This window comes from Gambusia affinis, linkage group LG19, assembly GCF_019740435.1.
Source record: "Gambusia affinis linkage group LG19, SWU_Gaff_1.0, whole genome shotgun sequence".
Classification (NCBI taxonomy): domain Eukaryota; kingdom Metazoa; phylum Chordata; class Actinopteri; order Cyprinodontiformes; family Poeciliidae; genus Gambusia; species Gambusia affinis.
The window spans coordinates 13,395,017-13,463,645 of record NC_057886.1 but is presented as its reverse complement, the minus strand read 5'-3'; the positions used below and the strand labels follow the sequence as shown (position 1 = coordinate 13,463,645).

Here is a 68,629-nt window from a genome sequence, read left to right as displayed (position 1 = left end):
TTTAAAAGCTTTTTGATTAAGAAACATGCCAGAAAATTCTAAGTTATAAGTTATAGATGTTTCCAGAGTGTGTTGTTTAAATTGTACACAAGGATATACAATATTGAAGATTAAAAACGATATAATAAAAAAAAAATCTCTACATTTCATTTATGAGTGGAGCAGATGTAAACTATTAGCCACATGGTTAAACTGAAAACAAAGCTTTTGACCTTTTCAATAAATAAAAAATAACTGTGACTAACAGTTTCACCCTCCTGTGACAAAATCACTTTCAAATGACGTATTACATGGAAGCCAAAAGCTTTCCTCCTTACTGTCCTTCCGGGGGGCTTCAAATGGATAACAGCTAATTACATTTTGATAGACAAATAAGCATACCAAAATATTTATCCACATAAAATATTTTATTTCTTTAAAACATGACTTTTAAATATTTTACTCTACTACTATTAAAGCTTTTAGTGCTTAAGACTTAAGTATTTTTTTATATTTTACTTGGACTTTGGCTGTTTTTTTTTGTTTGTTTTTTTCAAATTGCTATCTAATCATTCTACCTGATGACGACATCTTTCAGCTAATCCCCCTTTGAGATTTACATTGTTGATTGTGAAATAATTTTCATGTCATGCAGTCAGTTTCTGACAATCATGCTATCACTATTAGCATCATTGCTGATAGAGATTAGCAATCATTTACATCCAAATCCAAATCAGGTGGGCGATTTGGATGGCAGCTCCATCTCTTCCTCTTGTCCATCTGTCAACAGACCTAGTCAGTCTTCAAGGTGTGTCTAGTGTTACAACAGTTTCACAGTGCCTTAAAGTCTGTATAATATGCAACAACTTTCCCAGCAAAATAGCATATATGACACATGTATAATGGCTATATTGGGGAGCCATCTGTCCACCTTCTGTTTTTCATAAAAACAAACACTTGTCTTCCTCTGATTATTATTTTTTTTTTGTGGGTTGTTGTTTTCCTCTCTTGGTTCAAAACATTTGCAAATTGAGTTTTGGGAAGTTCTAAAACTGGGGTTAATCTACGATCCCATTGATAGAGTAACTGTGGTAACTCTTAACTCCAAGTTAAACCACTCACAATTCAGAGTGATCAAAGTTCAGTCTTTATGAAAAGGAGAAATAATTATATTGTGTTGGTTTTTCAAAATTGCTTTATTACGTCTTGAAGTATGTGTTCAGTGGACTGTAGGGGCTATGCTGGACTTTGGCGGGCGTCACGCTCCCTTGACATCTCAGAGGTTAGCTCACCAGGTGGTCTGGTAATGTGGTTTCCCCTCCTTAGTGCTGGGCGGTTTTGCTGCCAACATTCAGATGAGAATTCTCTGTAAACAACGTTAAGGCACGAATACATCCCATTTCTGTCACTGAGGGCAGACTTTTTGGGCCGCTTTATAAAAATTAGCAACGTCTAAACACCCCACCCAATGTTATAGTTGCCTACTATGTTCACCCCTTTATGCCCACCTTCTGATGACTCCTTCTGCCCAAATCCAATATCAAGAATAAATCAAACATGACAATTGCATGACAATAGAAGGACACTATGTACCTGTAATATTTTTTAAGATCTACTTTCCTTTTTCATGAATATCAACATCCCGCATGCTGCTCTAACATAATTTCAATAGCTGTTTATGGCTTAGAAAACTGAGAATGAAATCAAAATGGTGCTTCTATTAAGATGCCAAATAGTTTTTTTATTAGACATTTATCAAAAAGTACAAGTTGTCTACTTTCAAAAGATTATGTAAGATTTGCAGCTTCAACATTATCATTATTGTGGACTGAGATCAAAATGGATACCTGGATTGTAAAGGTTGCATACCTGTGCTTTGACCGAAAACCTTTTACACAAACAACAGCAGATGAATTCAGAATGTTAAAACCAAAAGAGGGAAGAGACAACAGGCTGCGTGATAAAAATAACAGGTCTGTCCTTCTCTTGGCATCTATTTATCTTAGCGTGCTGATAGATGCAAGGACAATGCAGGGAGCAATTACTAAACACATGCAGATATAATTTGTGTTTCAGGAAAAGAATGGATATCATTAGAGAAGGTTAATTTGAGTAGAGGGCTAAAATTACTTCCTTTTCCATTTTGGGATTACTAAAAAAAAATTTCTCTCATGTTCTTGCTGCTAAAAATAAAACGGCAGTAATGTTTGTAGGTTTTTAGCCCACAAAGGAACACAAGGTCATGTTCTACTATCTGTGTGTCATTTCCTAATTGGAACTCCTAGGCCCTGAACAGCCATTACTAACGACAGGCGCACACAGAGTGCACAGGTAAAGGCAGATTTTGTCAATACCAGCTGCCTATTAGCCTGTCCACTGTACTGAGCTAATTACAACTAACTGGTCAGGACTGCTTTGAGTGCCCGAGTGGCAATATGGCTCCAGGGAGGTTATTGATGTACAGACAAATGTTCAGACTTGACAAAAAGGTGAGAGCCGATGACCATATAGAGATGATTTACAAAACATATCTGTATATGAACTCATACACACAACACCTGACCCTTATTGCACTCTTTTACCCGAGCTCCCATCTGAACCCAGGAACCTAAGACCTTGTTTTCACTCTGCGTCATGCAGCTGCTGGGTTTTTAGTCCACCTTTCATTTCTTAATTTACCCAGCCATGTTGATGGAGTGCGATAGTGATCATCATCCCTGTAGAGCAACTCTGTCCATCCACCGTAGCTCTGACTGTGACCTCAGGGAACCTGACTACTTAAGCCCTGCCAAGCACAAACAGTACTGGAGTGTTTCTGCCCACATTGTGTATTTATTTGTTTTTGTCCAAAAATATTTAATCACTTTTCCTCCAATATGAGTGAATAACATGTAATAAGTGATGTTCTAATGCAGCAGAAGTGTTTTGTTTAGCTTTTAAAATGATACAAGGGCTGGAAAAGTTGAGTTATTAGTTCCCTAACTTCATGGCATTACAACAATCTTGCATAAACTTTGTGTGGTATATCAATCCAGAGTAATGCATATGTTTACTAAGACTCAATAATTATATATATATAAAAAGAACCACTTGTTCCCACATTTATGTCAGCAATTCTTTTGGCGATTGTCTCAACAAAGTCTGCATATGCCTAGACTAAATGTGTCACATTTTCTTGTTTGCAAAATACCTCAAATTAAAGCTGAAGCCACACTACAGAAATTCTTGCCCAATTTCACCAGCAATTCCTTGTGAGTTGTAATGCAGACTTACACAGCAAGTCTGTGTAAGTCTGCATTAGTTGTTGTCAATTGGCATGATGGGTCAACACAAAAATCTTAGTGTGAAACGGGGTGAAGACTGGGGTCTGTCTGTGTGAGGGGAGTAGACCCACCCGACTGCAGTCACAGTCAAGCATAAATGTTTAAATTTTTTGAGGAGGCATCTGGACACAGTTGGGTTGAGTAAACTGATCACAGACCCATCTGCAAATTGGGTTACCGACAGCCGATGGAAAAAGAGAGGCTGAGACACGGCAACAGGTGACTTATAAAGAAGCAAAACCTATTTGTAACTCTGCAACATTGTAAACATAAATGAATGAGGCATAAAACAATAAATCAATAACATTTTTGTAAAGATATAAAAGAGAGATTTTAAAATATTTAAGACTAAAACACAAAAAATAAGGACTTGTTCCTTCTTGGAATAAATCAAACAATTCACATACAGGTAAAGGGGTCAACCTCTTTTGAGGATTATTTTCCAAATTAACATAATATATCTTTTTCATTCTACTTTACATAAAAACCCCAGAACATATATTGAAGTTTGGACTCTGTGTGCGCCCATTGTTGGTAATGGCTGTTATAAAGTGGCAAAATGTGAAAACGTTCAAGGGGTATGATTGCTTTTGAATGCTACCGTGCAATTTGAAATATTACAGTTTATTTTATGGTACAGATAGATTAGCACTGCTAATTTACTCTGGACACATCCATTGAACAACACCATAATACATAAGCATCAAGCTGATCATGTGAGTGAACATGCATTCACAACATACTGCTAAAAAAGTCTGCAGATTCTAATATTAAAATAATTACCTGTAATCACCTGCTTTGTTGTGAAGAAATCAGTTAAAGAAAACTGCATTGAATCTTCAGGCCTTTAGTTTGTCTCTTAATGCTTTTAAATGGGAATGAAAAATATACATTTCCCAAAGACAGGTCAACTGATGTCAGGCAGATGGTGGAGGTAAGATGACCTCCTGTTGCTTATTGTATTGAGACCTGCACTAACTGACCCTCTTCATATGTATTATGCATGTTTAGTCATGTGTTTAATCTAAAGCTAGCAGGCCTGTCACTTGCACAGCATAAGGACAGTGTTGAGGTTTCCACAAAATATATGTATAAAGACATGCACTCCTTCCATTTTAGGGCCTTATGATAAAGATTTGCAAGTATAAAAACTGGTGCAAACTTGATAGCCCGTGCAAACCAAAATACAAATAGGACCAGCATAGCAGGGGCTGTCCATTTTGCATGTCTGCCTTCATGAATACGCAAAACATGTACTGATCATCAGAAAGTGTATATTTCTGGGAGGAGCCTATTCAGATATATTGACTTACCACCTGCAATGAGATTTATTAAACCTGAACCAGACTATGGGTGCTGTTTTTGCATTTGCAATTATCATGTTTGAAAAGCAGGTGCAAACTGGAAATGAAAAATAACAGATGGCTTTCAACATATGAGGAATTGCATGGTCAACTGGTGAGGAAGAAGCCACCTTACTGAGCTGACCTTAAGAGGACACACAGAATGTGGTGTGCTTTCAGATGAAGGTCAGTGTGGATAACCAATAGCGGAGCATTAGTTGATTCCTCAACAGCAACAAAATTGTTTTTCTGCTATTGTTCATTCCTTGGATATTGCAGAAAATTTACAATACAGCTGTAGATAGTGTATAGAGATATATGTATACTACAACTAAAAACCAGCGATCAGGCCTGAAACCTGAGAGTAGTGATGGACTCTGACCTGAACATCCAGAGCCACATAAAGACAGTTACAAAGTCGGCTTTCTATCACCTGAAGAACGTTTCCAGGATTAAATGACTAATGTCTCAGCCAGATCTAAAGAAACTCATCCATGCATTTATCTTCAGTCGCATTGATTATTGCAACAAGATCTTCACAGGTCTGTCCAACAAATCAATCAAACAGCTGCAGCTGATCCAGAATGCTGCTGCTCGCGTTCTCACTAAAACCAGGAAGATAGAGCACATAACACCAGTTTTAAAGTCCCTCCACTGGCTCCCTGTAGCTCAAAGAATAGACTTTAAAATACTGTTGCTAGTTTATAAATCACTGAATGGTTTAGCACCACAATACATTAAAGATCTGCTGCTGTTTTATCAACCTTCCAGACCTCTCAGGTCTTCTGGTTCTGGTCTGCTCTGCATCCCCAGAAACAAAAACCAAATAAGGAGAAGCAGCATTCAGCATCTATGCACCACAAATCTGGAACAAACTTCCAGAAAACTGTAAAAGAGCTGAAACATTGACTTATTTTAAATTTAGACTAAAAACCCACCTGTTTAGGATTGTATTTGAAATGTAATCAATTACAAATTTAATGATGGAACTTGACTTAATGTTGTGTTTTGATTGTTGATTCTTTGAAATGCCTTGCTGCTGAAATGTGCTATACAAATAAAATTTTATTTATATATGTGGATACGGTAGCTCTGCAGCACGTAAGTGAACTCAAATCTCAATCTTAACATTTTTGGATTCAATTTACATAAATAAATCACTTGGACTTGAGCCATTTGACTTAAACTCAGTGTGCATTTTAATGTTATAACAGGTTACATATATCTCCATGATGAAAGCAACACAAGGCGTTCACAAGATGCTTATGCAATAGTTTCACTCCAGCATGCACCCACATCAGGCCTTCTGGCTACATCCTCTGCCAGAGGGTGTCATTGTTCTGTATGCACAGGATGTACCATAACAATTAACCACCTTGGTTCATAACGAGTCATAATCATGCTCAGCACATGCTGCTAAGAACGTCTGTTAATCACTATAATGACATGCACTACCACTGCTCTGCCACAAACTGTGTTTTTAGCTCGTCTGCAGCGCATGTGAGCATTTTAGTACCTGGTTTAATTACAGCAGCAGGAATAGGACTGACAGAAATGTGACTCTTTGCATTATGCATAACAAAATACGATTAGGATGATCGTAAGGGACATCAAAGACATCCTAAAGAGCTTTTTGTCCTTTTTGAAAATATTTTTCTGTAGACTTCTTTTTTTTCCCAAACATTTTGTTTTCAGATGCTGCATCCCTAACCTTTTAATTTAATATAAAGAAAACAACAAATAAATCAGAAAAATTAAAGTGCCAAGTTGCACTTTTGCAGAAATAAAGCAGGATTTAATGTAAACATGCTGTAGAAACACGTTTTAATCTGAGTCTCCAATGGAGCAGAGGCAGCTGGAAGGGTCGGTCATTATCAGACTGATCTCCTCCGTCGTTACAGAGACAAGGACACACCTGTCAGAACAGAGACCTCCACTGCAGTATTTATTTGTTCTAGTCCCAGTGACCCACAGCAGCTATGACGTGAATTTTTTTTTAAATCCAGCAATAGCTAATAGTTGTTGTGAAAATGTAAAAAAAAAAAAAAAAAACCCACACAGATGCTAGGTACTAGCACCACAAAATTCACTTTACCATCCCAAAGCTGATTAGATTTATAAATATAATTTTCCAACTGACATAATTTTCTGTGTTAAAAGCACATAATCTCTCAGGCTGGACTTAAAAACTGAATTCAGGATAAAGTGAAATTTACTTTTAAAGGCTAAACCCTTTCTGCAACCTGAGGGGAAAAAACAAACAAACAAAAAGTTAAGACCAATTTTTAGTTGTTTGTTTCTGTATAGTTAAGTATCAGGTTCAGTCAAAAGTGTACATAAACTCACTGTTGACAAAAATACTATCATCAAGTTTCTGCCATATTTCTAGCTGCATGTTTGACTGCAATGTTATTCAGAAATGTAAGAGTTTAATTTAACTGATTGATTTGCCAACAAGGACCTGGCTATTGGAGTTTGCCTGTTTTAAATATTACCCTGCTTTATTTGTTTTAAAATGAGTTTTGATGTGTGTGGTTTTTTATTTATCCGTGGTTTAACTGCAACTCTTAAACTGGAAGGTGCTGTGAACAGAGAGTTGTTGATCTGATCAAGAAGACCAAAAAAATCTTCTTGAAAACCTTTTAATCATCAGACAAGGGAAAGATTAATCTATTTGGACATGATGACAATAAATATACCTTGAAGAGCCAAGATTAGGCTATGAAATAACAATGTGATAGTAGCATGTTTTTTAAATCTTTTTTACCCTTTTTAGTTGATGAAACATAAACCCAAACTCCCCCAACCAATTATTGTATTTTTTTAAATGCACAGAAGTATTTTATGTTTAATCATACCATACCCCCCAAAAAATCCTGTCAAATACATTATTTAAAGCTCAAAATTGTGACAGTCATGCTTACAAGGAGCTTGCATTGGAGTGCTTTACTTCATATCAGCATAAAAGTACTAAAAACAAAAAAACATTTATTATTTTTCAAATTTTTTATTCTTGTCACCTAAATTATAATTATTCCAAGCGCTCATCCTTTTGCACCTTGTTACTTTAGATGTCAATTGGAGGAATTTAAGTAATGAATTTCACCATTTCTGTTGAGAAAAGTTTTATTTTAAATTTAATCTTAGCCATCACATTCTGTTCTCTTTTGAATGAAACAGAAGAGCAAAGTGCTGGCTTTCATAAGCTGGGTGCCAGTATCACAAGACCTTCATGCTAAGGCCATCGCAGTCAAAGCTTGATTAAAAGAGCAGAACATTATCCCCAGTGCTTAGCATGGCCTGGACCAAAGAAAACCGTGTAGTGGAAAAGGTTAAAAAGGAGAGGACGCTTAGATCTGCTCTGCTTGCACACACACAAATATAAAGACACACTGGACAGGCTGTTCTTACTCCTGACTCATGAACTAGATGTAGTCCAATTTATATGTGTGTATACACGCCTATGAATTGCACATCTTCACACATCTCTGTTCCTGTTCCCCCTCCCTTCATTTTGTTGTGTCTTCCTGCTAGCAAAGCAACTAAAACACATCCAGTTCTTGTTTGTGTTTAGCACAGGCAGTATCCATCTTTCCATTCTTTAGACAAAAAGGAAAACTGTGAGCTCTCAGCCCTCCAACCCCGTTCCTCTCCACCCTTTATCCCCCTCCCCGCATCTTTGCTACCAAGAACGCCCACTGCACCAGACTGCACAATCAGGTCTGTTTTAATCCTGATCAGTAATATGCACCATCAGGGAACATTATGAACAATGTTGTTTCTGTGTTTGCCATTACGTAGAGGAAGGAGATTAGATGGGTCAGATAATAAAACTGTATATTCCATGCTGTATATATGAGAGCATGTTGATCCTGATCCTCTGCTTCAGGCAAACTGACTAATCCTGGTGAAGTGTAGATGAGTTGTGGGATGGGATTGGAAGGCAGCGCGATCTGGCATATATATATATATAGCATATATATAAAACAACTTTTTTAAAGAAAAGCAAAAAACAACTTTGTGAACAGAGCAGTAATTCTATCAAAGCTGAAACTAAGTATGTTGTTGTTGGTGTAAATTGTTGGTGTGAGGAGACAGACTTTGTTCTCAGCTCAGAAAATAGTTAGGACTAAAATATTTTCTCCAAAAAAACAGTTTTTAGCTGAACTTCAGTCATTTTATTCTGTTTTATTTATTTATTTCCCTATGAAAACTTAATAAAACATAAAAGCAGGATTATTATTGATTGGTACTATTGCAATTTATAATAATTTAATCCTAATTTATTCAATATTATTATCAAGTTCGCATGTTAGAGTTGTAGCAATGCACAATTCTTATATTCACACACACACAAATCTCCATTACCATTTCATTTCTTCAGTTTTACATTTTATTCTAGTTTTCAAATTGTTGTCAAAAAGAGGGACATAAAAACTTTGCTTGATAAACAAATATTACTTTTATAATTTTAAAGAGTTCCAGATTTCTGAGAAAAGAACCAACACAGTTTGGAGTAGAAAACGCTCCAAACTGTATGAAATTCCATAGTCAGCTTATTTCCTAAGTTTGCTGGAGTGGAGACAGTCAGCACATAGTCACAGAAAATCAATTAGCAATGACTACAAACAAGAGACAGTGTGATCCTTTAACTGTGTTCTCTTTCTCCAAGCAGAGGCAAGATAAGAAAAAATTCCAAGAACATTCTGCTTCTCCCAAACATAGTCTAAGACTGCATAGATAGTGCAATCTGGAAAGCGAGTTCAACACACTTTTCAAATACGCCTGACCAATCAGAGAAATGTGATCAGTAGAAGAGAACAACAGTTCCTTTAACGTGTCACAAACTGAGGGGAAACATTACATAACAACCTGACTGACCTCATCATTAAAGCAAAACCAGGTTTATTTTGCAGAACAGCTTTGCAGCAAGCTGCATATTATGGCAGAATATATAATCCATTTATTGTCTCTTTTTAATACAGCTGCATTAATTTATGTCTGAAAAATGATCTTTTTCACCAACTAACATATTGAGTATGTAATTGCACATTATTTGTTACCTTACCTATCTAACCTTATATACATCTGTTTAATTCTTTTAAAAGATATTTTCTTACATAAACTGTCATTTTAATGTGGACAGATTCCCAAAGCAACTGCCCCCATTGAATTATTTCAATGGTTTTTGTATGAAATTTTGACTGAAAATCAGTTCATTAAGGCTATGTTTATAATTCTGGGTCTGAGTGGTTTCTGTCAGAGATCAGTGCATTTCTGCAGAAGGCAGTAGGAGCAGAGAGAGGAGGCAAAGGAGCTTGATTTTCTTCACAGATTATCTGTTTCATATTATATTGTCAGGATATTGTAACAGTTTCAATAAGTATGTAAAAGAAAATCGTGTATTTTCATAAAAGTTATCTACTGCAGGCTTAAATTAAAAAATGTAGCATCTGGAACTGCTGTAGAAATCAAAGCATTTGTTTGAAAGGTTTGGATCAATTGAACTAAATTGAATTACCATTCATTATTGTGCAATATAAGTTATATTATTTTAATGAACTGGACGTGTTTTGTGGGAAATAAAAAAATCCACATTTAACAAAGAGAAACAGAAATTAAGTAGTACAACTTAATTTAATATTAGAAAACTGAATTGAACAATTTGGCAAATGGTTACTTCAAAATGATTTATTTAAGCCCTGTTTTATTCTGACCTCAATGCAGCTTTTTCTAATGAAAAGTCCCTGCCACTGCTTCAGTCTCATTAATCTTGTTTACGAGGATTCTCACATTTCCCGTGATGATTAAAAGAAGAACCTTCCCTCTGCTTGCCTCTTGTTTTGCTCCAAATCTAAATCTATTTGACATATTCATGTTTATTTTTCTGGAGTTAGCCTCAGGGCTTCAGAGACTGAAAAGACTCTGTGACCAGCTTTCCAATGTAAACAAGTTCTCCATTATGGCAGCTCTCCACATAAAAAAGCCACATAACAAACAACTTCAAGGCTTCACAAAAGTTTTTAAATATTTGTTTAAAAGATTATATCCCTACACATCTCCAGAAAACCAGTGAAAAGATAAGATATAACCACAGCTACTGCAATAAAGATTTTGCACTAAAATACCTTCCCTGGGAAATTAGCTATATTTTGTTTAACCAATAGAGATCAGATGAACAGTGACTGGCACAAGTTTCCCCTGTTACGGCCATAAATCATCATTGACTTTGGAGGATTTAATGCGATTTACTAACTTAAAAGTAGCATATCAATGACAATTTAAAGTAATATGGTTTTCCTAACATATGCAAACATTTTTATAAGTGTGATGTTTTTATGTAGTCAGATACCATCACTCTGATACTCCTTCATATTATCCTTTTTGACCAATTGCCTAAGGAGTCAGCAACGTAGTCAAAAGAGTCTGCCTGTGTGGCTTAATCTAAAAATAAAACCCTCAATGGTGAAAACCTCAGAAGTACTGCACCTCAGCTTGATAAAACTTGGTAGGTTAGTACTGCAAAAGATTTGAAAGGCACTTTTGCTATAATTGTTCTGTAAGAAATCTTTTTTTTTTTTTTTTTGTGATGAAATATTCCTTGCCCTTATTCTATTTCCACACTTAATTCTCAGGATGCCCAGATGAATTACACTCCAAAGGCACAATGGTCTGCTAGCATTACTCTGTCAACCCCCAGGGTATGTTTCTCTCTTTAATAGATTACAACTTAAATCCTACATAAAATGGAGTTAAATCATTTTAATGGTAATTTAATGGTGACTTAAAATGATGCAGTTGAGTTTAAACATGGTTTCTCAAGACTTTGAAGTTGTCTTTGTGCTTATATTTAATCCACGGCTTGCTTTAAGATAAATATCATAGTCATAGTTTTACTGTAGAGAAATACATTTATAAGATAGACCTTTGAGCAATGAAGAACATGAAAGGCACTTTTTTACCTGCCTACTGAACTGCTGACGTCAAATTTGTTCTCCAGCTCACACGCAGCAACACGTGCCTGGCCCACAATGAAACAGCCACTTTAGAATGCACTGCGACACAATAACACAGGTACATCATACACTTGTAGTGTTTGATGGTGTGCACTTTTTGTAATCTGGCATTTTCTCCTTTCCTGTAAGTAGAAAACCATCTTAAATAATATCAGTCTATAGCTACTACACAGCTATAGTTATTAAGAAAGTAAACAGAAAGAAAGATGAGCAAATCAAGAAGCTCCACTAAGGTGTGGTGTGCCTTTTCTTTTAAACAAACAACTGACTGATCACAAAAGAAATATGGTTTTTATATCAAGGCTTTACCAAAATAAATAAGTAAAAAGAATAAATAAAAATAAATAATTCTTGGACTTAGAAAAAAAATCTGACCTATAAAAATGTCTTGATGTCTTAAATATATCTAGTTGTTGGAAGGCTGGTATTCAAATAAAATAATGCATCTGATGAGGGCTTGGCAAAGGTTGCCCCAATACACTCAGCACCAGAAGTTGTTTTAGTCACATTTTTCTTAATCTAGACAACTTAGAAGCAAAACAGATAAGAGAAAAGATCCCAAGACTTGCATGTTAAAGGTCAATAGTCAATATTTAAGAAAAGGTGCACAAACACGCACTTCACTATTTAGAATGTTAGAGTTCATTTCTAGCAATCATTATATAGATTTTCTAATTCTTTTGATCATGTGTCAACAGAAACAATTTTATTATTTTTGTAGATTGTAACCAAGAAATAGGTGATATCTCTGTATGGACTTTGATCATCTGAGAACATGACTGAGACTTCTTGTTAGATGTTATTTACAAAAAAAAATTATCTTTTGTAAATACCATACTCAGTTGCAATGTTCTAAAAACTAGCATTTGACAGTACAGTCGCCAAACAGTTATAGTAGAGGATAATCTGTGTCTCATAATCTACACAGGTGAATGAATGCTGAGTTAATATCATTCTTTTCACTCTACTAAGCAGCTATATTTTGCATAAAATATTATTTATGGGTATAAGCAAAATAACCTTTTGTCTGAGTCAAAGTAAACAGTCACAGCTGTGGTGGTTCATTTGCGGAAGATTAATTATTGTCTAATGCCCTTATGGAAAGAGAAAAACACTAGAGCTTAACGTCTTTGGAAAGTAAGACATGATTATCACTAATAATGCTTCCTTTGCAGACCTTCATAATATCATGGGACATCTGATGACTGGAAATGAACTCATCACTGGCTCTCATTAGTGGGATCCTTTGGTAAGAATTGTGAGTCATTATAATGAAGTAAAGGTTTATTATTGTCTGCCCAATAAAGCCTCTACAAAAAAAATAATTCTGCTGCTTTAAGAATATCAGGAATGCATTTCTCTGTTTGGCGTTTGGCTGACATGACAAATTAATTGTTCTTTGAAAGATAAAATCAAAAAAAAAAATTTATCAAATTTTGTTTTGTTTTGAGCAGAACTCAGTGAGATTAAACAGGCTCAATGCAGTGACTAATTTAGGAAAAGGCAAAACATATACAGTATGGGCTATGATGAGGAAACAAAAGAAAGCATCCATATTTCATGAACAAAGAAGAAAACCTAAAAAAAAAAAAAAAAAAAGAACTTGAGAAGAAATACATTCTAAGCAACATGACTTGCACACATCATGACACACACATGCTTCATGTTCCTGTGTGGTACCTGTATCTATCTCACTGTCCTGCGTACCATCAAAAAAAAAAAAAAAAAATCACCCCTACTGTTGATTACGTAACTTTCTCAGTTGGAAACTGACCTCTTGGGAGAACCTAATTAAAACATCTTCAAGAGTAGAGTTAAAGTAGACCTGGACGGAGAGCTATCAGCACTCTCTGTTGTCATAGAGATTACTATTTTGAGGGCTATGTTTCAAGATAATAAGTTCCATGACAACGGGCAGAACAGGCGCATGCCCATTGACGTTGTAGGTGCATGCCCCCTACAATCTCTCGTAGGGGGCAAGACATGCCCTTACAAGATATGCAGGAGACATGGAAACATGCTACCATGTGGAAAAGACAAAGCAAATTTATTACTTTTCATTTAATAAAACAGGAATCTTTTAAGGACCTGCCACAAGTAAAGGGAAACCTTTTTCTTTGTAGCACCATTTTATTAGGATGCGATGCTAGAAACCATGCTGCATTCACCTTAATTTAATTTCAAGATCAGTTTAAGTATATATTTCTCTTTTAGCGATTAAAGATTTGCAAAGCCTGAAAGAATATTTGAAATGTATTTTAAAAAGTCTAAAACTCAAACTTCACATAATGTTTTATTTATTTAGTCATTGGGAATGTTTTATGTTCCTGGATTCCCCATGTCATGAAAAAGAAAAAGCTAATACTTCTCCTATAACCAATTGCCTATGTTGCAAAAACAAAATTTCCATGTGAGCTCTTCCAGTAAAAAACAAAGTCAGTGGAATATTTCTAGAGGTCACACACACATAACCAAAAACCCCTAAAATATCTGGACAGAATGCAGGGAAATCCTGTTGGACCTTACAACAGTAAGACTATGAGACTATGTCAGAGTTTTTCTAATCTAATGTCTTTAATAACATATGCTGCTGTCTTTCCATTTTCCATTTTTCTGTGTATGTGTTGAATATGTTATAGTCTGATAAATTAGACTTCAGAGGCACAAAACCTCATGAAATGCAGCAAAATTACAGTCTCCAAAGAATGTAATTAAAACCATCAAACATATTTTAAATAAAGCAAAGATAACCCAAATATAAAATTCAATTTTAAGAAAGCAAAAGGATTAATTGAGTACTAAAAACAAACCTGGAACTATGTGAAATACTGTTCCCTAAAGATAATAGTGCTTTTGGGAACAGCAACTTTCATCAAGGGTTTGCAGCAACTGGCAATACCTCTTTATGTTTTCTCTATTTGTGTAGAACGGCATTGCATTTTATTCCATCCGACAATATAGAGGATTCTCTCCTTTTTTTTTTTTTTGGTAGTAGTGTGGAAGAATGCAAGAATTGCTTTTGAGTGGCTATGTTGAAACTTAGATGCTTATGAAGCATCCTTAATAAAAAATCTAAACACAAAGGATAAAAAAATAGCAATTATCTCATTTTGCATAAACTATTTTCTCAAACTTAAGTAACTCTGTATAGCTAAAGAGGCGCGTGTTTTTAAAAGAAAATTAAAGAAGATGGCTGTGATCTATTTTTATCTGATAAAGATCATACATTTCAAATTGTATCAGGAAAAACATCTTTCATTCCTTTCAGATTTGGTAAATTCTCAGCCATTTATGTTGATGAATGAATGTTTGTTGAATGTTTTATGTTTGTAAAACATGAAAAAAAAAAATGGCCGAGATAATGTCATAATGTCAACAAAACATTTAGATCTAGACCAACCTACATTGGGATGACCAGAATATGCTTAATGGTTCTTATAAAGCTTTAGCCATTAGAGTACAACATGTATGTGTATTTAGAAACAACCAGATTGGCATCTGTCATCGTTTTCAACAACCTCAGTGGAGTTACCTTATAAGCTTATAAGTCAATCAGAGATCTAATAAACCGGTGTGTTATTGTCAACACCTCAGCTACACCCCATGTAGCCATTTACAAGATCTAATTATCTGAAGTGATTCCAGTTACTTTTCACCTCTTCTGGGTGTCAGACATTTCTCACTGTGACTCACCATTTCCAAGGCTAAATAACAGCAGCTAAACCATCTCAAAGAGAACTAAGTCAATTTATTCATCACTAACAAGGATCCTCTGAGAATTTTAGCCCAGGAAAAGGAAGTAAACACAAATTCAAGCTAAGATGCACAGAGTATTCTGTCTTTTACAAACAGGTAATCCATTGTTCACTGTGTGTTATGGCAAGCATACATCAATTTTAGTTTGTCCATTGTATTGAAAATATTAATTTTGTTGATAATTGCCTTCGGTATTTATAGATAATCATAGCTAAATTGAAACTATTAATGCACAACACAGTTCTGGATAACAGTAACACCACCCCTACTGTGAAGCACAATGGTGGTAGCCTGATGCTGTTTGGATGTTTTCTGCAGTGGGACCTGGATGACTAGACACTACACAGGATAAGGTGACAGTCGCCAAATATGGAGAGAAAATTCAAGGAAACTTCCTGTAGAATGCTTTAGAACTAAGACTAAGCTGTCTTGCAACACGATAATGACCCAAAGAACAAACCCAATATAACTAAGGAAATGTTTCAGGGAGTCTGTGATGTTTTTGAGTAGCTCAGTCAGAATCTAGAGTTGAGTTCAAATCAGAACCTCTGGAAAGGCCTAGATGGAGTTGTCTACCAAGAGAAGAAAGCTAGAAAATACCACAAAACAAAAGTGTCAGGATTGTACTTTAGAGACATACCCAAGAAACGCTTAGGATGTTATGAAGGCAAGAAGTGTCCCAAGAAATTATTAAGACATGGATGTGAATATTCACGACTCACTGGATTACCAATCTTTTATCAATGGAATAATTACTATATCTTTCTGAGAACTTGCCTTGTCATAATGGGAAACATATAAATTGATGGGGAAAAAAATATTCAGAATTAATTTTAGAACTGTTAAAAAAAAAAAAACGTGATAAAAATGAAGGGGCTTGATTTTGGACACTTGTATGAACCCCGGACAATGAGGCAAAACATTAACAGCAACCATCTTTTCTTCCCTTTTTTATTGTTATTACAGTTTCAATGAGATTCTTTTCAGGTACATAACTTTAGAACGTCCTGTAACATTCATAAGTGGAGTCTTGAAAAGCATGTATGATCGATTCATTGGTGAATTTAAATTGACCAAAGTTTGTGAAGAGTTCTCATTTGGTGCATATTTCTCTGTGTTTTTCCCTTTATGGTGCAACTAGTAAGGAGAACAACTCACATACTGACAATTGGAGACAAAAAAAGTTTAAGAAAAATCAATAAAAGGATCACATTACAGGCAAGCATAAGTTCCTGCTGTACATGAACAGCAAAGAACAAATTTGGGGCTTTTTTTGTCACTTTGCAGGGTTTTAGGATTACAAAGAGTCTGATTTAGTCTTTCTAAGCCAATGGCCTCAGCTTGAGTTTCTCTTGTAAAACGTGAGGACACTTTGAGTTTTCTCATGTGTGAGAGTTTCTGCATGTGCCACACCACAGGTTGCATCAGGCATGTCACTTAACAATTTTCAAGCCCCTTGGTTTTTCTCTTGACATGTGTGCAGGTCACTCGTGTCAGCCAAATTACATAGACAAAATCAGAAAAAGTTATCATTTCAGTGTTCAAAAGGCAGCAACAGAAGACATATAATTATTTTCATGTTAAGCTCTTTCTCGAAAGAATAATTCTGTTACGCAGGTACCTCCAGGAAAAGTGGACTCTTGTTTTTCTTTCAATATAACCATGTTATGTAATGAGTGCTTCCTTCTGCTCATCTTATGTCTTCCAGCTTTGTGTAATGTTAAAAATATGATCCGTTTGATATGTGATTCCATCCCAACAAACAGAATCTTCCCAAAAGCTAAATTAGGTTTAGTTCTATTTTCAGCCTCACTCGACCTCAGAAATTCTGTGATCATGTTTGATTTATTTTGGTGATTTGAAGTTTCTATCAGATAACAGCTTGCAACAGAAGGTCAAATAACGTCTGGGTATAGCTGCGCTAAGTAGAATACCATCCAGTAATGTAGAATACGTGGAACGTTGAAGCAGATGGGCATCAGCAGTAAAAGACCGACCTGGGTGTCACTTATGTCTGCTAAGAACAAGAAACTGAGGCTACAATTTGCACAGGTTCACTAAAATTGGATAATATCACAATGGAAGAATGCTTACTGCCCAGATACGTCTCTGCTTTGTGATGACCAGGTAGGTAGTAATTCAAAACATAGACAACATAAATGCTACCTTGCAGTTTGTTGGTGGTGATTCATTGTTGTGGGTGATATTTTCTTGCTGTATAATTTGGTTCCTTTATAAAAATATATATATATTTTGTTTAAATCACAGCCCACCTCAGCATTGTTTCTGATCATGTCCCCACCTTTGTGACCACAGTGCAACCAAGAGAATAATGAGATCACTAGATCTCAATCAAGAGAACACATTCGAAATATGATGAAATGAAAGATTTGCATTACAGACATGCAGCTGACAAATGTGTACCAGTTTTATCACGGTACCATGTCAGTATGGTTCAAAATCTCAGGCGTTTCAAACACTGTATTGTATCTATGGAGAATTAAGAAAATCTTATATGTAAAATTGGGGTCTAATGTGGTACTTGCAAGATGTGCATACCAGAAATGTATGGCCTGAAATATAGCTCACTCACAGGAGATACTGATGGATGAAGCTGGGTGAAATTGCATTTTGCAATGTGTTTGAATGCATAAAATGGACTGAAATGCGTGTTGCCAACATTTCTCTTTCATGACAAAGTCGTGATATTTCTAGAACATTATTTACATTGATTTGAGGAATAGAACTGGCAATGAAAACCTATAGAAAGAAGCCGTTATCTGATTTCTATTTCCTGAGGTCCACAAAACTGATGAAGCTGTCTTTGTTCCTCATGTTCTCATGTTCATCTTTGTCTTCCTGTGCTTTACTCTCCTCTGCTCCCCCTCTGAGCTTGTCATTTTCTAAACAGTGAAATTCAGAAGAACATATCCTGTACAGTCTGGCAACACACAGAGTCTGAGATTAAGCTCAGAGTATGGAGACTCTTTCAGATCAGCTTCCTTTTTGCTTTTGTTAGTGATGATGTACTCAAACAGGAGCTCAGTCAAAAATAATGTTATCTGTCTTTTGTGCTGACACATGCTTACATCAGTTAGGCTTTGTTGTATCTACGTTTTGAAGCAAAACCTTATGATTTTGCCTCAACATTTTTTCCTGCTCCTTCCTTCCTTGATACTTCAGTGTTTCATTATAAAATTGTGACATTTGTAGTTTGAATAATTTTTAACAAATTGAATTTTTCATAATTCTCATTTTTCTTTAATATCAAATCTTTTATGGTGAATTACATATTGTACATAAATTGCAGCTTGATTGGTTGATGAAGGCATACATTGATTTGACAGAGTTTTAAGTATTTGCTTCAACTGTTGTCAATAAAGACTGTGTCCCCCCAGAGGTCTCAAAGTAAATTGTTTTTTGTCTAACAAAAATTATTCAAACATAAACTGGCCTTTTAGAAACAAGAGTTATGCCTAGATTTGTCTTCAGTGTCACACTGAACCATGAAAGTATTATCTTTATTATTTTCATTTTCCCAGACAGACGTCTCTCCTCTCTGCAGCTATGCCCTCTAAAGTCATTGCTGTTTTATGGTCTTCTGGAATAAAACCACGCATACGTTGCTAAGGGAAGCAGTAATGTGCAAACATGACTGGGTGTATGGTTTTACCAAGTCTCATAGTGAAAGCAGTTTGGTAAAATAAAAGTTAATGAGGCTGGATTTATCTCAGCTGATATCATGTGTAGGGCCAGGAAATTAATTGTAATGTATTTAAATGACAATTTAGACCATAAATGGCTTCATGATTTACCAAGATAATCATTGAATATGAAAGTTTATTAAACCTTTTTTTAGAACAGCTTAGTGTCATGTTGTAGATATAAATTATACTTTGGTAACATTTTAAATGAAGAACCTTCCCTTCCACTTTCATGTAAGTCTGCGCCCTTCACTGACATCATTTTTATTATAACTTATGAAACCCTGCAAAGAGTGTTTTTCCCTTAACAGAATTTTTCTTTTCAATGCATAGTTTAAAAAGTGTCTTGATTGTACTTGCTTGTTTGATTATTGCTGAAAAAGTTTCAGTGTAGCACCATCTGGTTGTCATTTTAAATTAATTAGCTCATTGATTTGTTTTTATCTTTGTATTTTACACTTTATTTAATGATACGCACACAAAAATCTGACAGCCAGAGTTACAGTCTGTAATGGTTTTAAAAAAACAGATCAAAGACTTTTTCTTATGTTCTCTGCTAAACACTTGATGGAGCTATTGGCCCCGTGTTCGTTTTAAGATCATTCAAAGAGCTGCAGAGCCATCTTGTGGACAAAACATGAAAGGACATTTCTGTGGCTCCCGGGACTTTAAAATTAACTTTCTTTTTATGCAAATAACTTTGTTTAACACATGTTTTCGTGAGCAAAAGAAATTTGCCTAAACCACATTTATTTGTAATTCTGCTCTAAATTTAAAGCCTCTATCACACAGCAGTGACTTTGTTTACAGGTGGGACTTTCAGATGAAATCCTCCTCACAGAGTTACTGAATCCTGGCAGACCTTAAGTTTTCTGACTATACACATGTACAGGCATATACATATATAGTGTAAATTGAGTTTTTATTAGCTTTGACATGGTTTCACAACTGCCAGGGGAGAAAACAGTATGAAACACTTGAGTCACAAAGTGAGTGATAAAGTGGGCGTTGTGTATTTGTCATGAGAGATTCTGTTTGGAGTGGGTTGCGATCATAAGAAAGTTTGACTGGGATGAATCAAAATTGGTTTATTTGGTGCTATCAATATAAAAACTGATTTTTTAATAATTTTTTTTAATATCAAGGAATAACTGTGACAACTTCGGGTGGAGCGGCAGTAGAAAGGCAGCAGATATTTAGGGACTGGGTCTGAGGTCATGTTGGCACTCGCGACAGGGAGGTTGCTGCATGTAAAGCGGCAGAGCCTCAGCTGTTGTTATGAACCAAAGGACCTGGTCGAGTGGACAGCTGCAAAGGGCCAAGAAAGCAAAAGTTATTGCTGTGGTGAGCAGTTGTCGTGTGTAGGGTCACTGAGTATTATTATGAGTGAAGGTGCACTCACTGAACATGACTAAGGGCAAAGGAAAATGTTTGTTTCTTGAGGGTGGGGAGGATTACTGGTTTTTTGTTTTGTTTTGCTTTTTGCTTTTTAGCCCTACGTATAAAATTATATCAGTGCTTTTGAAAAAGAGGGGAAAGCTTAAAATCTTTAGAACAGCTTTTATTTAAATTATTGTGAACTCGCACTATATACATAAAATTGAATTTAAGAGAATTGAACACGGTTTTCATCTTTAACACCTTTACTTGCTGGGGTACTTGGATGCATGTGATGGAGCATTGTCCTCCATAAAATAATTGTCTTTTTAAGCATTCAAGCCTTATTCAGCTCAGAATTAGGAAACATGCCTAAAAAGTGACAATATTTTCAAAACATTTGACTAACAATTGTGAACATAGTGTGTCTCTTCCCCCTTTCCAGTGTATTTATTGTTCTTATGAGCAATATCTGTAACAACAAATTATAATGCAATTTTCAGACAGAGATTCCCTATAACCAGTATGTACAACATTTTCTACCTTCAAGCTTAATTAATATAGAATGTCTACCAAAATCTGTGCACTGGTGGTTATTGTTTTAAACACAACTGTGCTGCACATTAAATGAAGAGAGCAACAAAAGAATATTGGGCTTCTTTTAAAAAAATAAATAAATAAAAATAGATTAGTAATAGTTAAATGTTTTAAATGTATTTAGTTAAAAAAGGACATGTGATAAGCATTTACCCATCTTGGATACAGTTTGATAAAATTATATGACTGTGGGCTGTATTTGACAGAGATGGACTGCAGCACACAAATTTTCAGGAATTCCCCAGAACTGTCCTTTCAGAAAGTGGTTTGTGTTGAAGCCAAATCAGGTGCCCTGGGGAACTTTCAGAGGAGAATCAGGGACACAAGAGAGAAAAAAATGAGAACTGAATACAAAATGAGAAGTCAATCATAGACAAGCACCTTTACCTGAAGGTACTCAAAATTTTCACTGTTTAGACCTGCAGACAGAGGGCATCTGTCCAAATCAAAGACAAACTGAATCTTTTGCAATTTGCAATAGCCATTTACCTAACATGTATGTTACTGGACTGTAGGAGGAAGCCACAAAAGATGGACAAAACCCACACATTCACAACGAGTACGCAGTCTCAGCTCAGAATGACTCCAGCTGAGACTTAAATGGAAACCGTCTTGCTTTGAGGTGACAGTGTTTAACCACCACACCACCAAGTTGTCCATCAAGATCACAATTTGATGATTTTTTTTCCGCCACTTATATTCCCTTGATGCAAGGAGGGCGCTTCTACTTCGGGATTCAGAGGGATTTTAGAATCATGGTCTATTGAAAGCTTTTCTGGACTTGTTTCAAGAAGGACTGACGAAACGAGACTAAACATCACAAACCACAGTTGAAAGATCTGCACATGTGCAGACTTTCTCCTCCACTGCTGCTGCCCTGGGATTAGCCCCTTCCTGGGAGACTGGCCACAATCACAAATGTGCAGACATTCAAAAATGCATGAACACGCTCACACTGTATATGTTTGTCAGCTCCAGGGCTATTTGAAAAAGCTTTGAAAAAAATATTTGAAAAGCTAATTGTATTATAATTTTCCAAATATATATATATATATATATATATATATATATATATATATATATATATATATATATATATATATATATATATATATATATATTTAATTTCCCAAGCTATATGTGTTAATGTCTTACCTGCACTAACCTCCTCTTGCAACAATGAGAGCACCTTTTCTCAGGGATATCGCTGCACATGCCAGTAAATGATCTGTTTTATTTAAAAATTCTCCCAAAACAAAAGGCGTTCTATCCTGAAAAAACACAATCAGATCTTGTGACGCTGCTACCTGGCTAGCTGTGCAAGTGAGTTTCTGCATGTGTGTAATTCTTATGCAATCAGAATCTGTTCGCCATATGTGATTTGCTAAAGAGGGCTTAAAAAAGACCAAATTCAGACTCAAACTTAAATGATCAATAAGTTACAAGAAGAAAATCTGACTATAAGTTATGGGGTTTGTTTATGGTGTCTGTCATGTTGGCACATTTATTGCGGTTTTCTTATATTACACTGATGTTTTTGAATGATCAAACTTCATTTCAATGCATTAACAAGACCACTGGTGACTCAATTATTGGTATCCCTGGTAAAAGGGTCATTAACCATTTCTCTTTGCAAAATCTTTGTATCATTCTGTTTCCTGGATTTTCTTATCTGTAGGTCAGGGAATATGTGGTCATTGAAGAAAGTTTACTTTGTAATGAGAACCACACACAACATTGGATTATTATTCTGCTGAAAGACCCACTGACAAATAATTTTTGTTTTCTTGCCAAAGGTCACCACATTTTTATGTAAAACCTTGCAGTATTTCAAATAATCTATGTACTCTAACAAGGTTCCCAAAGTCTCTCAAATTGAAACACACCATCACAGATCTCTGTGTCTAGGAAGATTTATATCATATGGAATTATATCATATGGAGTCAGAAATTAATTCTGTTTAACAGAAAAAATAGAGCACAAATAAGAATTGTGCTACTACGGAAGAGGATTAGGGCCACCGACAAAAAAAAAAGAAGAAAAAAAAAGAATTCTGACTTTAAACTCAGAATTCCAACTTTAATCTCAGAATTCTGACTTTAATCTCGGAATTCTGACTTTAAAGTCAGAAATCTTTTTTTTTTTTTTCGGTGGCCCTAATCCTCTTCCGTAGTGCTTTCCTTTCATGAGTCTATTAAAACTTTTTGTGTTAAAAATAGCTCCAAAGACCCTTCGGTCAGAGAGTCTTGATTCAAACTCATAAAGGAATAAGTTGTTTTGTGACTATAGAGGGATTTCATCACATCCACCACACAGCCTGTCAACCCCAATATCTCCAACAATCTCTTATGTGTTTGTCTCAGAACATTTAAATTGGACAAGACTGTCATCATCAAAATTTCTTTGTTGATTTATTTTACTTTTTGCTTTGTTTTTTTACTTTGTGTTAATAAAGAGTGATGCGGCTTGTCTCCTTGTGACATGTGACTGGAAGTGGCACATACGATGACAACGGGGTGTTTCTTCTTGACTCTTGGCTCAAGAACTGAGGAGAAACTTGTGAAGGAGGCTTTTATCTGTGGTCATGAGGGAGTTCTAGCATCCAACACAGAATACTTTAGAAGTGAGATCTGGACCGCTTACTGAATCTTTTTTCTGGCATGTTTCTCATCAGTACAAAACTAGTGAGCCATTTAATGAACGCTCAGATATGCAAGACTTTCTGTTGGAACTGTTGTTGATTGTTGTCTGTACATTTAGGCAAACCAGGCAAAGTGTATAGACTCGACTACGTATTGTAATAATTTTCACTTCCATTTTGGGATAAAGCAGTGAAACGGGACCTCCTCAAAAATAACCTTTAGAAATCAAGGGGTTAAAACTAATGATGGCTGTTGTTTTGTCCCTGTGTTGCCTTACAACATTTTTGTGGTCAAAACTGTCATTTTGTGACCAAAAATCCACCATTTTCTATTGCGTATAGAGAACAGATTCCTTCTTTCCCTACAGACTTTGCAACACACCAAGCTAAGAATATCATTCTGGAAAGATGCTAGTGTGACTGTAAAATGTAAGCATGCCTTTATCTTTGAGTATCTAATATCTTGCCCTCAAACAGCAAACATATTGTTCTCATTTTCATTCATTCAAATCACCCTAAGCCTCCGGTCGCCCGAATATAGCTGACTGTCCCTATTTGCATAGAGCACCATTTTCTTGGCTTCAGTCAAATCAAACTAGTCTCCAGCTTTATCAGACTGTGATCAGGCACCATTTCTTCTTCTTCTTCTTTAGCGTGAGGGCAGACGTGACCATCAGGCAGGAAGCAGCAGATTTAGGTTGGCAGACCGACACCTGGCAGTCTTTCTTATATTCTGTCTCATTACAACAACAAACTGCAGTCACATCTATTGGAATTTTATGTTATAAGCTAACACAAAGCACCACACAGTTATAAAAGGCAACGTAAAGAAAACATGTACTTCAAAATTTGCTTTGATAAAAGTGTTTGAAAATTCTGCTGTGCCTTTCTATTCTAAAGTCTTTTGTTTGATACCCCCAGATAAATTCCAGTAAAATATTCACCTAATTTGAGTCCCTCTGTGTATAATTCAATTTCATAATAAACACAATATTTTTCTGAAGGCCTCAAACATTAGTGAATTAACAACAAGATCAAGCAGACCAGACTGGTCAGGGTTAGATTGTTAAACAAATATTCCAACCTTGAATTTTATGATCACTACGAATGCCATACCCTTTCATCCAAAATGAAAGAATATTTAATAAATCTGGACCTGATAGGACATGGAGGTCTGTCTTGGATTGAAGGCCTAGTCAGAAATTATTTAATTTGATTAAATAAGCTGTCAAGAGATACATTGTAACTTTGCAGGAGCCACAACTACCCACAGCTCAGGTGGAAGAATCTGTTGCTCAGACAACTATTAGTTATGTACCCCACAAATCTTGTGTTTATAGAAGTATGGCAGGAAGAAAGTGATTGTTGAAAGTCACAAGAACTCTATTTTTTTTGTTTGGTGCAAATGATGTAGAGAACATAGAAAACTATGTGCAAAATGCCATCTATTCATATAAACTGACACTCCACGTCACTCTGATGACACACATTTCTCAATGTAAAACATGGTGGTGGCAGCATTTAATGAATTAAGTTTACAGATTAAAATGAACATGTCACATGTTAACATATAAGTTTTGAATGACAAGGAGTAGTCTGAAGAAAAAAATCTTATATGGTCTACTCCTATGTAGCTGTGGGGAGCTTTTCTTCAGAAATGTGAGTGGTCAGAGTTGATGGGATGATGGATGAAGCTAAATTGCTAAAAGTGCTCTTCAGAAAAACCTGAAGACACTGAAGTGGTGTTTCACATTGACACAGGATGGACCTAAACATGCGGCTGGAGGTGCAATGGAATAATTTTGATAAAAGTATATTCACATGTCAAAATGAGCGTAGGCCAAAGTCCTATAGATCTAAATCTAATCAGCAATTTATGACAAGTCTTGAAAACTGATGATATTGCAAAGAATAATAAGCAAAACAATGTCATCATTCCCTATCCGGTTAAGACATGGTCTAAAGGAATTTTAGCTGAAGATGCGGTTAAAGGTGCAAACTTTTCATATTTTCATTTTTCAAATAAGAAAATGTATTATTTTCATAATTTTGTGGTACTTTTTGTTGATCATAAAATCCTAATAAGAGTACAATGAAGTTTGCAAGTGTAAAGTTAGAAAAATCAGTAAATGACTACTTTTGCAAGGCACGCTACACTTACATTCAGAAAATGCTCATGGTCATTTTCGCAAAGCTGACATTAACTCCCAGATCCTCAGCTTCGTTGAATCTGAATAGGAAGAAAGCAGCAGTGGAGCTGCTTCTTGGATCTTTGATGCTATCCATTTGTAGCACTCAGAAGATGATCATAGTCTCCATAATTCACATCAGGCTTTGCACTTATTCTTTGCAGATGTATGGAGAATAAGTGAATGAATTCAGGAGAGAGTTTTCACCGTGTCTCCAAAGAGAGAAACCTGTTAGGGAGTAAATAATGCTTCTCTAAAGCCATAGTGTGAGCCGTTGCTCCCCCAGTCGAGACTGCGATAAGCTGTAAAGAAGGTGGTGTAAAAGCCCTTTCACTCACTTGCTTTTTCAGGTCTTCTCACAACACACCTACCTTCTGGCCCCATATTGTTTTTTCTCCCTGACAATAGATTCAGTTACATAATGAATCCCATCCATATCAAAGACTAACCCCAGGACAGACTGGCCGGGTTCCAAGCCCCCTCAGAACGGGCCAAAACCGCATGGGAGAACAAACTCTTCCTTATTTTTTCCTCTTCCTCTGCTCTTTGTCATACCACAAACGCTATCAAGAGTGAGAGGATAGCCATGTGTTGCTGATCAAGTGCATATTAGATAAATATTGCAATGGTCACCTAATATGTTGCGGTGTACTTTCTAGTTTTAGAATGACTGTTAAGGAAAAAAAAAAAACGGAGCATCCCAGACTAAAATGCATTCCTCATGGAAGGCCTTGAGAAAACGACCATCTCTTGGGGGGGTTTGTGCTCTAGGAGGGTAAATGGGTTTTGATGGTCTCTGCTGTTGTGTCTGAATCACCATGTTGTGCTGGGCAACAAGATTTGGTGCTCCCACAGAGTGCACTCACACATGGCTCCGCCAGCACTGAGCAACATTTTAAAACTCTGGGCCTGCTGTCCCTGCTGCACTTTCTGCCAAACAGCTCTGCAAAAAACAAAAGAAACAACGAAAGAAAGAAAGAAAGAAAGAAAGAAAGAAAGAAAGAGGGAAAAAAAAACCTTAGCATTTTCTTCACTTACTACCTGAGTCTTTCCAATCTTCTATAAGTTTCAGTTCGATGTCTTTTTTTCTTTTTCCTCTTTACAAATGTGGATGTCTTTTTGTGTCACTCATCGCCTTTTCCTGGCTTTGTCTGAAATCTTTGCGCATGAAAATTTTGAAGCAAATGTGCCTCCCACACTTGAAATTCCAGGATTTTGCAGGACTCCACAGGCTGCTGCCTCTCTCTCTCTGTGTCTTTATCACTGGTAACATGTGAGTGTGTGAGTGTTAGGGCTGTGGGGCAGGACAACAATGTGAGTGTGTGCAGGGGGAAATAATAATATGCTAATTCATTGCCCTTAATTGCATAGAGAGAGCAGAGAGATTCCATACTTGACATAACTGCTTTGAATCGCTCACTGTGTGTTGGTCGGCATCAAGTGTTCACTTGTATTGTTTTATATTAAAGATCTAAATCGCAACTTTTTTTTTAATCACAATTATTAAGTATTATTTGAGTCTGGAAACAAGCTACTGAAAAAATGGAAGCTGAGCCCTTTGAAATATATTTTTTTCCAGTTTTATCTATCAATATTTTTTCACATTTCTTATCTTGCATGGGAAATAGGTAAAACCTAGATTTGAACGTGAGGAAATAAAGTGGTTTGTTGAAGATTAAATCTGGTCATTTAACTGAAACATGTCTCCTTCCCTCCCTCTCTCTCCTTTTATAAATATACATATTTAGTGAGGATCAATTTGCCATCTCCCAATAATATTTCAGTGTTCTCTATGAGTTCCACCAGGTATGAGGGAGAAAACCACTTTTTTCAGCAAAACAAGTGTCAAATAATATAAATAATTCAACAACCAAATATCAGTAGTTTAATAAATGTAAAAAAAAAAGATAAACTAAAAATAAGTAAAAAGAAAAAGTGTAACCACAAATTTGTGAATTGAAGTGTTTAAAATTTATGTTTTTTGTTTGCAATAAAGAATAAAGAATAAGAATAAAGAATTTCTTAGCTGTTTCACATTAGATTAAAAACACTTTTTAGAAATTAGTTGACGCGATAACAGAAATTCAAATTCACTTTTTATTAACTCCACAGGCCTACATTGGATTGCTGCAACAGAACAGCCTTGCAGAATGTTTGGTGTTATCCTGTTACAAAATAGAAGTTCAAAACAAGCAAACGTATCTTCCAATAAACTAAAGTGTCCTAAACTGCTTTAAATTGGGAGAGAAACGAGTTGAAAATGGATTAGATCAACTCGCTTTAAATGAAGATGCACAAAGTACACGATCATGGAATGCTGCCACAGTTCAACAAAAGCAAAAAAGCTGTGACAATGAAAACACAGTCTCAGTTACTAATCAACAAGTCTTAAAGCTGTGGAAATAAGATGAGCAGCTATGCTGCCACCCCATTCACGATCAAGACGTGCCAAGAAAAGTGAAAAGGAGAGAACGAATAAAAAAACAAAGTGAAAGACTGTGGACAACTGTTCAGGGAGCTGAAAATGACCAGATGTCAAAGTGTTATTTTTTATCAACTTTCTCCTAATAATTTTAAGAACACTGCACCTGTGCTGAGTAAATTCTCTTGTAATAATTTTACGCCACTTAAAGACTAACTGTAGTATTTATTTATTTGAGTAATGTTTCATGGTTGTTATATTTTTACAGCAATTAAAATGTGTGACAGTCACCAAAGGCATAGCGGTTAATGTCAGTGTGAGTAGAGCTGACCTCAGGCAACTGGCATAAAAAGAGCATTTGGTTTTACTCTGTATGGTCTCACCAATGCATCAGCAGCTACAACTGATTTAACTGTCAATCTGAAACTTTCAGAATTCGAAACTTATTTTAAGTCACTTATGCATGCTGGGTTCTTTTTGTCTGTCTGTCTTTCATACCATAACTACAAGTAAGTAGATCAGTGACTAATAGGTCTTTTTTTTGTGCTTGGAAAAGTAAACCTATCATTCCTGAATTTCTAACACGTCTATAATAATTGCGATGAGCTTATCTGGAAGTAAGTTCCTAACCGAAATTGTGCTTAAGGCCTTTACCCTCTTGCTTAGAGAGTCTATGAAATCTATAATATGATTATGTTTTTCCATCATTAAAATGTTAAAACAAAAGAAGCATTTTAATATTTTCTTATTTTCTGCAATTCCTCCCATCTGGCATGCAATAGGTGCAAACAGATTGAGAAATGTTTGTAAATGCTTACTGAACAAGCTTTTATTTCTTTTTTACTAAGCAACATAGATAGCACTTCTAGGATGGTTGTTTTTCTTTTAAACCTGGTTTAAGATTTTGAAGTGTGATGCTGAGAGTTTTAAAATGTTGCCGTTCTTAATCATTCCTGATTTGCAAATAAATGCGTAAATCCTTAACGCGCCAACAAATGCCAACTTTCTAGAAATTTCAAGCAAAATAATGTTGGCATTAGTTGCACCAGATGTGCTAAAATAAGAAGCATTTCTCTTTTTTTTTTTTTTTTTTTTTTTTGCAACATTCATTTCAAGTAGTGAACCAGTATCAATTCGGATTTTGGTCTGTATCACTATGTTTTGCTTGACCTGGTCATAACGGCGTTATTTTGGAAACATCAATTCAGAAATCCTACATTTTATGAGTGGAACAGAGAGACAAGAGGAATAACTTTGAGGAAGTTGTTCGCTTGAGCAGAGCTGCTAAAATGTAGTCCTACGTGTTTACTTTGCATGTGAAGCGAGATGTTGTTGCAAACAGAAGGGTCAGGGGGATTTCTGCTGCAAATAAGCAACAGTTGCAAATTTAAAAGTAAAATCACCTGGAATAATATATACCACGATCTGATTACCGCCATAAATTATGGTGGACACACACAATGTTTAGCAGAGTACTTATACCTCAAACCTTCCCATGTAGTCATGTTACAACCTTGAACTTCAATGTATTTCATTGAAATTTTATGTGATAAACCAACAGAAAGTAGCCCACAGTTATGGAGAGATTTGCCGAAAATCTAATGCAAACATGAACGTGTGGCAGACAACTAATATTGCTTGTTGCGCTGACAAAATAATGGCTGGATCATTTTGTGCTGGTAATTCTGGAGGAAAACCTACCTGAGACTGCACTGGAAGTCCAGACCTCAGCAGAACAACAGCTTGAAATGTACAAGTAAAACTACAATGGAACAGTTTGGAATACTCTTGTATTAGATTGGCTTAGTCAGAATCTATCAGATATGAACAAGTAAGAACCTTCTATTTTTTTTACAGAAAGATTTAGTAAAACGTTCTGTTTCTATATTTGCATAACTGCAATTGCAATGGAAGGTGTTTCTGCAATGCATTGACTTTTTTGCTTCAGAAGCTCTGTATAATTGTCCAGCATTTTCCTAATTATGTTCACCTCTGCGTGAATGTGGTATAATGTCTGTCACAGTAAACCACAGTTAAATATGTCAAATTCTGTAATATCACCAAATCTGAACAATTTCTGTGGGTATGAATACTTTTTCAGGGAGCTGTACTGTGCAAGCACTATTAAGATACATTCGTACCCGAGAAACAGCTTTGTTTTTCATTTACTGTCACACAAACAAGACAATGAGAAACTGGCCAAGTGAAGTCTCGGCGAACATTCAGGAAACTCCTTTTTTGTTTTTGTCGAGAGGAATAGAGCCATGCAGCTTCAGCGGCAGGCCATAACTGTGCATTATGTCCACTTCATTTCCCTTGCAAATCAGCCTCACATTCTTGGGGTTTTCACAGTTCCCAGATCCCTCCCTTTTCACCAAAACATGCCCTGAGTCAGTCAGGCTCATTAGGAAGGGATGAGACTATTACCAGGTTTGCTGTCCCCATCCTGACAATGCTGAAGTGGTCGGATGGGCGAAAGCAGCAGCTTAACTGGGTCCACCCTGCCACTCCATCATGTTTAAGTGGGCAAAAGACCACAACTCGACTTCCAGTGACGCCCCGTCTTTCCCATCATCTTTATTTGACAGCTGGAATGTTGCAGAGTCTCAACTACCCAAAATGTAAAAAAAAAAAAAAAAGAAAAAAAAGAAAAAATTAAATTAAATTCATATTCTATGCCATTGCAATGTTTTGTGTGAGTGATTTTACACCACGAGCTTGAAATATAACTGAGACAAAAAGATTTGTTTAATTCATAGAATGTGCAGCCATTTGTTCAATTGTCTGCGGTAGTTTATCTTGCAGTAAAGCTCTCCAATGCAGTTCATTCCTACCTATTTCAAGAGTCTCAATCAGAAACTGTGGATTTGTTCCAAGGAAACAGGACCCAAGCACCCTGAAGAGCCTTTTTGCCTCACTTTTATTCACTCCTCTTCTTTCTCAAGAGTTCCTCCTGAAAGTATTTGGCAAACACTTGTGAAAAAAAAAGAGTTTGAGGGAAGAAAAACAACAAGTCGTTCTTGAGCCACCCACATCCCATCTGCTGTGGTATTATCTTCTTTTATTATCTTCAGATTATGTGCGCTGATATTATTTCAGCTATTTAGTCCGGTGGTCATTGCGGTTGTTCTTATTGTTGTTTTTTTTTTTTTTTTTTTGTTTGTTTGTGGAGTGCTGCAATATGAGGGGGGGGAGGGGATATTCTCCTCCTAGTGCATCTAATCATCCATTCAGGACCCTCTTAACGGCTTGTCAGTTCCCCTTGCCTTTCCATTTTCTGTCCAATTAATTCCTTTCTAGCTCTCCGGATAAAGGGACACAATAGGGCCCCATCCACAGCATAATGGATCATTAAAATTCAGCAGCGCGGCCCTGGCACTTGGCATCGCCCTTGGACTGGTTAGGGACGGTGGCTTGGCATGCCAGGCCAGAGCCAACTCTGGACCAAAGGAGACAGGATCTCTTCTCATTCCTTTTATGCTGGTTGTTTAATGAATAAATCTAAAGTTGACAGCTTTGATAGATATGTTGCTATGCTTTTGCAGAATGCCAGTAATAAGATATCTAAAGATTAAGAGAAAAGAACGAAAAATTAATATAGTTATTCATAGGATTCTTGTTTTTTTTCTGAATTTCCTGAGGAAAAAACACCAGCAAATCTTTTTAATAAATCCGTTTTGTGTAAAGTCTCACTAATTTCAAAGTTATACATAGAAATGAATACGAACCAACCAGCACAAAGGGAAACCCACAATTAAATTATTTCTTCTATTATTATAGTTTTTCACAATCGCTTCCAAATGTATTTGAGCACAAAATAAGTACCAAGATGGAATAAGATGAGTTGTAGATGAAAAGAAGAAGATCGAAAACAAACATCGAGAAAAAGTATTATTTATTTTTTTGAAAAAAAAAAAACGGCCAGCGGAAGGGTTAGATGTGCATGTGTGTGTGAAACTTGTTAATAGAACAATCCTTTTCACAGCCTTTTTTTTTTTTTCAAAATCATACACCAAAATGATATACAAAAAAATGCAGTTCTGCTCTATTTTAATTCTGCAAACTGATGCCTTAGGGAATTATATCAAATTAAGGACGGAGATTAAAAGCGAGTCTCTTGAGTGGATGGTTTGTTAGTTAAAAATTCAATTTAATTCCAAAATACTGACAATTAGCATTAGAAGGCACAAACACATTTTTATGCAGCAGTGAGACGGCTTTCAATGGTTTATAAAATAAATATTTTAAAAACAGTCACGCTTAACATCACTTTCAGTAAAGTAAAAAGAAAAGAAAAGATGTTTTCTGTCTCATTTGGTGTGTATTATGATTATGTCATGGGATACGTATTCAGTCCCCTAAGAAAATGAACTCACACATTCATCTGCACATTATCTCTCCCAACACACGGATGCATGTTTGCTCACGTATCCTCGCGTTGCCCAGGGACATGTACAGGAGGTCCAGCTGACGTGTCACTCAGCGTGTGGTGTTGTTTTACCCCATTTCCTTTAAGCCCACAACATGACTAATCGCGATTTGCCAAGCGTAGATTTCAGACACCTGTTCTGAGTCTTGCGCCAGAGTCTGTTGGTCCTGTCTGTTTGCTCCCAAACTCGGAATGGAGATCCTTCTGGAAATTCAACGGAATATCAAATGGACGGTGCTTTACTTCATTTACCTCCTTTTCATCAAGTCAGTAAAACTGTACGCTAAATAACAAAAAAAAAAGAACCCACATGTAGCATGTGTTTACCTATTCAAAAACAAAAATCCAATAATGCATCAACATAAATACATATAAGACTTTTTATGCAAAAATGACACAAAATTCCGATGAGCCTTTTTTTTCCTTTCAGGCTGAATCACTGATGCAAATAGTGTGCTGCGATATGTAGCTTCAGCCATTCATGTAAATTTTACTGCAGCTTCAACATATCTGGTCCTCTGCGCACTGTTAGCCAAACTTTTTAATTGCTGCAGAATTCTGCTGCAGAACTCTGCAGCCAGTCTGCACCTTCACCTTAACAGTGCACTTTTGCAACTTGAAACTGAAAAAGGACAGAGATGTACAAGATGTCAGCTTAAGTAACGTGTCCTCACGGAGGAGTTTGGCTCTCTAATGACACACGCAAGTTCTCTTTGTGTAAAAACTCTGTACAAGTGTGTTTGTTTGATTTTTTTTTTGTTTGTTTCTTTTTTCATCTCAACAATAGAACTTTGTATAAAATCAGCAGGCACTTTTTCTTTTGTTTGTTTCACGTTCACACGGTCGGAGGTGGCCCTACAGGCCCCTTCATACAGCTCTTCGCCTTTGCCTTATGTCCTTCATTAGTAGTGCATCAAACTGAATGAGTCTCTGGTGCAAACAGACCGTTTCTGGTCCCCTTTAAGGTCGAGACAGAGTGGTGTAGACGGGCTGGTCCCAACTGGGGGCAGTGGGACTGTGGGCCGGAGCCATGGATAGACTATTCAGGATCGGGCTGCTGTAGGGCCGCCTAGATGAGTGGAAGTAGGGGTACTGATAGAGGCTGGAGGGGTAGCCAGAGTAAGGACTGTAATAGTTAGAGCTCTGCAGGTCGGTATAGTCACACTGGGAGCTGGAGAAAGACGCAGCACCCGAGGCGGCTGAAGTGGCCGAGGTGACGCAGGCTTGGCTGCTGTAGGAGCTGTAATCAGAGTGCGACGGCGACCCATGGGAGTGCTCACTGTAGTGGCTGGGGCTCAGCTGCTCTGTTTTTATGTGGAGGCGGTGCTGGCCGACCTCGCCGGCGGGGGGAGAAGTGGAGGACATGCCGCACTTTCGGCTCCAGGATGAAATACCACTGCCGTACGAGGAAGCGTAGGAGCTGCCGGGGACTGGAACCGGCCCATGACTGTGATCTGAGGATAAGGCAGCGGAGCCCGACGCGGGGCCATTCAGCGGGAGGTACTGGTCAAACTCATGAACATCAAAGGTCTCCATGTTGCTGATGACATCAGTGCTCAGCTCGTTGATGTCCACATTGCTGAAGTCAATATTCTGCCTGCTGCTGTCGGCAAGGCGGCGGCCTTCATGCTTCAGGTCCTGCTTAACTCCATGGTGGAGCTCTGTTTTGGGGGTGGTGGGTGGTGTAGGTGGTCCATGAGGCTGCCCTGAAAAGAAATGTCAGAATAAAATGTTAAGATCACTTAAAACACAAAACTAACTATGACCCCTAAAAAGTAATAGCCCTGTTTGCAGTCTTGGTTACATACCTGCATGTTCAGGGTGGTGGTGTCCATCAGGCATTCCTGCCAGCCCCCCCATCCCTGGCTCAGCTTTGTACATGTGATGTGCCAACTCTGCCCCTGAATCTGAGTCGCTCTGCCCTGGTTTCACATTCTTCCGTCGCCGTGGCTGGTACTTATAGTCTGGATGATCTTTTTTGTGCTGAACCCTCAGTCGCTCTGCTTCATCTACGAAGGGCCTCTTCTCACTTTCAGAAAGCAGGCTGATATGAAAAATATAGAAGAAAAAATAGTGTTTAAATTTCATGAGCAAACTACAAAAAAAAAAGATTGATTAAGCTATATTTGAATTTAAAAGTTTGTTTTGAGTGTATGTGCTGCCATAACTATAGTTTTCTTTAAATAATTTTCCAAATTTTATCTCCCCAAACTTTTACATTTACATTGTGACTTCATATTTGAAGCTATATTATCAGTTACTGCTTTGGTGATTATCTTATTCAAAGCTGGGTTATATTTTATTTTACTGCATATATATCCTAGTAATTAAATGTTTCTTACCGCCAGAGTTTTCCCAGTGTCTTGCTCAGCTCAGCATTGTGCAGATGTGGGTACTGATCAGCCAGCTTCCTGCGGGCCGCCTGTGCCCACACCATGAACGCATTCATGGGTCTCTTGACGTGCGGTTTGTTCTTCAGAGATCCGTTCCCTCGTACTGGCATCGGGACCAGGGACCAATCGTATCCCTTAAGGACCTGCGAGACCGCGTCCCGTATGCAGGCTGGGAAGCGCTCATCGTCCTCGGAGTCCAGCTTCTTTCCCAAACCGCTGAGCAGGGATCCGTGACCGTCGGAGCCCGTAGGCGAGGACGGCGCGTCGGAGTCGGACTCGTCCTGAGACATGGAGCTGTTTGTCCCTGATGGACTGCACGGCTGGTCGTTGAGAGACTTTTCGTGCTCCTCTGTCATTTTTAACATAATGCAATCAGTCCAGCACAGATGAAAATCCCAAACTGTGTTAGAAATGAAAAAGAGAATGGACCCCGCAGCAAAAGTTCCGCTGCGCCTTTTACGCACGGTTTGCCCTGGTTAAATTCCTTTAACTGTTTCAGTCACCTGGAGCTCCGATTTGTTTGTCTTGTTTGTCTTAAGCTGCCATTGGGGGTGCGGTCGTCAAAGTTGCTGCTCACAATATGAAACGAGGAGCTACATGTTACTGCAACTTGACTCGGACTTTTAAATCGTTCAGCCCTCCTTCCGCCTGGGATTGGCTCGAGCAAATCAGCACCGTCTCCTCATTGGTTGTGGGAATTGTGTGGGCATCATTATCATATTTTGTTTTGTTATTTCCTCATAACTGCATGAACTATGATATTCTCTGCTGCATCGATATTACAATATTCATATATATATATATATATATATATATATATATATATATATATATATATATATATATATATATATATATATATATATATATATATATATATATATATATATATATATATATATATATATATATATATATATATATATATATATATTTCTAAACGGTTTTTGTCATTGATAATAAAAGTATCAATGACAAAAACTCCCCTTCATACTAAATATGAAGGGGAGATTCACAACTTTCAATGTTGTAATATATTCTTGGACATCTGGCTGAGACATGTCTCAACAAGATCTAGAGAAACTCATCCATGCATTTATCTTCAGTCACATTGATTATTGCAAGTGTCTTCACAGGTCTGTCCAGCAAATCAATCAAACAGCTGCAGCTGATCCAGAATGCTGCTGCTTGCGTTCTCACTAAAACCAGGAAGATAGAGCTCATAACACCAGTTTTAAAATCCCTACACTGACTCCCTGTAGTTCAAAGAATAGACTTTAAAATACTGTTGTTGGTTTATAAATCACTGAATGGTTTAGCACCACAATACATTAAAGATCTGTTGTTGTATCAACCTTCCAGACTTCTCAGGTCTTCTGGTTCTGGTCTGCTCTGCATCCCCAGAACTAGAACCAAACCAGGAGAAGTGGCATTTAGCATCTATGCACCACAAATCTGGAACAAACATCCAGAAAACTGTAAAACAACCAAAACGCTGACTTCCTTTAAATCTTGATTAAAAACCCACTTGTTTAGAGTTGTATTTGAAACATAATCAATTGCAGATTTATTGACGGAATCTGACTTGATGTTGTGTTTTTATTGTTGATTCTATGTTGCATTGTGTTTTTGTGTTTGATTTGATGTAAAGCACTTTGAATTGCCTTGCTGCTGAAATGTGCTATACAAATAAAATTTGATTGATTTGATTGATGTATATTGGATTCTACACTGTAAAATCTTTCCTTGGAGGATGCAAAATTTTGGTTACTTAAATCACATACTAAGACTCTTCTTAACTAAGCATATTAGTATGTAAACCAAACATATTAATGGATTTTTTTAACTCTGCCACAGTTAACTTATTTTGAGAGTAAATCCTACCAAATATTTTGTGAAAAATTTAACTGAAGATGTTAGTTTTATCAAAATTACCTCTTCCTATTTGGTTGTACTGCAGAGACTGATAAATGTTTGTATTATAAATAAATGTACTGATGTATGCACTCGTTAATCTCTTTAGCTAAAATTGATAATCTCCAGGTCTGGCTGTCAAAATTAAAAAGAATGTAGAATTAAATGTGGACATAGAAAACCTTTTAAAAAGGAAAACATAATGACAAATTTTCAGGTATATGGCATGGTATTCATGAAGTAAAATGAGTAAAAAAAAAAACATGAAACTTTATAACTAACTATTTTGCAGCAGATTTGCCAATTATGTGATATTATTTTACAATTATTGTTGCTATTTTTCCTGAGAGAATACATTTCTCATTAAACAAAATTAATTCGGTTACAGACAAGCTACTCTAGATTGTGATGTCAAGTGTTCCATTTATGTTTTCATTTTAATATTTCCTTAGTAATTCAATATTAGTCAAGAACCACATTTAAATTTAAGCAAATGGAAAATGTGAGCCTTGCTTCAGAACCAACTTCATCTTGAAAAGTTCAGTCATCGTAGCTCATTATGAGCCTTTTTACAACTCTAACAAAAAGTTTCAACCTTTACAAAGTGAGGATGTTTCCACAATAAAGCCTTTCACATCCAGTGAAACATCCATTTTATGACCCTGAAGGTACATTATCGGGAGAAGGGGAGATAAGCAGCAGGACTGAATCACTGTCTTTGTTGTAGCTGTCTTTGTTCATGTATTGTGGGATGATTTTTATCACTGACCTCCCTGTGAAAAGACAGGGTATGTGTGTGCTGGACGGCAGTTTACCTCGCTCCATGGACACTGCAGGTGGCTGAGGGAACAGGATCTCTAATGTGGAAATAATAGTAACTGACACTTATGCATGCAGAGTTCTGGTGGCTCGTGCACCAAGGTAAGTTATTACAATATTGACTTTTACTTTTACTAAAACTGATCATAAGCTGAAAAAGTGTTGCACCTAAAGCTTTAAAGTCCGATGAATAACAAAGACTTGTAAATGACTTGCATGTCAAATGAGGCTGGCTTCCTTTTTAGCAGCTGCTTCCAAAGCACTAGGGTCAAGTTTAATGTGGGTGCATGTCTGCGTGTCTGTGTGTGTGTGTGCACACAAAAAGTCCAGACAGCAGCTAACAGCTTAACTGGGTCTGGCTTCAATCTAATCCATGGAAAAGTGCTTACTCATAGTGCATGTGTCCTATGTGGAGCATAGATGCATTCATGGTGTAAACATGGAAATATCAACATACATGACACAAGCATGTGGAATAATAAGCATCACAGTAGATTCTCGCGATTTCCACAAACAAAATGCAAACTGCACTTTCTGGTGTAAAGTACAGGAAATTTATGATAAGAAGTGCAGCTAAATGAAGTTGAAAGGTAAATCCTCAGCAGCTTTATCGCTTTAGTTTACTACTTATATGGCCAAATGGGTTGCCAAAAGAAAAAAACATTGTGATGGACAGTAAAATCAACTGCATCTAAACTAAATGAGTTACTTGGGGGGCTTTTTTTGTTTTTGTTTTTTGGAGGGCAGAGTTTTTTTGGAAACTGACTGGAAGGGAGAGAGGATAGAAGACAGTTTTCACCAGACCTGGCCTTCTTCCCTGTAATGTGGGGAGAAACTCTAACCAGGGTATGTGGGCTCCAAATTAGAATAGGAAGGAGCAAAAGAAGATGAGGTAACCAAGCATGGACCTCATGTGTCCCTCAGAGTTAGGGAAGGTTTTCATTTTCCTGGTTCTTCCGATGTGGATCTCAAAATCGTGGTAAAGATTTTCAGATTTTAGAACTAGCTTGCCCGCTTCTCCTCCATGGGCCCAAGTCGCCTCTATCCCACATGTAAATTATACTCCCTGGCTTCTAATGTTCATACTAAATTAAATTACACAGTCACCCACAGGAATCCTTCTCCCTTTGGTCTCTGCTTCTGTGTTTTAATACAGTTAGGCACATTTCTTAACTCTTGGCAAGTTATTAAACTGAGTATGTGGAGCAGTTGCACTGCCTTGATATTGTTTAGATTCAAATTTGAACAGCGGCTCGCTATGTGTTCATAGTAGATGAACATTTTTAATTAGTCAATTTGTCGTGCACAAACCTCAGGGTATTTTAAAAGCATTTGTGAGATAGATTATTACAAAAGTGGTGTGAAATTGTGAAGTGAAAGAAAAACAAATTCTACATACAGTTTACTAAACCTTTCAGAGAACCATCTTCCACTTGTTTTCCATGATCCCGAACCTTGCTTGAGTTGGCAAATGCAAAATAACATTTAATGCATTTCAGCAACACAATGATTTCTTCTGGCTACTCTTCTATATATGCCAGATATGTGAAACGTGTAGCTCCTGTTAAGAGACTTTTCTGGGCTGGTGGTCTCTGCAGCTCCTCTAAACTTTCTATGGACTTCTTGACTTCTGCTCTGATTAATGTTGTGTGTTCTCTAATGTTCTCCAACCAGCCTTTGAGACCTTTTAAAGTGAATTCTAAAGGAAATGTGTTGCAATCGATTTTATTAAGGGGTATCTAAATAGAAGGGGCTAAACACAGACACACTTCATATTTTTCAGATGTTTATTTATTTATTTTTTTGTTAAAACAAAATCGTGTCATTCTTTTCTTCAACTAGAGTTCAACTTAGTGTATCACATCAAATCCTAATAATATACAATTAGGTTATAATGTCACAAATTATAACAATATATGAATACTTTGAAGCACTTTGAAAGGCCTTGTTGCTGAAAATGGGCTATGTAAATAAAATTACCTTACCTTACTTTGGCAAGAGCATGAATGTAAAAAGCAGAATTGTTTTGGAAGAAAAAAAAATAAAATCTGGTCACGTATTGACTAAACCTGTTATAGAAATTCACATTTTCATGTGCAGTTTATGGAATCTGCACTACAAAATGTCTGTCACAAATTCTATACAATTTCCCACATGGATAACAGCTGTCTCCACAGCCGCAGAGTCTCCCTAGCTAAACTTTAACCCAACAGCAGGCCTTCATTTGCTTAAATAATCTCTCCGGATGAGTTGACATAAACTGGGCGAACTGTGGAGAGTGGCATGCCCTCCTTCTCACCCAGACGATCCCAACCACTGCACAACCACATGTGGACAGAACTCCTGGGCTGCTAACAAACCATGCTTCACCCCAACGCCACATCAACCAGACCACTTCTATCTTTGGTTTCACACACTAAGGAAGAATGTAATTAGTGCAGAATTTACAGTTACAGTAAATATAAGTTGGAGGCCGGGGTACCAGACAGGAGAAGAATGAACTTTTCGGTCATATAATCCAACATTTTGTTACCTAGAAGAGGACAGGATATAGGATAGGGTCAGGTTACACTTTTAGATGAAGATTTTTAGAGGACTGTTTGCAAATATATTATCGGTGACTGGTCGACATGATCTTCCTGTCAGCTACTCCTCCTCTAAACTCCAGAAAGCAGATTTTTTCCATTTTGGTTCAGAGACAGATATATTTACCAGGTTATCTGACTGCTGAGGCCCAAGATCTGGATATGTTTGACTGCACTGCTTCTAATCACAGTCGAACCCACATGACAGCTGCTCTGTGTTAGTACCTCCTGTCGACATTTGACCTCACAGTATCCTAAATTCATTAAAATGCCATAATGACGGTTTCGCCGAACCAACAACAGGCTTTATTCAAACTTATTAGTAAAGAAAGAAAGGTACAGGGATGAGTGAGTGTTTAAAACCTTATGGTAACTGTTATTCAAAATATCTCTGGGTGTGTTTGGCTCTCAGTCACTCTTCCATTTTAATGTCAGGAGCATGAAAAGAGCCAAAGTGTTTCCAGATTATTTGGTGCATTTTCTTTTCGACATGACTGTTTTGTGAGGCAGCGGTTTTGCAGATAATTACATGTTGTGTTCAGTTGAATTAGCAAAGATATATAAGGATGATTTTATTACAATGACAGGATAAATCAAGTGGTTTAAAAAAAAAAAAAAAAGAAAAAAAAAAAAAACATTTGTCGTTAAAATAATCAATATAGGCTGTTTCTTGTTGGAATGTTTTCAAATAAGCACATTTACAGATAATGTTTATATTTCCTTATGAACAGAACTTAGTAAAGCTGTTATAACGTTAGAACATTTTCGTCCTGAGAATGAACGACTTATGTTTGATCAATATAATATCATGCAGCTGCAATGTACTCTTCATGTGTGAGCAAGATAATATTATATCACTATTATATTCACATTTATCATGTTATAACAAAAATAACAAAACATCTGCTGCACTGTGGTTGCACAACTGTGTACTCTTTGTACAGTTAGGCCCATAATTCTTCATAGCCTTCACAGATTAAGTTATATTTATTTTAGATTGTTTTGTTTCAAGAAATGAGAAAGGCATCTACATTTAAAAAAATGACAAACATTTTTTAAACTGTTTTTAGTTATATTTAAAGACAAAATTGTAAGTTCGATATGATTAACTCATCGCTACTCAGTGGAACAATCTGTATTGGCATTACAGCAATCAAACTCGTCTCCACTGCTCTACCTGGACTGACTGAAATCCAAATGAAATTTGCCAACCAGTGCATCTTATTAATATCAAAATGATGGAGAGAAACTCAGCTAAAGGTTTTACACAATCAGTGCAAACACACGCACACACACACACACACACAACTTCCTCACCCCAAATTCTTTATAGTTTCAAAGGATCCACTCTTCACAAATATGTTTCTCCTATTCAATTTTATTAAAGAAGAACATAAACATCCAGCTGAGTGGTCTAAAACAGTCTGAGTCGTCTTTGTCTCTATTTGAACTTAGCTGAAGAGGTTCTCTCTTTTAAGTAAGTTTTTTTTTTTTGCTTTCTTCCAACAGTACAAGCAACTTTATGATGCAATTGCAATCGTGTAGATAAAGTAAGAAAGGATGAAAGGGAGAATGTAAAAAGCTGATTGCAAGTTCTACTTAGTGACAGTCGTATAATAATGCTGTTTTTACTGATATTTATTCAGGTGTAAAAACTCTTGTTTGTAAAGAATGGGCATGAATTTGTATGACAAATTGATTTGTGTGTTTCATAATTGTCATAAACAGAACAGTTTCTGACAATTATCATAAAACATATTTGTCTTTAATCATTTACGAAGAGTGGAAAATGCTTGGCTCTTTCTTCCCCGGACATGATATAAATATAATTTACTGTGCTCTTTTTTCTCTTGTCATCATGTTTTGAAAAGAATTTGTGGTCCATGGAGTTTCCCACATTGTCTACTTTTTTGATCTTTGATTTTCTTAAATCATCTCCTTAATTTTCCCATGAACTACATGGCTTGAACCATGCAAATAGTTAGAACAAGGCTGAGGAGAGGCAGAAAAACAGCAAGCCCACCCTTTGACTTTACGGGAAATGGGAGGCCGTGCTGCAATACCAAGACTATTGGCTTCATCTGGCTTTAGAAACTTTACCTTGTAAAGTAGAGATTTTGTCTATTTTACTGCGTCCAGAACACAAACTGGTTTGTGATTCTTTTTTGTTTCATAGAGCAAAAGTCTTTTTGTTTTATGAAAACAAAATAAAAAATGTGCATGCAGAAGTTTGCACAAACAGGACTGCATGTAGAAGGGAACATAACGCAGGCAGAACAGTGCAATATGAAACCCCAACTCTCCTGGGTGCTATTCACATATTACAGGATAATTTATATGCTATTAAAGTGATTTTTGGTTTGGTGGATCAAATTCTCCAATTAGGCTTGCAGCGTACCAGGCCAATATTTATAAGCACCACTTAGTCTGTCTGTCTCCAGCCAGTCTGCAACCTTTGAAGGAATGACTGCAGTCAAAAACACATTGCCACACCTGCTGCTAACTGGTTGAACAATCAGTCTGTGATTGTCAGTTTTATTAGCTTTGTCTTTAATTATGAAATGCTTCAGCAACACAGTTCTTTCCATGAAATGTGTATTTTGTATATAACGGAATGAATAGTTGTTATTTAATGAGAAGCTCATAAATCCTCATCTTAGACACAATTTTGCACACATTCTTTCATCTCCTGAACTTACTCCTTTAAACACCCACCAGGGTCTGCATTGCAAACTCTAAAAGGTGTTGTAATGATATCCACAGAAAAGCCCTACGCTTGCAAATTATTACAGTACAGAGAATGAGTTAGAAGTATAGAAAAATTCTGGGGGGAAAGAAACCATTGGAAACTACAAAAGACAGGAGATTTGGGTGAAGCTTCACCTCCCAACAAGACAACCACCTCAAACATACATGAGAGCTGCTGTGGGAAGGTTTCAAACTATCTATGTGCTGAATCAAATATGAAAACCCAATCAAAGATGAAACCTAAATCAATTTGAGAATTTATGGCAAGACTTTGAAATTTATCTGCAATAAAAGCCACAACAACAAAACTTTACTGAGCATGCCAAAGAGAACAGGCAAACATTTGGGCTCTGTATGTGTAAATGAGACATATCCCAAAAGACTTGGTGACGTTGCCAAAGTGAAAACAGATTCTATGGTTGCCTCTAAGATTGGTCAAAAGTAGGTACTTAATATTTAAATCATGAATGCAGAAAACTGTTCATTTTTCCTTTCCCTGACCTTTGTGTACTGTAAAGGTTGATTTTATGTCTACTTGCTTTTACTCACAGTCATATTCATCACATTCTGTTGAGGAATCCCATTCGTGTGGCATTCTGCAAAGCTTCCCTACCAACTGTCACGCTGACATATTTTGCCTTAGGCAGGGAAAAAAAGGAAGCAACTGCAAACCGTTCGCACTGGTTAAAGGTGCAGGGTACTGTGTTGGCACTCACTTCACCATTTCTAACTGTTAGCCTGTTTTAAAAACTAGAAAAGTGTGGGGAGGAACATTGACTGTGATGTTCTGTAGTGAATCTTGGTTTAGCCACTCTACAGATGGAGTTAATGTTTAAGGTAGTAAGATTTGTATTTGGATGGAGTGGGGTCTGTCGTTCATGATTATGTGTTGCTATATTTCCCAAATCACATGTCCCATCTCTTTAACACCACGCCTGATTCATTCTGGTTCATCTAAACTTTTTACTGGCCTACAGACTGAATTTCCTGAAGCTTGTTTTGTTTGTTGTAACGATTATTTAGTACAATTCACTGCAAAAATTGTACTTTAAGAGTATTTTACTATACGGTTATGTAATAAAACAACGTGTACATAATTGTGACATGGGAAAAAATTGTGCATGCCTCCACCAACTACAATCAAGTTCCACTTAATGAGTACATAGAACCATAATCTAATACATGCTCATATATGTTTTGACGTGATCATTTCCATTGTTGCTCTGGCTGCAGGTTTAAGACTCTGGTCCTGCTGAAAGGTGACTCTGTCCCTGTCTCAAGTCTCCGCCTCAACTGTTTTTATTCTGCAGTTAGCTCCATCCTTGTTCTCATTAACGCTAACCACCTTCCCCACATTCTTAGTGTTGAGTCATACATAAGGATTGCATGAAGATGGAAATGCATAATTTGGCTTCATCTCAGCAAAGTACTTTCTTCCACGTGTTTGTTGTGACCTCTACATGACTTGTAGTAAGCTGAAAGTCAGACTTCTTATCTCGTTTGATCAACAGAGGCTTTTTATTTGCCGCTCTTCTACAGAGGCCCAATTAATAGTTATTATGTTGACAGATTCTGTAATCTAAGATGTGGATCTCTGCAGCTCCTCCAGAGTTACCATGGGTTTCTAGACTGCAGTTTTTATTAATGCTTTCCAATCAACCCTATCACTTTAGGGAATAAGATCATTTCCAAATGAAATCAGTTCTTCTGGATTATATTTAGTTTTATAAGAATTTTAAAAAAAACAGAATATAAATGCTTGCCAAATAATTAAGACTACAGTTGCTCCGGGTTGAGTTACTGTGGGTTATTTGTCACCTTTGGTGAACTAACGAGAGCCTTTTGTCATCTGCGATGACTGTCAGTGTGCTGATAAAATTACATAGCAGCTGGAAATCACCAGCATTTGATCCCACTCACTATATTCACCTTGAATTACCTTCCTTTAGTTTTCTGTGTGGCTCCTTCTGTGCAGTTTTCTTTATCCATACAACCTCAGAGGAAATTTTTACTTAACATTTTCAGTTATGTGACAAACTATGTTTTCCTTATTCACTCAAAAATAAAGGAATGACAGATTTCTACTTCCTTTTTAATTGCCTCTTATACCTCAGAGCTGATTCAGAGTTAGTTTTTGGCAACATTTCAGATAGACTATAGCTGGCTATAGCAGTGGTTCCCAACCCTGGTCCATAGCGCCCACAATCCTCAAGGTTTTTGATGTTTCCCCTTTCCAGCACAACTGATTCAATTGATTAGATTACCTCCTTAAAATGCTTCCAATTGCTGCAGACGTCAGTTCATTCCTCTTTTGTTTTAGCCAGGTGTGCAGCTGCAGGGTAACACCTAAAACATAGAGGGCAGCAGGAACTGAGGACCAGAATTGGGGATGGACACCTCTGCTGTATAATACTGAAATCTCTTAAAACAGCCAGATTTTAATATGTACTTTGACTAGGCCACCCCAACACCTTCACTTAGGTTTTTAAGTCTTTTAAAGGGAGAATTGGTGGTGTGATTTGGATGATTGTTTGGCTGAATGAACCAAGTAATCATAAACTGATGTCTGGACATTTGATATTTTTATGCAAGAGCATAATTCATGGTTCCGTCAAATACCACAAGTCTAAAGCAGCATAGAAACCCCAGACCATCATGTTTGACTGTTGTTAGGATGTTGTTTTTCTTAAACATTGGTAGCTTTATGTCAAATGTAATAGGATTCAAGCCTTCCAAAAAGTCCCACTTCTGCCCCATCAGTCTCCAGAATATTTCCCAGAAAATTTGAATATAACCAAGATGTTCTTTTGTCAAATCTCATATGGGTCTTTGTGTTATTTTTGGTCAGGAGTCACCATTCCTGGATCACCACCATTGACCCAGGAATGGATCAATGGTGATCCATTCCTTTGATCCAAGTATTCTTTCCATTACTTGGAAAGAATAAAGGCACTTTCCAAGTAATGGAAATTCACTGGATGAATAAAGGCATTCAATGGGGTTCACCAAGTTTGTCAGATTTTACAATTAATGGGGCGACTGTGCGAAGTCGTCTTGTGATCAGAAGGTTGTCAGTTTGATTTCAGCATCTTCCTCAAATGTCGATGTGCCCCTCTGCAATACACTTGACCCCATCTTGACTACTAATCTGCGTGTTGGTATATAAATGTGTGTGTGAATTTGGTTTGAGTGGTCAAAAGGATTAGACAAGCTCTATATAAGAACATCTAATTGAATGCCCTAAATCTTTTTAGGGTGGCTAACCAAAACAACAACAGAAGAAATCTCTGAGGGAGTAAATCATTTATCACACATCTATAAATGCAAAACGAGTCCTTTAAAACTGACATCCCAAACACAACTCCTGCAGTTATTGCCAAAAGGAAAGGAAACATTATTTTGTTTGTCGATGAAAATTCTGAGTAAGAGTTGCCTGAGGTGCATTTGGGGTAAGGAGAGTAGAATAACCCTGGAGACTCCTGCTTGTGTGTTGTCTAAAGTGCAAAATGGCATTCATGTGACACTGCATATTCCAGAGGCGTGAGGTCCATTATAAGTGAGCGTACCAGAGGAAAATGTTGTTAATGGGAAACAACCAGACTACTTTCTTTGCTCTGCAAAAAAAGTTTTGTAGTGCAGGTTCTCTCCTGTTCCTCTTTTACTAGTTTTTGGATTTATCTGCATATTCAGACTTAACATACACATAGTGTGACAGTTAAAATATCTGTGAAGCTCAGTTTATTAGCTACTTAGACATTCTGATTCAAAACTTTGCTTCCGTTAGACCAATACTTGCTACTGTATATTAATTTGCACGTTATTTATGATGACACTGGTGCACGCCATGCATAACAGTTACCGCCCTTTTTTCCTCTCTGTCTCAACTACCCATCTTCCCTCCTCCTTCCCCGCTCCTCTCCTGGTTGCAGTTGTATTTGTACGCCTTGGGAAGATTACAAAGAGGTGCTTTGTGAGGGGATGCAGCTGCTGAAATTCAACTAGATCCAGCTGAAGAGAGAAGGGAGCAGGTGGGTCAACAACGCCACCCTGCTGTTCCCAGAATATCAGGCTGCAGAGCTGTGCCTCCCTTTTTTATCCCCCAGCACAGATACGCTCTGACACATGCACACACATCCTCAGCGATCCCGTTCCTCGACCAGCATATGCACACAAACTCTGCGCCGTGTCGAAACACAAATACTGTTTACACCCACATCGCGGGAATACAGCAATATGCACGTGTCAAAAGGGCTGCCTCAGTGGAAATACTGCCCACTCATACAAGCGTGTTTAACAAGAATCATTCAAACAGTGGGAGAATGTTGGCAGATAATTAGCAACACAAAAATAAACCCTTCCAACACTAAAATTGGTTCTACCTATATTTCTAAGGCACGCCTTTGTTGCTTTATTCTCTAAATTCATTAGAAGCAGTAAAGTTGAGGAACGACTGCAGAAAGCAGAGGAAGGTCCTGTCAGCTTTGTGAAATGAAGACCTTAACAGATCAGGATGCTGCCAAAATGCTGGATTTCTGCATCACAATGGGGGACATTTGTAAGATGACCTTCATCCGGCTTTGTAGTGCTAGGTGGTAGGGAATTGAGAAAGGAATGAAAGAAAGGACAGGAAGTCGTACTGGCCAGTGTTTCTGCTTGCTGAATGGTATTGCATTTCTAAACATCATCCTTGCAGGGAACATATTATGGGTGGACCAAAGTTTTATAACAGTCACAGAAATTTGTTTATTTGTTTAGCAATCCTTTCTGCGAATCAGTAGACACAGAAGATTTGTCCAACTAAATCTTCATCTCGTAATGAGTGATTCTAAACATACTGAGGAAATTATGAAAAGAAACAAAATTAGATCAACATCTTTTTACCATGCTGTCACATCCCAAAATTAAAAAAGTTATGGTAGAGATGGCGTAAAACTGAAATTTTTGTTTGTTAAAACTGTTATTTACAAAGAGACGTTATCTATTTTAAAACCAGAAAATAAAAAATAAATAAAATTAAATCAATATGTTCAAAGTATGGAAAATCATTAAATCTTAATCTGCATTCTATTTTTAATAAAACACAAATAATGTTAAAGCATGTTTGTTGTAACACCAAAAATTAGTCTTGCTGGACAGGAGCACTCTAAAATTGTCTGTAAATATCAAACTGTTTTTGGGTGAAATAAGGATATAACCAATTGCAGCAGAATACCATTTGACAAAATGCAATGTTCACTGGTTTACTGTGTGGTATCAATTTTTTTTTCACTTTGTATTTTTATGTGTTTCTGAAAAAAAGAACTTTGAACTGCCTTGCTGAAATGTGCTAAACAAATAAACTTTATTGATTGATTAATTGATTATTTCATTTCGTCCAGTAGATTTTCTACCCGGCAAATCAACAAACAAAAGGACATTGGAATGATGATGTTCATTTTCTGAGCCATTTTAGAATCAAAGTCGGCCTGTATTTTCAATAATGGCAGCGGAAGAAGTGGTTGAAGCAATTCAGTCTGTGTTGGCCACCTCAAAACACAGACTCGTTCGGCTCAGCTGTTCTCTCTTCGCAGCGGAGCGAGGTTCTCTGTAGCGCGGGCAATTTCCGGTAAGCTTCACAAGTGCCGAACCGACACATTACATATGTCACGGGAAAAAGTTTAAAACTTTAACAGACTTCACACAATCATTTCTCAATATCTTAGGAGCCAGGCCCTCTGTACAAGGGGCTGGTCTTTACCAGGCTAACAACACATAGCTCTCGCTATACTTTTTTATGGGGAAGACTTTCAGTGAATGTGGTCTCTTTCATTACAAAACATTTGTTGATGTTGACAAAGCCTGTGGTCTCATCAGTAGCTGACTCAAATGAATGATAGATTATATAGTTTATCAGTTTTGTCACTTTCCTTCAGCTGCTTTTCTAGCATATTGAAGTGAATGTTTGGGCCCAAATGACATTTTGCAAAAATGAAGACTAGGGGACTGCATTATAAAGCTTAAACTGTGCAACAAGTTATCATTTATACAGCTACATTATTGCAGTCCACTCATGAGTAGACTGATTGCATGTGGAAAAGTGAGACTTCCTTCTACATTCATTGCTCTTGTGTTTTACAAAAACACTGGTGGTTAACATTGGATCTTGTGAAAAAGCCAGTGCTTACTCCTATTAAAAAATGTTCTTTCTCTCTGGACAAATTGCCATCTTTTTGTCTTTATCTTTTGGCTACAAAACGTAACACATCACCGTCATAGGAACAAAAGACAACAAACTCTAAAATTTATGATGGGAGCAAGACCCTTCCCTTTTCTATTTTTAGAGATTATTTGGGATATGTATCAATGTGTCATAATTTTTAGGAGTTAAACCAATTAGTTGTAAACTGTTCCACTTGCTTATTTCAAACTTAAACTCTATTTTTTTTAACAACACACAACTTTTACCTATTATTTATTGCTCATGTGTTTTATTTTAAGCTTTGATGGTATCAAATACAAAATGCAAACACTGCCTCAATATAGAATCAATAACGTAGTTTCAATTTACTCCAATTTTCTGCAAACGTGTTCTTGTTGTCAGGGAAACATGCAAATACACACGTCTCTTTCAGAGCAAATAAATTTGCTTCGCCAGTGAGCGAGAAAGAGAGAAAGAGAATGCTTACAGCAATGAGATAAATATCATTTGAGAGCATTTATGTTTGTTTTTCTTCTCATTTAAATTAAATGTGTAGTTTTTTTTTAGTCCGCTTTGTTTTTCGCATGAGGATCGTGCTGCTCTAGTGTGAAGCCTTGTGTTGTTCTTTGGAAAACCTGCCTTGCGACCCTGAAAAACATTTCCTATTCATTATATTATATGGAAATTATTTTTTTAATGAAATATAAATCAGGACATTGTATATTTAATATGAATATTTAACAAAATATCACCTTATATTACAAAATGCAAAAACCATTGACAATATATATATATATTCTGTGTGTGTGTGTGTGTGTGTGTGTGTGGAAAAAATCCAACTGATTGATGGATAACTCAAAAGGAAACTAAAAAAAAGTTACTTCTCCTGTCAATAATAAGTCTATTTGTGATTCATTGCTATTTTTTGTCAGTTAGTTGATGAATGCAATATTTAGTGGAGGATTTTGCATAAATACAGTCTGTATATAATGCAGTCCTGTACAAAGCATGTCACCTCTCTGTTCTCAGCGGTAAACAACTCAACCAACTCAACATACAGGAGTTCCCTTCTCTCTTTGTTCTACACATATATGACAGTAATACAAAGTTATTCAGGGTGAAACAAATAAGTTCTATCTATGAGCCCCTTTCTAACGCTGCCCTCGGCATCTGTTCATATGACCAAAATCAAAAACAGTCACTACATAGATGTATAGTTTCGAGTTTAGTGACATGATATCAGATCCATCATGGCGCCATCTCACACACCCTGCAGGCGTACTGCTCCCTCCCACACCACAGGGGAAAAGCATTGCTCCATTTCTTCATGCAGTGCTCCTGGTTATTATTCACTGTCTTTTCTGTCACTCTGGTTCATGTGATATTGAATAAACAACACATTCTGGATCATTCTGGGTGTCTTCGCTACTCGGATAATAGTTTCTGTGGGAGAGCAATCATCATTAGAAGGTGGATGTTTAAAAAAAATGCAGACTTTCGGCCATCTGGAGCTACGTCTCCTTGTGTTTTAGAGTGTGGGAAGCTGCAAAAGCTTGTCACTGGTTTATATCAAATCCCTAAATGTTTCATCAACCCTCTGCTTACTCGTGGGTGTGTGGAAGTTATTGTTTAAGGCTCTTTTTTTTTCTTGTGACCAATTACCAGCCCATCATTGTCATTTACCGTCATCTACATCAATTCATTTGTCAATAGGAATTTGTTGAAGCCCTGTAAATATGTCCAGGCTATATTTCTGAAGTTTGACAAAATGAAACCAGATGCTGCTGCCCTTTGCTCGGAGCTGTATCATGTTAACTGATTCTGGGCAACGGCCTCAAGATGCAACATTTCTCATCTCACTTCCATGTCTACGCAGTCAGAGTTATGGTCTGCATATTGCCTTGAGAAGCATCACGCCTGATTGCCGCCATTCTCACATCTGCTTCCTGGAACTGCAGCGGGGAAGTCTCCAAAGAGCTCCCAGCGGAGTGTGCGGCATGTGTGCTCACATATGAGGCGAGAGCATGAAACGAGGTGGGGAAGGGGGGCTTGCCGGTGTGGTTTATTTTCAAAGGGTAGTGCTGAGGATGTGTTGAGAGGTTGAGGAGTTGAGAGGGCTCTCTGCACTCCGGTTTGGATTTCACCTCGCTGGGATACAGCTAAGGCGAGGGGAGGTTAGTCTAGGAATGGATGGACGGGCTCTGTAAGGATTTTATGTTTAGAAAACAGCGCAAATAACATTTAGTTTGTTTTCGAGGGTGGTAGAATAAAGTGATTGTCTTAGTGTAGTACAGAACTGTATAACTGCTGTAAAGGTTTCCCAAAATCTTTTTGACACCTTTCATTTTTAAGTTTCGTGTGAGAAAGGAAAGCATGCAAACAACTAAACTGAACTTCAGGAGAATGAGGAAGTAAACCGTCCTCACCGGTGCCAGTTAACTGTCATGTTCATACCGTTCATTTCCCTATTTTTACAGCGGCTACAGTAACGTGATAAGCATCACTCCAATTGGGCCACTTTGCATTGAAAAAAAGGCCCAGGTAATATGGAAAATGTAGAGGTAAACTGAACTTATTTGCTTATTCAAAGCCATCACTCTCTTTTTCTTGCCCGTACCACACATGCGTCGTCCAGCTGTCACAGCAAACTGGAAAGTTCTGAATGCAAAATAGGATGCAAAGCTCCACATTTGCATTACATTACAGCTTCAGTTCCGAAACGCTGAGACTCACCAGGGATATCATTTAAAATTTGGCAATCTGACTTGTTGCATGCACCATTTCTTGCAAAAGCAATCTAACTTTCTTCTCTTCAGCTTTAATATTTTTCAAACCCTATTCCTCTTTAGCAAGTAACTATGTATTATATAACTCCTAACAATGCTTCTCAAAAGGTAAACAGCAAAGCAGACATTTTGCCTGTCTGCTTTTCTTCGCCTTTTCTTGTGTTTAATGAATATTACAGTTTTTTTCACCGGCTGCCTGACTGCCTGCCAAACAATTAGGCTATTGCTGTTGGAGGTGTTTTTTCAATCAGACGTGCATGGACCAGAGCATGTCCATGCAAAATTATATTCTTGCAGCCACTGCCAAGAATATAATTTTTCTTTAGTTTTAACAACTGTAAAAAAAAAAAAAAAAAAAAAAAAAAAAAAAAGAAAATTTATAGGGACTGAAGCTAACTATAAGGACTGGACTAAGGATATGTAAAAAGATAAAAGCAGAAATAAAAAAGAATAAAAAAGAATAAATCTAAACACATTATGTGAATTGCATGTTCTTTGTTTTATTTTTGTGAATCAATAATCTAGTTGTAATACATAAACCTAAAAGGTTCCTGTTTTACCCCAAAACCACAATGTAGAACCACAATGCACAGTATGAAGATTAGCTGTTCCACGACATGATCAGGTCATTTTTCTCTGGCACACTCCTTTAACAACTGAAGTGAGTTAAGTGTTTCAAACAGGCAGCTTAGGTAAGATGCAGGAGTTTCAATGCTCTCCTGTTGTGTGCAGCAATATTATCTAAAGAGAGCTTGTTTTCTTACGTAGAGCTATCTTGGGAGGTGAAAAAAATAAGCATGTGTAATAAATATGCTGTAATATGAGAACTGACTAAACTTCTTCACTTATCAGTACAGATGTGTAAAAAGCTTTAAAATAAATGCAGCTTTTATTGTAGCAGCATCATCTTCTACTGAAAAAGCATTCATGAATTATTATTAAATAAAGAAAATAAGGAGTATAATGGATGATGATCTTCATACATTAATCATGACACAAAAAATATTTTGGGGTAGGATACAACAAAAACTAATTAATGAGTAATAGCTGTTTGCTTGAAGAAAAATTAAAGTATGTACATATATGGGTCTGGGGAAATGATTGGTGTGGTGGATCTGATCTAATCTGCTGATTAAAAAAACACCAAGATGTAGATGAATTCCCTATATACTTTCCCCACATTCATGTATATCCATTCCCACATGCTCTCGGGGGTCTTTGGGTCTTCCCCTTTCTCTGACACTCCTACCTTCACATCTCACATTGTTTCCCTGTTTTTCTTTTGAAATCATCTGACTGTTAGCGAAGGAGTTTCCAGCTCGCTCATCTTTGCTGACTCATCTATCCCCATAAGCCCACCTTCTTTGGGAGTCTCTGTCCTGTCATTGGCTCCCACAGGTCTTGTAAAACTGAGAAAGATTCTGTGACATCTTGCTCTTTTCTACTTTATATTGAATCATTCTCCTGGAAAAAGTTGTACTTCCATAGTTTCCAGTCCTTTCTCCGTTTCTGTTTACAAAGGGTGAGGTTCTTCTCCTCACCTCTTGAGGCAAGACCACACAGTGTGTGAAAATCTGCTCCACAGACACACCTCGGTTTCTGCACACAATAAAACACACATACATGTTTTCTCACTACAAATGGTTTCACACTTCAGCTGAGAGATGCAAACACATCCCCACTTTGTTACAGAATGGAACTATTAGTCGTATTATACACAGCACTGGAAGCGAGTAGCCACTGAAGATAGAGTTATGCTGTCTAAACAACTGCAAACAAGTAATATAATTGCCTGCAGCTCATCAGCACCAGCATGTCACTCAATGATTCTGCCAAACAGAAAAAAAAAAAAAAAAACATTTTAAATCAACATCAGATGTGGAAACCAAAAATTCTTCTCAGTTTTCCCTGTCCTCATGGGTACCAGTTCGTTTAATTTCTACTTGTTTTTTTGTATATAAACTATTCCTGGAAGGTTCCAAAGTTACATTGCGCTGAGTTTGGTCTGGTTAGAATCAGATTTGATTTTGTAATTCCCTTTGTGAGCTCTGTGAAGCTAATTGCATTTAGTCCATGCATCCAACCACTTCATGTTTGTCAGTAATTACTTGAATTTACCACAGAGACTTTCCATGAGATGTCAAACACCTAATTTAATTTTACTAATGGCTCTATTTATTCACACACCTTACACACCAGTGGTTTCTGATTGCCAGATCAGTGCTGTCAGAAATAGACTGCAGTCTTTTAAAGTAGATCTTGATTGTAGAGAAGATTTTTGCAAGTCTTATGGAAACATAAACAAATAAATATGTCAAAATACTGTTTAAGGCCCTTTCACATCTCTAAGAAAATGCGATGATAGAGTGATATGTTTATTTAAATCAGCAAAGAGATATTTAGCTAAAAAAAATTATTTCATATAAAATCCTATTACATATGTTCACCCTAATTATGTTGAATTTCTAATAAATTCAAAGAAAAAAAACAACTTAAAACACAGCAATATAGTTTTCTTTGTTTTGTTTTTTTTCTTTTAATATATTTTAAACTATATTTTTTTTCTATTGACTTATTTGTTTATTAATTTTATCTGCATTTTTTGGTTACTTTTTTACTTTTGATTACTTTTGATTACCATACTTTTTTTGATAAAAAAGTAATCTATTTTATTTTTTATCAAAATATAAATTTTCAGTCTTAACATTGCTTTGTATTTTTTCCTCTCTTTTCTGTTTAAATGTCGTTGTTTTTTTGGGGGGGTTTTTTAAGACACATTGTGTTCTCTCTGTGGTAGAAGGCTTCTGTGAGTGAATTTCTTAGTTAATATTATCATAATGGTCCTGAATATCTGGTATAATTTAAAGTCTGACTTAGTAGAATGGCTGCTATGCACATCAAATCCCACCAAGCAAAGTATCTGGTGAAACATTTTAAGCAAACAATCCACCATCTGTACACCTAAGATGGAAATGTTGGAAAATTTGTTGGAAATGTGAGTTTAATTATCCAAGCAGCACCAAGGAATGATTACTGCCAGACGCAACAGCATCAGGAGGAGCGTGGCAAATGCCACGGTCGGACAGCAGAGAACCGGGGAGCTTTTTACATTAAACCATAAGTTTCTGAAACCACAGAAGAAGAAAACTTGGAGAAGTGCACAAGGGGTCAGTGTGATCGAGCCAGACCAGGGTAAAAAATTGTGGGGTCTAAATGGTCCTGTCTCTCAAGATCACAAGAGGGTGAACCTGACCAACAACATGAAGTAGGCTAAAATATCTCAAATGAAACACATTATATGGTCCAAAGTAAACTTTTTCTTCCTCTTTTTATTTTTATTTTTTAAATAAATTTAACAATAGGTCACAGTATAGAAAGTGTTAGAAAGCCACTAACACAGACAACATAGAAGCTTAGCAAACCTTACCAGGAATGGCTGGCCAACCAAAATCACTTCGAGAGGATCAAGAACTCATCTGGGGCGTCTTAAAACTACTTTATCCCAGAACAACAGCTAAAGCACTGCAGACCTCTATGGCTTCAGTTAAGCTCATGGTTTATGATTCAACAATGACAAAGCACTTTTGACAAAAAAGAACAGAAAGGCCTCTCTCTTAGTTGCTGATAAACACCCTAATAATCTTTAAAACTGTTGGGAACACACTCTTTTGAAAGAAAAATGGCAAATGTTTGCTCAGTTGTATGTAAAACTCAACCAACCTGGTTGCAGTGTGATGGTCGCAGTGTGACTGCTGCACAATGGAACAGCTGGTAGCACTGTGGCCTTGCAGCCCGGGGTCTTTCTGCACCTCATTTGCATGTTCTCCGTGTATATGCATGGATTATCTCTGGGTACTCCAGCTTCTTCCCACAGTCCAAAAACATGACTGTCAGATTAATTGTTTTCTCTAAATTGATGTTAGGTGTGAGTGTGTGCGTGCATAGTTGTTTGCCTTGTTTGTCTATGAAAGACCGGGGACCTGTCCAGGGTGTACCTCACTTCTCGCCCAATGACCACTGAAGATAGACACCAGACCCCCTTGCAACTTTGTTTTCAGAGAATGGATGGATGGCTACTTTCCTGCTTTAAAACCTCATTGTCGTAGTAACTGATGAATTCATGCTAACAAAAAGTCCTGAGGCTGTCTGGAAATCAGTTTGTAGCCTTAAGCCTTAAACTCAAGTGAAATTGGATAGTGCAGCAGGGCCAAGACAAATCATCAAGTCCATCTCTCATTGGCTTGAAAAGCACTCAGAAGTTCGGAGTGGTATAGTCAACATATATACTTAAGCTTGATTGAAATGCTATGATATAAGGTTGCTCTATTTTTGAGACTGAAATAAGACTGAAATAAAACAGTTCTGCAAAGAAAGATGTAAGATTCCTGTTAAGCGATGTAAAAGACTTATTACCAGCAATGCAAATGTTTAAAGGCAGTTGTTGCCACAAAATGAGGCAAACCCCCTTATCAGCTTTAGGTTCCTTTAAACAGCAATGTGTGTAGGAGAATTCTAATAAATATAGTGTGTTGATGAAGTAGCTCCAGTGGAAGCAGTACGGCATGGTTTCTGGGAAAACAGCATTTTGAAGTAGTATTTGAACTGCTTTTCCTCTTGAAGGAAATTTTCCAGAATTTCATTGATCTAATTTTGTTCATCATGGTGGTCCTGGAGGCCGTGGGTGGGTCTTCATCTGGTGTGACACGGCTATTAACAAGGAAAACTCCACTGGGCATTGAACTTGCAGAGAAGTGCCTCCTTAATACAGTTTATCAATGTGCATCTCCTTCTGCTTTCTACTTGGACTTTTTTCATACTTTTATTCTCTTTTGAGTCCAAATCTTTTATAGGGAGAGAGTATGAGAAGGCATGTCATGTTGACATTTTTGGGGGTTTGTTATGCCTACGGCCTGAGTCCTACCAGGGCATTGATTCTAACTAAGATCTAATGTTGCGCTTTGTCACACAAGAGGTTTTTTTTTGGTGTTTGCAAGTTGTCATTTTCCTGACTCCTCCATACTGATGTCAAAAGCTTCCCAGCTACAGAAGAAGTTGGTTTTCTGATTTTCTCTGAATTCTCTTGAAATACATTTCAGTACACTGACTCGCATTCTTTGTGAAGGCCATGTCATTTCCCCATAATAAACATTAAACTGTTGATTTTTAACTATAATGTGTTCTGTGATGGTGGCACATACAAAAAAATACTGATTTATGACATCAGATACCATGAAAAAGAAACAGAACAATATCCATATATTATTGAAGTTTAAACCTTTCAAGAATACGTGATACAGGGTTACACTCTTCTCAGAAAGTGAATTTAGTTTCTTCATTCATTAATTTGATTATTGTTTGGGCTTGTAAAATTAAAACCACAACCTGAGGTAAAAATAATTGGCTTACAGTCCATTAGAGGCTCCAAAGTGTATCTTATACATCACAGTTATTACACATGCTTTCTGATTTTTCACTTTGGGGATGTTATTTTTGCCAAATGTAGGTTTGTGAGTGAAAGTAATACAGACCATCCTGGCTCTTGCCAGTCATAGCAGCTATCCACGCTAATTAGAAAAACTGGTAAATATGGTAAAAACTGGAAGGCTTGATGAAGACCTTAGTGTAAATTGTCACCATGTAAAGTTAGCAGGATAGAAAGGCCTAATTTATACCCCTCAGTCTGGTCAACTTTTTGTTTAACTGCCAGGCTTGTGTGACAAATATTTTGCCATCTGTACGTATCCACACTGAGTTCTTTTAACTCAAGCCTAAAACCCCACTTGTTTAATTTAGCCTTTGATTAACCAAAAACAACTATAACTTTCATTATTATATTATATGTATTTCTTATGATGATTATTCTTGATGGGAAAATATAATGTTTATTGCGTCTTTCATAATTGGTTATTGTGTTATGTTATTATCAAATAAAGGGTTTTGAACTGTCTGACTTGATTACAATAAGGAAAAGGTTGGGTTCTTTTCTTCTTTTGACATCACTGGTTTAAATGAGCGAAGCTTAATTAATGAATTTAAAGTAGCTTTGGATAACCAAAGTCTGCCTTTGAGTAATAGTACGGTAACTGGATTCACGTAGTCTTATATTGTAAAATGAAATTTAAGAAGATTGGTTAAATGAGGATTATATTAATTGTTATACCTAACATTGTCCATTGTGAGAAGATGTGAATTTGTTGCTAATACTTTTGCCCTATGTATGGAATCTTCACAATAAAGTCATGCCAAAGCCTCTGTGACTGGTTATATTCACTTATGTTTGTGTTGACATTTGGACAAACAGGAAATAATTATAAGCAACACAAAACACTTTTCTATTTATGAGGGTTTAAAAAGGGCTAACCATTTGATGCCTTTAAAAGCAATCACTGAAGGTTGCTGTAAAAGCATCTCAGTCTTGACCAGTTGCTGCCAGTGGCACTCCCTGCCTACCTGTTAGACTCCAGTATACACACACACACACACACGCACCCACACACACATACGTATAAAGTCACAAAGTGCACGGTAGGTGCCCCCGGCCTGCATGGGCTTTGGGTAGCTTGTAACCCAAGTGTTTTATTAGCAACTGGTCCAACACAGCTAATTGCTTCCTCAGGGAGCCACATCCCTCCTCTCCGTGACTGATTTACAGTCAACATTATGTGTCTCGGCAACTTTGACAGTCTTTTTTTTTTTTTTATTTCGGTCACAAAAATTTTTATGACTCTGCACTGCCACAAATCTCAAGTGAAAATGTTCCTTCAGACCACTTTTCAGGGCCAAGCAGTTAAACTATACTCAAATGTATTTTGGTGCAACTATTAGCAGGACCTAATGATTATTGTAAAAAAATACCTTTTATGATATTTTTTGAAGTTATTTTAAATGTAATTCACATGGCATTTTTTTTCTACTTTTACACAATAAACATTTTTTACCCTTTTGTAAAAAAAAAAAAAACCCAAGAAAATAAAAAAACGTTGCAGATTTTAATGAAACTTCAATTTATCTGTTAGTCTTTATTTTATTTTATTTATCTCTCTGTTTGTTGCCAAGCTTTTTCAGGCTCAGATGTTTCAGGCAGTAATCAAATCTTTCCATGTAATTTTTTTTTTCTTTCGGTGGCCTTTTATCATGCTATCTGAATTCAATTAGTCTCCCACTTTTAAGGCACTTGCTCTGCCTGTTAGTCTAATTGTCTCTTAGACTGTCAGTTTATTTTAGTTCTTTGTAACAAGTTTTGTCACAGAAAATGCAAATAATAAGAAAAATAGGCTGAATCTATGCATCAACTATTTGACCCAGTTTATCTCAAAAATACAGCTGAAAATGTATGACCAAAGTGGGAGGATCTGAGCTTTGTGGCTCCTGAGGACTTCCCTTTATTTATTTACTTTCAGCTTTTTTAAGTGATGATATTTATTTAAAATGAAACTTTTCATCTTCTTCAAAAACTTTGTTCTTGAGTGACTTGATTATGAATTCTGCATCTCTGATCATGAAAAGCAGTCGCCGGTTTCCGGACTCTTCCTCTTCTCCGCTCTTGTCTCGTATCCGTCTTTGATGATGCCGTTGGGACCTGTGAGATGAGTTTCAAACGGTTGTTCTTCCAAACAGGATATACATGATGTGTAGGCCCGCGCTCTCTGGAGCAGGGATCAACTGATGTTCTTCCGCCTTCCCACTGGTTCCTCCGTTTCTGCAGGGTGGGGCCCGATGAGACGGCTTGAGGAAAAAGAGATCTTCCTGAAGTTTGCTTCAGGGTCATATTGTTACATTCAGAAAATTATCATCATTATCATCATCATCATTTAATGTGAGGCTAGACATTATTATATCACATATAAGTTTGAAATACTGACCTTTAGGTGCAGAAACAAAATCTGTTTTCCTACTGGCCTCTTGTTGAATGCATAACAGTAGAATAAAACCCCAAAACCATGGAGTTAGCAGTGTGGTAAAGCACAATGAAAACATATAATTTGGTTGTGACTTGAATAAATAGCTTTATGTTGTGTAATACTTATACAATAATATATATATATATATATATATATATAACAATAGTTTTGCAATATGTTATTTTACTTACTATTAATTTAATTAATGTTTAATTTGAAGTATTTTTTCATTATTTGCCTTGTGTTTAAGCTATCAGCTCATGTGTATCCAGAGCAAACTTACAATTTTATATTAGAAAGTTCATTAGTTTAGACCTTTACCCAGCAACTAATAACAGATTTTAGGAGTTACAAAATCAGACGATCCGGCATTAACACTAAAATTTTGCCCTTTTGTTTAATTTTTCTTCCATTCTGTATAAGAGATTGGAAAATCTTTCATTTAACGAGTCTGTCCATGTGAAAGTCTTCACATCTGTTGCAGCAAATGTCAAGAAGACATTGGGGATGGACCAATGACGGACAATGCAGAACATGCATCAACTCAGTGGCTCAGACAGGTTGTTCTGTGGTTGCAAACAAACGCATGTGGTTAGTATGAAGACCACAGGGACAGAGGAAGGAGGAGTCATTTTCACATTAGCAGAATCTCATTTCGAGAGCAATGCAGCATTCCAGGACCCTTTTATTCGATTAGACTTAATGTCATAAATGCAAGAATGCACTTGCATAAATGGCAAAAGTACCCGATAAATTACTTATTCCCGTCAGCAAATACCCACACTGGCTCACCCTCCCTGTCTACGTCCCATGGGCCACATTGCCTCCTCAATCTGCAATATGAAGCATAATTATACTAATTTTTTGAATTGCATTAGCAGAGGGGGGAGTCTGGAGAACAGAAAGGCTCTCTTTCTAACCATGAATCTTAACTCTTCAGTCAACCACCATGCATGCACCTCGGAGAGCAAGAACAGGGGGAGGCAAAAATGACCCCTGGTCCCCATTCTCCCCACCACCACCACCACCACCCATCTCATGCGCCTTCACTCCCCTCATCTCATTCAGTTCCTCCAACGCTTGTCCTTCTTTTCATATTCCACGTTTTCCTCCCACAGTGACTGTTTAATCAGATGTTTTACCAAACTCACATAAGACTTTAAAGCAATAGAAACCGTCGGTTTTGTAAAAAATATTAATGATTTTCAATGTAAACTTTCAAAAATTACTTAGGCTGGGTTTTATTTATGCCTGTTTTACCACAACTGAAAATGCACCTTAACAGCTCATATTTAGATCAGTTCTGATGTCGATTTGCTAAAATACTGAGTAATCCATTGGAAACATATCGTCTATATTTCTATGTTTCCTTCTGATGTGGGACCAGTCCCTCGTGACCAGGTCATGTCAGATCGGCCTGGCGGATGGGGGACTCTAGGGGGGCAGCAGGGTGCTGGTAGTGGGAACACTGCCTCAGTTATGAAAGACGCCATTGTCCCGTCTGGCTCGCCAACATAGAAAATGAATAAATCAAAGTGGAGAGATCAAGAGTGGAGGAGAAGAGGGAATGGCGAAAAATGGGGAAGGGGGGGTATCTGACATCTGCATTTTTAAACTGGCCATTTAGCTCTGTAAGAATGTTATCTTCATCTTGCAAATGTCACAGTGCTGACGAATTTTGCATAATTTGATGTGTTTTTACCTTTAATCACATTTAGACCTCTGCTCCCCTCTACAGTTGTCAACTCCACACTTAACAGATTTGTGTTTGTTACATTGCTCTCGTCCTCCCTTTGGTTTTATCTTATTACGTTAGCTTAAACATCCAATTATCAAATGTTTGAATGGCTTACACTGTGATGTTATTTATGTTGCTTTGATTGGATGGTTTAATACTTAAATACTTTTATTGATGTTTTATTGGTTTTACGTCTTCAGTCATAAATAGCATGCCGTCTCACTTTGTAAATTTGAAAGGTTGCTAATGTGATCATCAGCACGCAGTCTAAATTGAAAAATGTGACTTGCTGATAAAAGATCAAAGTATTTTTATTTATTTGTTTTGTTTTCAAACCACAGCTACACCCATATGTCATGTGGTGCTAATTTTGCAAATTTTGAGAGAAGATGTGTAGTTTGTGTTGCTTTTGTACAAATCATATCTGTGTGCATTAGTTTCTCTTTTCATCTTGGATTGAATTCAAAACCAAATAAACTCTCTCTGCTTCCATTTAATTTTAATACCGTCTGCAGACATTATTTTACATTTTTTTCTAACACAGAGAATCTAAGATCTAGAGGTCTGAAGCAAGTGTAGGAATATCATGGCTGGAGGTTGTATAGCAGAATTGTCCAGGTCCAGTTTTAAATGGCCAGTACTCTGCAGGTTTAATATGTGCTCTTGCTCCTACACAGCTAATTTAAACTGAATTAGTTCCCCAGCATGTTCCTTATCTCCACTGATGGCTGCTTGTTACCCCAGTCATTTGATTCAGGTGTGATATATCAGGACAAAGTCTGAAACATGTAGGGCAAGTTCAAGCCAGCAGGCTGGAAATCCCATTAACCTAAACATGACGTATCAGGAATCATTTTTGTAAGCTCATTTGTACCTTTTTTAAGCTCTCTACAAGTGTCTGTGACAGTAGCAAAATTACATGTGTTCTAATGTTCAAAAATAGCAGCCAGATTATTGTACAATGTGGATTTTAAGGGTCTATGCAGCTACTTTGTACTTCTTCATGACATCTTCAAGCTTTATGCAGAAGAAATATTTCAATTCAAAGCATACTTTCTGTAAAGTAGGGACACTACAATTTAAGTATAGTTGCAATTATATCTGAGAACATACATAAAAATGATTTGAATTGTTTTAGGGAAGAGTTGACCTCATAAAAGATAAAGAAGCAGAAAGTAATCCATCCATCCATTTTCTGTACACCCTTCTCCCTGGTGGGGTCAGGAGGTTGTGCTGGTGCGTATCTCCAGTGAACGTTTCGAGCAAGAGGCGGGTTACACCCTGGACAGGTCGCCAGTCTGTCGCAGCAGAAAGCAATTTAGTAGTAAATTAAAAATAAAAAAATATATATATCCCCCCTAAATCTTATGTGTTACTGGTAGCTAAATCACATAAATTGGGTCATATTGTTCATTTCCATTGCTTTATTTATTACTTTTACATTTGAGTTTTTTGTGTTGTGGTTTGTGCTTTTTGCCCTGCACTGTTACTCATCACTAAATTATCCATTTTCTGGAGTCACAAGACACATTTATTCCTCCAAGTTTAAGACTTTTTTGTGCCTGAATGATTCATAGCTCACAAGAACAAAAAAGAAAAAAAAAATCTGACAATATAGAGTGGAAAGAAGTTAAAATGCCAATTATTTTGTAATGAACAGTAGGAAGATGACACCCTATACATGGTCACCCTATATGTCAGGGGCATTCAATGTTAATCAGTCAGCCTCTGGCTGACCGCTGCAGATTTACACCCAGTATAAACTGGTATACTGGTGGATCCCTGCAACAGCAAGACAGCAGCTGGCTCTCTGACTCAGTTCAACACTGTGGCACTTTGCTGCTGCCTCTGTTCCCAGGTGTGTGTGTGTGTGTGTGTGTTTGCATGTGTGTCTGTGCATAAATGGTGTCTACACAATGGCCACCCTGTGTGACCCTGTGCATCTGTGTCTACTCGGACAAGGTCCACTGTCCTGCGTGAGGCCGGGTCCTCTCTTCTGTGTTGACAGCACACTACAGGTGCCCAGCACATCTGGTGTTCCACACAACCTCACAGATCTGCCAACTCCAGATAACTTACATCAACACAGCCCTGAAAAGAGTGCATTAACAAAATCAGTAGCTACTTTGAGGAGTAGTCGAAATTAAGCGACTTTTTTTTCCGTGGCAGGGCCACAAATGTTGTCATTATTTGACTGGTCCACAAGTTCATGACCAGACCCTCTCTTATTAATGAAACTTTGTGCTTGGGATGGGATTTGAAACAGGCCCCACACTGTTATTTCCCTGAACACCCCCCACCATCTTTCAGTACCAAACACATGCTGTATAATCAGAACTCTGTCCAGAAACAATCTCTGTTTGCTAACTCTGAAAAGGAAAAAAAAGTTTTGGTTGAAAGAAGCCATTTAGTGATGTTTTTGTGACCTAAAAGAATATTTGTTATTCATTTAATAACTTCTAAACGATCTTCTCACAAGAACTGCTTACTTACCCCTCATTTCCTAAGCTTCCTAATAAACCAAAACTGACTTTAAATGGTCTGCTTATATAAAATCTAACCTAAACATCTCCTAGACTGTTTGACTAAATTATGACAGCTAGTCTTTCGGGTGAAGAAAACTAAACGTGAGCACAGAAATAAAGTTCAGAAAACCAGTGTGCAAATAAATACCAGAGTTTACCAAGGTAACAGGTGTACTTCCTCCTTTGGCTAACTGGCAATTTGCATGAGAGTCTAAGGAGGAACGATCCTGTGTGCCACCTGTGACACCGATCAGCCGGTAAAACTTACAGCATGTTTGAAGTTTGATCTCTTCCTCATTAACCTAATAACTTGTAAATAAAATCTTTCTCCCCTTTTTTTTAAAACCAGAAATATTCTAAGAGACACTGTAAATATCAACTTTTCAATCTACCAATTTTAGCACCTTAAAGCACTTTGCAGAAGTTGTTCAGCACTTGTAACAGAATCTGCTGGCTTAACAGTGCTGGATCATCATCCTCCCGCTGTCTTATTCATGTGTGTGTGCACGTGTGTGCAGTTCCAGGTCTGGTAGGTCAGGTCACAGGACATGACAGTTGGCTGGTTTAGAGCAGCCTTAAGGCTAAAGCAGACCCCTCAGCCCCCACCTCAACTTTGCTCTCACCCTGGGTGGCCTTAGTTTTATGAGTTCCAGGAGCAGCTCATCACGGTGCTCAGAACAGGATTTCTGCAAGGGGACTGTTAGTAGGTCAGCCCCAGAGGAGCTACCAAGAAATGTTTTTCACTTGTTCATATCTGCATGTGTGCATGCACAATTGCTGATGAGACTCGGTCCGGTGATTTGGGCTTCCTGTGCGCTGCAGTGCGGGGGAAGTGGATACGGGGGTGAGATGACCCTCGACCCTGACCACATGTCCCAGTCTTTTGGTAGATCATCCACATTTCCGCCTGCATTAGCTATTTGCTCATTTTCTTGGTTTGAGAAATCTCACATCATAATAGCTTCATAATTAGTTAATCTCTCTGTTATTTCAAACACTTGAGTTTAGCAAAAAAAAAAACAAAAAAAAGCGTATTTTGAAGCGTATTACTAATCCATGTTTTTTTTCTTTTCTTCATGTTGGCATCTTACATAATCAAACACAATGTTCAGATGACCTTCCAACCCCTGATTCTCCTGAGAACAGGATGATTCCTCCCCTCTCATTCTCAGCAGTTTTGCTACAAAGTCGGGACTAACCCACCACAAGGCTTTCTTTGACCGTACCTAATGAGAAGTCTATGGTACAACATTGCCACCAACAAGAAGTCGACTTCCTTCTCTTGTCTGCATATCAGCCAGCGAGTTGAAAATAATTTAATTACATACATCTCCGCTTTCTGTGGATTACTATGTCCTTCCCGGCTGTACTCACTATTCCTATTAATGTGGTTAAATACTGTTAAATTGCATAATCACAGAGGCTGCAATCAGTGCAGTGTGCTTGTCAATAAAGTGGTTTGTTTCCCCTTTGGCAGAGCATGCTCTCCTTCAGCTTCTCGATTCTTGTAATTAAATATAGGGGTCTGCATTCTGGTTTATTGGATTAAATTTTTTACTGATTTGTCCTGTCATTGGTTGATGTGCAAAGCAGAGACAGACAGTGGTCTGGCGAAATCTGCAAGCATGCACACATCAAATTATTGCATTTTGTTTATGAGAATTTATCCCCAGAGTTCAAAAAAAAAATATTCTGGTGGACAAAACAGAAGACGTAGGGATGCACCAAGAATTCAGCTAATGACCAGATTTAGATTACTTCCAGCTTGATTGCTTCTGACTGGTGACAGGTCAAAAATGAAAAGATCAAATCATTTTCCTAACCACTGAACACTAAGTGTTACTAGATCATACTGACATCAACACATTTTTGTATCCATTCTGTTGTTAAGTGATGAAGACTGATAGCTATTTTCAATTAAATTGAGGTGTTTGGTTTTTTTACATTTGAGGAAAAAACAAGATATTGGAAACTCCTTGAAAGAAAACATTATTTTCAAGTTTGTCAAGATGTGTGTTGATCACAAGAAAGAGCAAGGCATTTAGCAAAAGACATGCTGAATGGAGAGCAGCAAATTTTCTGTGTAACATTTTTCACTCTCAACCTCTACTTCTCTCGGAAAATCCTGGATTTGGAAATATTCATAGTCTATTTGAATGTTGAGGTTTACATTGTAGAGTGCACACTCAGCAAATGCTAGTAAATGCTAGCCAAGAAAACGGTTTTAATCACTAGTAAAGGATGCTGAATTGTTTTTTAAATGTTATCTATGATAATGGAGTTAGAAAAACCTCGTTTTGAGCAAACTAACCTGCTTTTTTACTGACCTTGTGTGATGTTGCCTTTATTCTAAATTAGAAGGTTTGATGGGTGCACGTCTCAAAATAAAACATATGTTTTATTTCTTTTATGTCTAGACCATGCAGATGTATTAAGGCAGCACTGCTCTGTTGTGTGTGTGTGTGCGCGTGTGTGTGTGTGTGTGTGTGTGTATCTTTGGTGTGCTGATTCGGTCAGAGGTGTCAGACAGATTAGCTGGTGTGTTACAGGTACTATAAAAGTTGTTGCTTTGGACACGGCTCATGAACAGCATAATGACTCCTGGCTTGTGTTAATCTCTCTCCACCTGGCTCTGTTTTGGGCCCGCCCAGCCGAGCTGTATTGCTGGACTCAAGCAAAGGGACAATTAGGAGAGAAAGAAAGCGTTACACCTACTGCAATATGAAGAAAAACAGAGACGAAGAAGACGGAAAGGAGAGCAAAGAACTTAGAGTTCCTTGTAACAGTGTGGACTTCTAAAATGTTCAATATTTTGTTATGTAATACCACAGAAACCACATTAAAAAAAAGAAAAAAATGAAAGGTTTTTATTTTTATCCCTCTCTACTTTGTTGCTACTGAAATGAAAACAGTGCATCCATTTGCCTAACAAATTCCCCTAATAAGTAAAGGGAGCCCCGGTGTGTAATTTAATCTCAGTACAAACATAGCTGTTCTGTGAAGGCCTCGTCTGATTTTTAGATTTTGAAGACGCTGTTTGGAGCACAGCACAAATATCTAGGATGATGTTTTAGAGAAGCTTAAAGTAGGATTAGGTGGTAAAAGAATATTCCAAGCTTTTAGTTTCATTACGAGAAGCCAACTCTGACCTGGAATCGGTTGGAGTCGATGGGAAGATGGATGGAGCTAAATTCAAAGAAAACTTTATGGAAGCCAATTTTGGAGATGCAAAGACTTAAGACTGGCTGAAGGTTTACCTTCCAACCGGGCTCCAAACAGCCTGAGTTACAATGAAATGGTTTAGATCAAACTATATTGACACGCTAAAGGGGTCAGAGTACATTTCAGCACATTAACAATAAGAAGGATTCAGTGCAGATCATAAAGGAGTCATGGAGTAAAAAGGGTAAAGTAAAACTGGGATTGAGAGCATTTACATGTTCATTGTACTCCCTTATGGCGTGTGTGTGTTTGGAGGGAATGGAGAAGGGGGCACTGCAGAGTCTGTGGTGTTTGTTTTATTGGCCTTTGGAGGGAAGAGGAACAGAACACTGGATACATAAAATCACATGGCCTGTTGTTTATGTGTGGATGATAGTCTCAAATAAAGCCATTTGAGCCTCAGATTTATCTTTTGCTGTCACACCAGTTTACTGGTGCATTTGTCTGTGTTGCCCTTGGTGTCTGTTACCAATCTTTAAAACATTCATATAATTTCTTAGTTCCTTCTTCCCCTTTAAACATTTTTAATAAATACAGTATGAAGCAACCGTTGGGGAAAACCTGTTCATCCTTAGTTGGGGTACTGCCAAGCTGTCACACATAGTTCCCCTATGAGGTAGTGTTTTTGGTCCAAGCAGCAGACAGACTGGAAACTCAGGTGTAGTTTGGAACCACAGTGTTTATGAGGCATGGCGTTAGTGTAATCCAAGTAATTGTTTATTACAGGCTTCAGCTGATGTTAAAAGTAATTACCTTCAGGTGCCCCTGCCCTGTAAAAATCTGTTGTGCTTCCTGTCTGGGTGCCTAATGCCACAATCTTAGCTCCTCCCTCCAATGTGTATGTCATTTAACTACAGCTTTTGAAGGATATTTCATATAATTGTTGGTTTTCTGTAAGCTGCACAGTTGTAAAAATGAGTGCATATGCTATTAATGATCATTAGGTCTATGGTGGAGCAGAGCTATACTGCAGTGACACTCTATCACCTGTGCCCATAAAACTCTGTGTGCCAAGGCGGTGGGGGGGGTGGGGGGGGGATTTT

General features: G+C 37.2%; 1 protein-coding gene across 1 annotated transcript; it reads right to left on the bottom strand.

Annotated features, from left to right (window-relative positions):
* Positions 1-31,315: 31,315 nt before the first annotated feature.
* Positions 31,316-35,771, bottom strand: LOC122821785 (transcription factor Sox-8). Its single transcript, XM_044099994.1, has 3 exons — positions 35,120-35,771; positions 34,586-34,821; positions 31,316-34,483 (listed from the first exon to the last, which is right to left on the bottom strand). Exons 1-3 carry the CDS (start codon positions 35,533-35,535, stop codon positions 33,738-33,740), a joined length of 1,398 nt encoding a protein of 465 aa, XP_043955929.1. The 5' UTR covers positions 35,536-35,771; the 3' UTR covers positions 31,316-33,737.
* Between the last annotated feature and the right edge of the window lie 32,858 nt (positions 35,772-68,629).

What these genes read in the sequence shown, in the direction of transcription:
- LOC122821785 (XM_044099994.1), bottom strand. Translation starts at nt 35,535, where the DNA reads ATGTTAAAAATGACAGAGGAGCACGAAAAGTCTCTCAACGACCAGCCG. An exon ending in ACACTGGGAAAACTCTGGCG is followed by an intron (nt 34,822 to 35,119) that starts GTAAGAAACATT and finishes TTTTCATATCAG; the next exon opens with CCTGCTTTCTGAAAGTGAGA. An exon ending in CCACCACCCTGAACATGCAG is followed by an intron (nt 34,484 to 34,585) that starts GTATGTAACCAA and finishes ATTTCTTTTCAG; the next exon opens with GGCAGCCTCATGGACCACCT.